Source organism: Ananas comosus, linkage group 12 (genome assembly GCF_001540865.1).
Source record: "Ananas comosus cultivar F153 linkage group 12, ASM154086v1, whole genome shotgun sequence".
NCBI lineage: Eukaryota > Viridiplantae > Streptophyta > Magnoliopsida > Poales > Bromeliaceae > Ananas > Ananas comosus.
Window position 1 is genome coordinate 2,379,984 of NC_033632.1, and position 69,164 is coordinate 2,449,147.

General features: G+C 34.3%; 10 protein-coding genes across 12 annotated transcripts in view; 5 read left to right on the forward strand and 5 right to left on the reverse strand.

The window, feature by feature from the left end:
* Window positions 8,919–13,124, forward strand: LOC109718479 (GDSL esterase/lipase At5g45910-like). The gene is made up of 5 exons (XM_020244737.1): window positions 8,919–9,248; window positions 10,095–10,310; window positions 10,723–10,871; window positions 11,012–11,285; window positions 12,740–13,124. The coding sequence occupies exons 1-5, from the start codon at window positions 9,014–9,016 to the stop codon at window positions 12,955–12,957; spliced, it is 1,092 nt and encodes a 363-aa protein (XP_020100326.1). The 5' UTR covers window positions 8,919–9,013; the 3' UTR covers window positions 12,958–13,124.
* On the reverse strand, window positions 13,458–17,619 carry LOC109718478 (probable beta-1,3-galactosyltransferase 13). The gene is made up of 7 exons (XM_020244736.1): window positions 17,028–17,619; window positions 16,044–16,196; window positions 15,869–15,951; window positions 15,615–15,714; window positions 15,384–15,497; window positions 14,487–14,629; window positions 13,458–13,970 (listed from the first exon to the last, which is right to left on the reverse strand). Exons 1-7 carry the CDS (start codon window positions 17,447–17,449, stop codon window positions 13,885–13,887), a joined length of 1,101 nt encoding a protein of 366 aa, XP_020100325.1. The 5' UTR covers window positions 17,450–17,619; the 3' UTR covers window positions 13,458–13,884.
* LOC109718457 (VQ motif-containing protein 1-like) lies at window positions 21,554–21,877 on the reverse strand. The gene has a single exon (XM_020244713.1). The coding sequence runs from the start codon at window positions 21,875–21,877 to the stop codon at window positions 21,554–21,556; it is 324 nt and encodes a 107-aa protein (XP_020100302.1).
* Window positions 27,766–29,916, forward strand: LOC109718738 (NAC domain-containing protein 76-like). Its single transcript, XM_020245129.1, has 3 exons — window positions 27,766–28,063; window positions 28,160–28,434; window positions 29,077–29,916. Exons 1-3 carry the CDS (start codon window positions 27,877–27,879, stop codon window positions 29,545–29,547), a joined length of 933 nt encoding a protein of 310 aa, XP_020100718.1. The 5' UTR covers window positions 27,766–27,876; the 3' UTR covers window positions 29,548–29,916.
* Window positions 30,608–34,477, reverse strand: LOC109718601 (membrane-associated progesterone-binding protein 4). Its single transcript, XM_020244908.1, has 8 exons — window positions 34,291–34,477; window positions 34,103–34,179; window positions 33,958–34,029; window positions 33,131–33,168; window positions 32,968–33,011; window positions 32,155–32,201; window positions 31,276–31,450; window positions 30,608–30,965 (listed from the first exon to the last, which is right to left on the reverse strand). Exons 1-8 carry the CDS (start codon window positions 34,465–34,467, stop codon window positions 30,798–30,800), a joined length of 798 nt encoding a protein of 265 aa, XP_020100497.1. The 5' UTR covers window positions 34,468–34,477; the 3' UTR covers window positions 30,608–30,797.
* Window positions 35,384–35,737, forward strand: LOC109718461 (non-specific lipid-transfer protein 3-like). The gene has a single exon (XM_020244718.1). It carries the CDS (start codon window positions 35,384–35,386, stop codon window positions 35,735–35,737), a length of 354 nt encoding a protein of 117 aa, XP_020100307.1.
* Window positions 37,774–43,724, forward strand: LOC109718597 (long chain acyl-CoA synthetase 4-like). The gene is made up of 19 exons (XM_020244900.1): window positions 37,774–37,990; window positions 38,241–38,304; window positions 38,403–38,492; window positions 38,704–38,760; window positions 38,921–38,969; window positions 39,161–39,237; window positions 39,364–39,403; window positions 39,496–39,590; window positions 39,687–39,854; window positions 39,950–40,060; window positions 40,163–40,250; window positions 40,629–40,695; window positions 40,951–41,026; window positions 41,146–41,263; window positions 41,515–41,760; window positions 42,215–42,354; window positions 42,667–42,849; window positions 42,942–43,061; window positions 43,499–43,724. Exons 1-19 carry the CDS (start codon window positions 37,854–37,856, stop codon window positions 43,532–43,534), a joined length of 1,962 nt encoding a protein of 653 aa, XP_020100489.1. The 5' UTR covers window positions 37,774–37,853; the 3' UTR covers window positions 43,535–43,724.
* On the reverse strand, window positions 44,172–48,952 carry LOC109718599 (spermine synthase). Of its 3 annotated transcripts, XM_020244904.1 has the most exons (12): window positions 48,761–48,952; window positions 47,740–47,957; window positions 47,566–47,610; window positions 47,202–47,278; window positions 46,994–47,116; window positions 46,731–46,835; window positions 46,584–46,656; window positions 46,316–46,387; window positions 46,035–46,230; window positions 45,049–45,178; window positions 44,803–44,877; window positions 44,172–44,560 (listed from the first exon to the last, which is right to left on the reverse strand). In XM_020244904.1, the coding sequence occupies exons 2-12, from the start codon at window positions 47,924–47,926 to the stop codon at window positions 44,486–44,488; spliced, it is 1,158 nt and encodes a 385-aa protein (XP_020100493.1). In that variant the 5' UTR covers window positions 47,927–47,957; window positions 48,761–48,952; the 3' UTR covers window positions 44,172–44,485. The 3 variants fall into 3 exon arrangements, with proteins under 3 accessions (XP_020100493.1, XP_020100495.1, XP_020100494.1); XM_020244906.1 differs by lacking the exon at window positions 48,761–48,952 and having other exon boundaries at window positions 47,780–47,913; XM_020244905.1 differs by lacking the exons at window positions 44,172–44,560; window positions 44,803–44,877; window positions 45,049–45,178 and adding an exon at window positions 45,355–45,891 and having other exon boundaries at window positions 46,010–46,230.
* LOC109718602 (subtilisin-like protease SBT2.6) lies at window positions 56,119–57,254 on the reverse strand. Its single transcript, XM_020244909.1, has 3 exons — window positions 57,104–57,254; window positions 56,827–56,974; window positions 56,119–56,529 (listed from the first exon to the last, which is right to left on the reverse strand). The coding sequence occupies exons 1-3, from the start codon at window positions 57,181–57,183 to the stop codon at window positions 56,467–56,469; spliced, it is 291 nt and encodes a 96-aa protein (XP_020100498.1). The 5' UTR covers window positions 57,184–57,254; the 3' UTR covers window positions 56,119–56,466.
* The window catches only part of LOC109718600 (probable WRKY transcription factor 41), a 2,795-nt gene continuing 1,820 nt past the window's right edge, over window positions 68,190–69,164 (forward strand). The window contains exon 1 of the mRNA XM_020244907.1: window positions 68,190–69,006. Coding sequence (XP_020100496.1) covers window positions 68,663–69,006 — 344 coding nt within the window. The 5' untranslated portion in view covers window positions 68,190–68,662. The remainder of the gene's footprint in view (window positions 69,007–69,164) is intronic.

Sequence of the window (69,164 nt, forward strand, 5' to 3'; positions counted from 1 at the left end):
AGAACATTAAAAAAAAATAAAGCAGCCCATTCAGTAGGCACTAAGAAGAGCGGCTACTTAACAGCAGATTCGATAGCAGTAGCAGCGGAGAAGATCCCAACAACGGCTATTTGAACACCGGTTACTGTACCAGCGGTTGCTGATTCAATTGATAACGTCACAGCTGATACGACAAGACCGGTTATTCACTTACCAACAACTGCGAATGCAGCTATTGAAATTGCCCTTCTTTCAGTAAACATCCAGTATTTCAGCCTATGTCGCTTCTTTTCTTAGCTTCCTCTGAGCGGATTTCGTGACCGATGGTAGATGAATCAAAAGAAGCTTTTGAGGATAAGATATGCACCGTTTATAATATAATGTATGATTTTTATAGTATTTTGTGATATGTTATATTATTTTCGTGTTATTTTCACGTAATATATTATATTAATCGTAATTTTGTATAAAAAATCATTCAATATGTGTTTTAACGATGCATATATTGCACTATTTACATAAATATTATACTATTGGAAGAGAATGTTGCACTATTTGAGACTATGTTACACTCTTAAAAGAATGTTGCACTCTTTCATTGTATTAATGATACTTTATTTTTTATTTTATTTTAATTAAATGAGAAGTCTCGTCTCTCGAGAAAGATACATGTAATTATGACTTAGCAATTGTCATTTTCAAGAAATTTAATACTTTAATTTTTAAAAAGAATGAGTGCAACATAACATCTAAATGGTGTAACATTATCTCATAATAGTGCAACATCTATACAAATGGTGTAAATTTTTGTACAAATAGTGTAAAATATTCACCGTTTATACATATAATGCATAATTTTTATAGTATATTTTAATATGTTATATTATTTTCGTATTATTTCCACGTAATATATTATATTATTCGTAATTTTGTATAAAAATCATACAATATGTGTATTAACGATGCATATATTGCACTATTTACATAAATATTGCACTATTTGGAAAAGAATGTTGCACTCTTTGAGACTATATTGCATTCTTTAAGAGGATGTTGCACCATTTCATTGTATTAATGATATTTTATTTTTTATTTTATCTTAATTAAATGAGAATTTTCGTCTCTCGAGAAATGTACATGTAATTATGATTTAACAGTTGTCATTTTCAAAAAATTTAACACTTTATTTAATATACAATAAATTTTAATTTTTAAAAAGAAAGAGTGCAACATAATATCTAAATGGTGCAACATTCTCTCATAATAATACAACATCTATACAAATGGTATAAATATTTGTACAAATAGTGCAAAATATTCACCGTTTATACATATAATACATGATTTTTATAATATATTGTAATATGTTATATTATTTGCGCGTAGTATACTATATTATTCGTAATTTAGTATAAAAAATTGTGCAACATTATATAAATTATGCAAACATTGCACTGTTTACACAAATATGACACTATTTGAAAGAAATATTGCACAATTTGGAACGATGTTGCACCATTTAAGGTGTATTCTATTCTTTTTTTTTTACTTTTATTATTTAAAGTTTTTTATTTGTATGTTAATGAAAATTTCATTTTTCAAAAAAAAGGTAACTGTAATAATGACTTGTCAGCTACATTTTTCAAGAAAATTAATGCATGTACTTCTTATGCATTTTGAAAGAGGAGTAGTTTGGTCATATTTTTGAAAAAGCAGACCGAATCTGCAAAAACGAAAAATGTGGCCCGGTTTTGCAAAAGCCCAAAACTAGTGGATTTTTTATGCAAATTGGCCTATTTTTTAATTTCTATTATTTAAGATAAAAATATAAGGTTTTATCTTCAGCACAAAGACATCAAAATATAATATCAGTAAATCAAATAAAATAATTTTTTTTATTCGAGAAGATTAAAATGAAAAATTCTTCTTTTTTTTTTTTTTCTTCTGTGGCTGCTGTGAGAGATTCAGAGTAAACATGTGATAACAAAGGGCGTCCGCTGATGACGTGGTGGACCGGAGTCCAGGCAATAATTTTGACAAGCACGTGGCATTGTCTACGATTGTCCGGAGTAGGGATGTAAATGTGCACCGAATATTCAAAATTTTATTCAAATCTGAATCCGAACGGAGTGAATTTATTTGATGTTAAACGATTTTAAATATGAATGTTAAAAATAAAAATTTGACTGATATGAATTTAATTATGGATTTTGACTGTATCCGATCCGAACCCAGATCCAATCCGAATACGAATTTATTTTATATTATATATAATATGAATATAATAATTTGATGCTATATTTAAATTTGTATTTCAAAAATTTAGACTTAATGTAATATATTTTAAAATATTAAAAAGAGAAATAATTGTTTCGGATTCGGGTTCGAGTTCGGGTTTTGAATTTTTTGTCGGGTTCGGATTTGAATATAAATTTTTAAAATCTATCAGGTTTATATTCAGATTTCGGGCTTGGAGTCAGTTCGGATTCGGATTTTTAAAAATTCGCTCTGGATCCGATACTTTGACATCCCTAGTCCGGAGAGGGACGGTACCCGGAGAGGAAGTTTACAGTATATAATATTTATACCACATCATTAATAATTAGTAAATAATTATATTTTTTTATTTGAAAATATAAAATAAAATATTTTTCTGTGATTAATAAATTAAAAAATTAATTTAATCAGTCGAAAATGCCACATCAGCAAAACAATCGGTGCATTGTGAACTCTTTTTGCCCGCGTGTGTAGGGGGTTGGTACGGCGTCACGTGGCCGCGCGTGTGCAGTGAAAAGCGGTTAATGAGTGAGGCGGTGAGTGGACGGCTGGATTTTCTCAGATTCAGACAGCGGCACGGTTCCCGAGGATGTGGGCCCCGGTCCCCCATCCTTTTTTTTTTTTTTGCCATTTAATTTTCGTTTGTCTTTTTGTGTGTGTGGTCGTTGCGTTGGCTACTTGTCTCCCTCAGGACGATGAAATTAATGCTAATAAAAAATATATATATGATTGCGCAGTTTAATATTTATATTTATAATAATAAAAGATTCTAAAATATTTAACTTTTTTTTTTCAGTTTAAATAGAAAATATTTTTCTATAATGCATCCTTCGGATATAATTAATTAATATAATAATTAGAACGGGACAACTTGTGTGATTAATAGTATAGTTGTTGTTAGCCAAATAAGATATGCTCTCCTATCCATAACATTGTCCGTTTAATTAATTATTTGTTTTTTTTTAGAGAAAAATAGTATGTTATTCATTTTATTTATTTTATTTAAAAATAAATCTAAATAAAAATATGAAGCAACTAAGATTTGAATTTGATACTTCGGATATCAACCACCAAGCTCTTTGCCACTTGCACTAGCTAGAGACGGTCAATCGTTTAAATTATTAATATATTAACAATCTCAGGAAAAAAAAGTTTACGGACATATTTCTTATATATGCTCGAAAAGCATATATATTGTGTACGTATAATTGTGTGCATTTTTTTTTTTTTAACATACAAAGTGATTTTATAGCTCACCAATGATAAAAAAATATATATCAAACTGATCGCGCGGATGCATATTCCTAACGATATTTGTTGGAACAGTTTTATTGTACCCTAAACACAAACAACATAACCCCCTAATACTTTTACTATTGTCTACTGTTCGATCTTAGCGTAAGTGGCAAAATGCTTAACAATTGATACGTATGGTCCCAAGTTCGAATTCGAGTTGGTTCACATATCCAACTGTTTAATATAAAAATATATAAACACCGTTACCTAACAGAAAAAAAGTTTAAACTTTTAGAGTATAACGGTTATTTCAAAGCACGGCTGATGCTATCAGAATCATCCTAACTTATCTTTTGGACTATATGGAGGCCCAGTTGGTGCGTAGCGTAGCCTTTAGTTGGGTCCAAGCACAAAATTTAGTGGGCTAAACCGAAGGACCAACATTAGGCCCACCCGACCCATTAATTTTACACTTCTAATACCATTTCCTTTTAACTGTTTTGAAGGAGAATGCAATTTAAATTTTGAAGGAGCAAAACATATCTATGGATACAATGCTGTAATATCTTTACTACAAGAAGCAGTAACCACGCATCTGACAAATGAAGCATTTCATAGTTTTTCGTTGCGACAAAAAGTTGAAATAGATTTATACATATCGAATGTACAAGTTGAAATGAAAACCTTTTGCTTGCTCCATACTGTTATAAGAGCGCAAATTTTGTTAACCTTTCTTCTTTCTAAGCCGGCGATTAAACTGATTAAGCAACTCTAATGAGAAAGTTTAAGACAAAAAACAAACAAAAAGACAAATTAATGTGACTAAATTAAATGAATCGATGAGAAAAGGACATGATAGTAAGGCAATAATTAGAGGACAAGGTTTTAATTAGTGATTAATAATTGATTGATTGAAAGGTATTTACAAGATTGAGACCTTCCTTTGCTACCCAACAAAAACACAACCAACTTGTTGGAACATAGCATATTAAGGTAGCTTCACAAGCTAAGCAATTGGTGGAATGGCCCCCAACAAACACTAATAAAAAAAGAAAAAAAAAGAAGAAGAAGAAAAGAGTGAAATGAATGGCTAGCTAGTTTCTCTACTATTCCAATATTACGACTCGGTCGGTTTTGCATATTTAATCACTTTAGTATCTGAATTTTTATAAATGTTGCACTTTATTCATCGGTCACTAAGGTGGAATATGCCTTTCATATTTATTTATCATTCAAGGAGAATTGTTGCTCGTGCAAGCACCCAAAAGTTTATACTTACATCCTACTGATTCAAGAGCTTAAACAATTGTTTTAGATCTTTAGTGCTAATAAAAAAATTTATAATAAATTCTAATATGAAGAAATTAAATGATTATATGGTAAGAAGTCTATATCGTTTGTATGATCAGATACTAACATGTAATATATTTGAAAGTTTAAAAACTAGATAGTATTTAATGCATATATATATATTAGGATTATATGGGGACCAACAAATAATAGGAGACATAATGTGATGTTCCAATGGGCAGTCCACAGAAGCTACTTGTTCCTGAAGCTGAGAATCAGTGTGTCTTAGACTTTCTTGCACTCAATTGCACAAGCAATTAATGAACTTAACACATATCATAGTGAGAGGTTATTGTCATATATACGCGTAAATAACCGAATCCGAAATCTGATATTTAGCTAGTCCAATATGAGCCTAAGATGCTGATAAGTTCGACTCTGGTGAAAAGCATAATAAATATAAATAAATTGGACAGTGCCTTCCCTTTTTTTCAAACTTTTTTACACGATTAATTACTACTCAAAAATTATGATTCAGTTTGTGAATTAAGTTTACAGATTGGATCGAGAACTTGTAGCCAAGTTTCTGAGCATTAATGAGTCGGGGCCTGAGTGGGAATAAGGTCAATTTTGCTTGACAAAGGCTTATGGAGATGTGCGATTTGAGTAGAATCGTTTGCAAAAGTCGCGATCAACATGGATAGCGTCTTCACTTGGTAACAACATGTCCCAGGTTCAAAATCCGGAGACGTGTTTGTGCCTGCGAAACTCTTCGCCCCCGTTTGGCTCGGGGTTAAGAAAAAGTAGCTATTCCAGGGATAGGATTAAGTTCAGGGTTAAAATGGTGTTAAAATTTTTTTGTGTTTGGTTGGAGGTTGGAGTTAGTCTAGGATAGTGAAAAAAAATGTTTGGTTGGAATAGGTGGGATAAAAAGATAATGATTGATAAAGAAGAAAAATGTGAGAGCTCGGGATGCGTGCGGGGTTAAAGTTGGGAGGGGAAGTGGGGTTAATGATTGATAAAGAAGAAAAAGGTAAGGGTTCGGGATGCGTGCGGGATTAAAGTTGGGAGGGGGAGTGGGGTTAGTAAACCCCACTAACCCGGTTTGGGGTGGGGTTTACTAACCCCACCCCAAAAGAATGGCGTTTGGGTATAAATTGGAGGTTAAGGAGTTATTCCACCCCTTAACCCCCAACCAAACGGTGGCTTCAAGAACAAAAAAGAAAAGAAGGAAAATTCTAAAGTTCTAGTTTTTTTTTTTTTTTTTTTTTAACCACGTCTAGTATTTAAAAGCTTGATGTGCCAATAATCTAACCAAAGCTACTTGGCACCTAATCAGTGCCTTAATTCGCATCGAGACCGTACGTCTTAGCTAGCTTACGATTACATTAAGAAAAGAAGCTGTTTAAAAAAAGCGTGATAAACTAATTAACTACGACCACAAAACAGAAATTAAACAAAGCAATATATAATAGAATAAAAACTTCTAGAGAGTATATGATTTTCTTGCTTTTGCTTTATGAAATGGTGCGTTTTCATTTGACCGGACTCTCACTGGAAAGTGCACGGGTTAGTTAGCAGCCCTAATAAGATGCTAAAGTTATTTTCACCATTCTAAAGTTTTAGTTCTAATTCTTTATTCCTTAAAAGCATTTATTATTACAAATAGATTTATGGTTAACATACATACATATACATACGTATATATACAGGGAGATGGAGAGAGTCCGTTACTATACTATTGATAGCTCCAAGTTTTTGATATTATCGAATTTTCTGTCATTAAATCTATCTTTTAATTAATTATTCTACTCGTTAAATTATATTATTCAATCAACCACCCACTCAACCTTAAAAAACTATTATCATCCTAACCGTACATTGTTTCATTCAACTGTCGAAAACTCGATAGTACTAAGTGTTTAGTACTATTGGTAGTATAGTAACTTAATTATATATATATAGATATAAAATTGAGATAGAATACTATTAATAATATTTGGACTTTTTTACTATCAAATTTTTAATCCAATAGATGAAAAATTATAAAGTTAGAATGATAACGATTTTTCTCGGATTGAATGGATGGTTGGTTGAATAGTATGATCTAAAGAATAAAATTAATTAAAATATAGATCTAACGGCTAAAATATTAATTAAAAAAAATCTAAATACTATTAATAATATTTCAGCTCAACTCTTTTTCTCTTTCTATATATATATATATATATATATATATATATATTTGCACGCCAAACGTTCCAATATTTTTAATGAAATCACTAATTTTACAGTAGTAATTAAATATTACAATTCAATGAAACATGAGTTGATATTGATTAGACGTGATAAATATGCAGTGCATATATATATTCGAACGCACCAGATGCGCCATGATATTCAAACTTTCTCAAATAATGGTTGAAACAATAAAAACTCAAAATACGTTCAAAACCCAAAGTATTACTCATCTAACTTAGAAATTTTTTTTTTTTTTGAGAGATAAATAGTACGCTACCTGCTTCGTTTATTTCATTTAGAAATAAATTTAGCTAGAAATATGAATCAATTAGGATTTGAATTTGAGTTTCGAGTATCAACCACCAAATTCTTTGCCACTTGCTTTAGGGATAGTCGGTAACTCAGAAAATTTTTAAATATGCAAATTAATGATTAGAAAATAAGGTGGCAATAAGCGCCTAGCGGGGTAATTTAGGCTTTGAAAATCGTGCAGTACTTTTCGTAACAGCTGTCTCACAACTGTTGGCCACATGTAGTAGAAAAGCCCGAGCTCATCCAAACAACGGTCCTCTCCAACAGCTTATATATATATCATTTTCATTGTGCACTACTTTTAAAGGTAAAACAATATTATTCCAGTAGATTTGTTGACCAATATTTTTGGAAACAAATTCTATATACGGTAAAAAAATAGAGTAAAATTTATTAGATTTAAAGTATACATAAGTGAGGTGTTTAATTAATTCTGTATAATAATACCTAAAAAGAGCTCTGTATTTGTTGCTGAGTACAACGTAAAATTTTAATATAGAATATTAAATTTTAAATTAGTATAATTAAATTTTTACTTTTTAATCATGCGCATATCTTCTCTCTCTATATATATATTTCAAAATCCCAATATATATAATTTAGCTCTTCTTTGATTTTTTTTTTCTTTTTCGTAAACTTTAAGTGAATTTTTTATGATGCTGTAACTAATGAACAATGATACATAAACACGAATTTCTCTCCCTGCGAAACTGGAAGTTCAACTGTTGAAGAAAACTATCTAAATTGATAATGAAGACAACAAATTAAATTGGTCAATTTTATTCACTTCATGCAACTCAATTTAAACTTTTAAAATACAAAATATTAAACTATTAATTTCTATCGGTTTATGTAAGCTTTTATAGACAAATCATTATTTCGCATAATATTAAAGTGATATAAAGTATAAAAGTTATTGTTTTCTGTGGACTTAAATATAATACTCAAAATCTAAGCCCCTGTTTTAGAAATAAGAATTTATATAGACCTTGGCTATGATATTTCTGAGTTGATGGATGATTTATTGGACTTCAAAGTTTCTAGCTTTTGTAGATATCACTTCTGTGATTAGGACGGTCAACAAGCCGAACATGAGCTAAGTCACGAACAACAAGTTAAATTATTAGTCCTAATATTAGATAAAAAGTTTAAGTGTATATCTGTATAGCTATATCGCTCGGTAAGGTTTCGAGCTGAAAGATTTAGCTGGTGTTTGGCTTATTTTTTTTATTTAAACGAGTGATGAATTCGACCTAATTTTGAGCCGATATTCTGATGTTGAGGGTATATTAATCTTATAGAATTCAAAAATTTGAGATTAAATTGGATTAAAATTTTAAGTTTTATAGCATATATCAGTGGCATGGTAGAAGGTTTAGAATGTGACATTAAGTTTAGCCAAAAAAAAAAAAAAACTCCATAAAAAAGCAACAAAGTGCACGAGATATATACTACTAAAAAGATGCGTACGTAACCTCACCCCACCACAATGGAGAACAAGTGATTCTTCTCATCACAAGGACTAGCCAACCTATTACTTCCCCTTTCTCTCTCTCTCTCTCTCTCTCTCTCTCTCTCTCTCTCTCTCTCTCTCTCTCTATATATATATATGTGTGTACTTCATTCTCTCCTTTTCATTCCATATGCTAGCTAGCTATACTTGTGCCCATCATCAACAATGAAGCTTCTTTTCCTTGGCCTATTATTCCTCCTCTCCTGCCTCTTCTCCCTTTGTTTCTCCCAATCCTACAATGCAATATTCAGCTTCGGCGACTCGATCTCCGACACCGGTAACCTCTGCGTCAACGGCAACCCGTCGTGGCTCACCACCGCGCAGCCGCCCTACGGCGAGACCTTCTTCAGCCGCCCCACCGGCCGCTGCTCCGACGGCCGCCTAGTCGTCGACTTCCTTGGTACCATTATTTACCTAGAGAAATGATATGCTTACAAACAAATTTTACAACGCTTTACAAACTAGCATATATGCACGACAGTATATTTAATTGATAATTTTATAATTGAAATTTATTATTAATTAAGTTGTATAGTTTGTAAAATATTATTTCATCTTTCTAATTAATGCCTTAAAATCGTAAACATTCAGTAAATGTTTTTTTTCCTAATAATAATTTGATCCACTAGCTGTAAAAGCTTGTATTTGAGTATATATATAGTCATGAGACCCACCACCTTATTTTCGGCTTCAAGTTGAAAGGCAAAAATAAAACATAAAAATGTAGGACCCTTTTCCAACTTTGGCTCACTCGTACTAATTCAAATTAAAATTCAAAAATAATTAAATAGATTTTCTTTCTTTTTTTTAAGTGTAATCTGATCAAAATTCATATCAGGAGAATTCGACTTACTTTTTACTTAGCTGTAGAAAAAAACAAACATTTCAACCAAAAATATATTTTGTATGGGGAGTTTTGTTGGTTATGCCAAATCAAATAAACTGTTGTTATATTATAATATCTTGGCTTTTACTTAAATAGAAACAATTTTTCGAGTCAAATCATAATAAAAAAAATTTTGTATGTATTATATACCAAACTAAAGAGTCAACGGGTCAAATTACAAAAGGAAAAAAAAAAAACAAAAGTTAGTCAATAAATTTTTAGGATTGATTTTAAGATCTAACTTGCTAGGAATTTACATATAAATAGTTTCACATCAGATAACTTCCTAGCATAACAAATCACTTCTCGATTCAAATTTTTTTATTTTTCAACAAAATCTCTGATAAGATACAATTGCAGCGGAGGCATTCGGGTTGCCGCTGCTGCCGCCGTCGAAGGCGAGCGGGAAGGATTTCCGGCAGGGGGCGAACATGGCGATCATCGGCGCGACGACGCTCGACGCCTCCTTCTTCCAGTCGATCGGGCTCGGCGACAAGATCTGGAACTCTGGCTCGTTGGATCAGGAGGTCCAGTGGTTCCAGCAGCTCTTATCTTCCATCTGCACCTCCTCCCAGGGTACGCACTTAGAAAGAAAAACTCAATTCGTCGTCACATGTCATTTTTATTTCTGTTCGAAAATTATAATTTTTTTCTTTAGAATTTAAAATATATTTTTTATTTATTGCATTAAAATATATCTAACGAATATTAGATAAAGGTGTGTACATGTCCGAGAAATTAATTTTTATTTTTTATTTGTATAGGATGAGTGCAAAATAATCAACTTGACTAGGTGGTCCACACACTTGACGTGGTGGACTTGGTCAAGTAATGATTTATTCCTTCCCCTGCCTAAGAAAAGAACACATATTTTATAAGAAATTAATCTGAATTTTATAGGGGTTAATTAGGATCGCCTTCTTAATTAATTATTTATTTATATATATGTAATTTTAATCCGGAATTTGAATATGTAATTAATATGTAGATTGCAAGGACTATTTGGGAAAATCGCTGTTCGTGGTGGGGGAATTTGGCGGGAACGACTACAACGCGCCGTTGTTCAACGGTCGGAGCCCCGACGCCGTCTCCGCCTATGTCCCCACCGTCGTCGACTCCATCTCCAACGCTGTCGAGGTGCGTATTTACAAATCACAATTATTTTTACTGAAGTATACAGAAAAGATAAAGATCAAGCTAGCGTCTAAAACCGAATTTTCAAAATACTCTACTTAAATAGCATTTCTGCTAAAACTCTAAGCGTGGCATGTCTATAGAAATTGATCGGGCTCGGGGCGGTGGACGTGGTGGTGCCGGGGATTCTACCGATAGGGTGCTTCCCCATATACCTAACTTTGTTCCAGAGTTCGAGCCAGGGCGATTACGATCAAAACGGGTGTTTGAAGAAGTTCAATGATCTCTCCTCGAACCACAACTCGGCGCTCAAACAAGCACTTTCAAAGCTCCAAAGCAAATACTCCTCTACCAGGATCATGTACGCCGATTTCTACAGCCAATATATTCATATGCTACAATCCCCTCAAAGTTACGGTACGTACGTACACGTATTTATTCCGTACATTTCTTTTTTCTCTTTGCGACATATGTATCCATCTAGTATGTTTGTTTGGATGATATATATATATATAGTACTATACTCAAAAGTAGAAATTCTTGTCTATATCCTTATCATAAGTTACTTTTCTTCTTGATACATATGTGTTACTTAAATTTGAGGCGGCTTTGTGGCTCTCCTATCTTATTTTAGGAATTATTTCACGAATGTCCTTTATTCGACTAGTGACTTGTAATAACGATCGAAAGGGTTAATATTGTAGCAAGCCTCGCGAAATAATGACACAGTAAATTATATATTTCTTGCTACGATAAGTCGACCATCGTACGTAACAATTAATAGTGGATTGTAGTAGTGCAATTTAATGCTTATATATGTACCAAGTGGAGCACATAATGGATATAGGGGACCATATATAATCTCTCCAGGTAGTGTAAATAGGTATTTTTAGTATGTTCAAAATGAAAGAAAGTGGAGGATGCAACTCATAAAGGCCAAATGACAAAACCCTCTTCTTATTGGTTGACAATTGGTATGTGATCATGAATGCTTTGAACACCTAACTTTGTGATAATATAACTTATTGATCTCTGTGGATTAGGATGATAGATTGTCAATGGATTTTGTTGAGCACATATAATTGTTTGTTGTCTTAGTCATGCAGACTATTAAGAACTTTGGAGAAAAGTGCAGCTTTGACAATGAAATGTACCAAGAACACTCTTGACCCCTATCCATTATTGAGTTAGTTAGGGTGACAATTTGTTCAATAGTTCGACGTGACGTTACTATGTTCCACAAATCGAAAACCTTATCTCTACCATGCACGTCATCATCGACTTAATGCAAACTCTATTGCTAAACAATTTTCTATCAGATTGATCTTTTCGGTAACTAAATCAGCACGTAACTAATTCTTAGCATCTAAATCCATTAATTTGAGTCGCAGGTGTGTCCAATGTAAAATCCTGATCTCTCCTACTGGAAAACTTGTTAGGTGAAATGGACATCCACTAAATTGTGGACAGCTGTAGGGAGAAGTCTCATTGTGCTATCCACCTGTATATTGTTTTTTGATTTTTCTCATAGAAAAGTTGCTACAACCACTAGGGAGAAAACCTGGGGCCATTTTAGCTGATTGGTTTCTTAATTGTAAAACACAAATCAACATCTTCTTTTAGGTGAAGTGGAAATGAGAGTTGACTTTGTGTATCTTCTTTCTTTTGATATAACCGTCGCCAGTATGTTATTTGAGTAAAGCTGTTCGAGTAAATGCTATCGATTAGCTTTTGAAATGTACTTGCTCTTTTAGATTCCTGTTGTAGCTAACAAAGCAGTAGTAAGGTGGAGCTACTGCTTTTCAACCAGTTTGTTTGCCCAGAACTAAATAAGCTTATTCCAAATTGACAAACTTTTTGAATCACTGCAGGATTTTCCAACCCGATGAAAGTTTGCTGCGGCGCGAGCGGGCAGGGCTCGTACAACTACAACAACAATGCCAGATGCGGGATGCAGGGCTCCAGCGCCTGCGCCGACCCGTCCTCGTACTTGAGCTGGGACGGCATTCACATGACGGAGGCTGCCCACCGCGCGGTCACCAACGGGTGGCTGCGAGGTCCCTACTGCAATCCGGCCATTCTGCGGTAGGGCAAGGACACTGGACTATGTTACATGCATGTAATTGATCGATAATTGAAATGAAGAATAAGAGGATCGCAAGTGTAGAATAAATCATCTGATCATGTAAACCACTATATGTTTGACATATTTGTATCCTCAAAAGGGTAATTTCGAGTTGACTCTTCAAGATACTACTGAACTAATTAACTAACCATTATTTAAAACACATGCAACAGAAGCAAAAAGAGGGGAAGAGAATCAGAGATTGCTTATTTAACTTCCTTTCAAACTGGAGCTACACATATCCGATATAGTGACTAATAATTCAAGAGAAAATTACCAAAGTATGTCGAAAACTTTATGAAATAAATGAAATCAATTACTGCTAAATGCTCAATGCCATATTCCTTCGGTCTGATTTGAGCCATTCATTAGAAAGGCACCTTGCCTTTTTCGGTTCCAATACCAAATCACCTATCCATGTACAAGTATAACAAATAAATAAATAAATAATCAAATTATTAATGTAAAGTTTCATCATAAAACCAAAGCTCTTATTCAAAATTCTAAGCTGCTTCTCACAAATTTTCTAAACCAATGTTTCTGGTTGCAGGAACTTCAAACTGAGAAAAAAATTAATAATCTAATTACATTCTTTCTTTGTTTTCAGTTTCCTAAGGGGGGCAAAAAGAAAAAAATTGAATCTCATTCATGTAGTTCCATAATATACAAAGAATGATCACCACGTACAAATAAAACAGTAAATAAATACCCTGCAAACATGCTATACTGAACTAATAAATGTGACCCACCTTTAGCAGTCCTGGAGAGCTGGTTAAAAGTAACATTCTTCATGAGATCTACGCACGCAAAAGTGCTTTGAAGAAGTGCTTATAAAAAGTTGAGATCAATCCACGATTTCCAATAGGAGAGTCAATTTATAAGCGGCGGTTTTCATCCATCAGCCGCTGAAGTTGAACGGCCAGAGCAAATTTCCCTTTGGTGGAGCTGTAACATCTTTACCTCAGGATGGCACAGCCCTAAATCAGAGATTTAATACAAGTGAGGAAAATATAGAACAATGCCAAGTAACTCATAAGGAGAAATAAATTTTATGCGCTGTTGTTTATATACTGGGATTTCTAAAACTCAACTCTAGGATGTCTTGAAATCTAAATTAAAACTGCACGATGCGATCAATACCACCAACCAGTTAGTATAGAAATTCATAACCTTTGGAAACTGATTACTAGGCATTAACTAGTTGCAAAATCAACAGTGGTTAAAAAAAAAAAAAAAACTCTCCATCTGTTGCATGAGAAAAAGGTTATAAAAAATCTGAGTTTTCAGATGTAGACCTTTTAAGTGTTGTGAAACATTTAAAGGTTTATAATATACATTCTATGGCTGCTATGTTCAGTTTATGGAGACACTGGTGTATAGATTTGCTGTATGCTGTAATTTCTGCCACCTGAGGGGCCAAAATATGTGCCTTTGGAGGAATATTTTCATACTGATTTATAAAAGAAAAATAAGGATGACCCTGGTAGTCAAACCTGAACATTTTGGAATATCCCAGACAGCAATTGATGATTGAGTGCAGTCAGGCTCGCAAAGGGCATGAAGGTTCTCATGATTGACGTTCATCGCAAGCATCCAAGCCCCTATTGTAACATCCTCGTTGCTGAACATGCGGAAACTGCAAGATACATGTGCACATAAATCAATCAACACTTTTCGTCGCTGTGTCATTCTACCAAAACATCTGCACTAGCTTTTCTGGTTGTACGCCGAAAGAAAATCAACTGCCCCACTTCAACCAACAGTTTCTAGGCTATTTAAGCATTTCGCAGTGCTAGTTGAAATTGAAATATCCCTCTGTCGTACAGATTATTTCAGATTAATGTCACATGTTTCAAACTGGAAAGTTAATCGCTTTGAAGCTTCTGCCTAACTTCTAGCAAAATATTGTTAACCAAATGACAATCATTTGTCGCACGATTGATTTCATTGGCATTTCATGGTAAGTCCTCCTGCTGCTATCAGAAAGTAAGATATTATACGGTGATAAAAGTGTTAAGAGTTCAACCACTGTACTGTAAAAAAAAAAAAACCCAACATAAACAACCTATTACACATTATGCAAGGACATTATGCCGTTATTGTTTTTTGTAATGAATGAGAATAACATAATTCTGTTGCATTATTTGCAATTACCTGAATATGCTGTTTTATGGATTTTAAAGATGCTCGCACGTGCATGTTATAAAACAATAAAGACGAGAAAATGTGCACAAGTCTTTTACTTCTTGCAACCACCTCTATCTTAGAACAGAAAGTGATCGGCACAAGATGTTCTATTTTTATCGGATAATTTTATGCATCATAAGCTTACACATGCCAGATAACACATTAGACCACATTTTGATAAGAGACAACATTGTGTAACTTGCCTGTTGTTTCTTAGTGCAACCAAGCTTGCAACAACATCGGCTGACAATGCATATATAGGGCCGTATGCATGAAGGAAATACTCATTCCCAAGTAAATATGATAAAGGCTCATACCTGTACAAGTCAGAAGAAATCACAATCTAAATTTGCTAATTAGAATATCTGTAGCAAAAGATATGGCATAACTAATATGGAAATTCATTAATATAAAACTACAATATCTCTACTAACCATTTCAATTTTGGGTCAGTGAAAACAGGGCCCTTCTTCATGCATCCTATATAAGTTTGCGTGTGTGACCTCTCTTTAGCCAAAAGCAGTGAAAGCCGATCTGCAGACAAATAAATTTGTGAACTCCTTGCCGAAATATCTAAAACTTGTACAAGGACAAGATCTCACACCACCGAAGTCACATTAGCCAGTCTCCCAAATAAGCAAATATCCTAGAAGAAGGACAAGATCCTAAGAACCTAAATTCACATTACCTGGTCTCAAATAAATGTCATCGTCAGCTTTTACATAGAACTCAGAATCGAACAATGCATATGCCGCTTTGAAGAAAGCTAACCTACAACACCAGATCAGATCAGGATCCAAAACAAAATATTAACCCTAAGTGAAACAACATCTGCATAGAAATTAGTATGAGCTTTTCCTTACGTTTTATATGGCAGTTTGCTGTACTCTTCTTCGATATCTAAAAGCATGAAATCGTCGTATTCTTCAACCTCTCTTCTAAGAGCTGCCATCTTCGATTTGTCATTGGTCTTTCCAATCACAAATCTAAAAGCCAAACCTGTCGCCTCTTCTAATCTGTAAGGCAACGAGATCAATAATTAGCAACCTCAATATCAGTTTGATCAAAGATTTTCAAGCCTAAATGTAAAATATTTTCAATGCATACTATAAGAAGATCTCCCTTCTCCAGAATTTAGCAGAATAAAATCTAAGACAATGGCATTAAAGAAACATTAGGTATGTGATATCTGAAAGCAATAAATCATCATATCCTTCTAGTTTCCCTTCTAGTTCTAAAAGCATCAAAATTGATATGCCATTGGCCTTTCCAATAAAAAACCAGAAATTCAAACATATCTGCCCTTCTAATCTGCAATGTGATAAGATCATATTAAGTAATAAATTTTGAAGGGTTTTGTAACATTAACAAGCTCTAATTTGTAATTGATCATTAATTTATTGCCTAAATCTGAAGTTTTTTCTTTTTGGAGTGGGGTAAGACCTTCAAGTTATAGAAATTAACAGAACTAGATCTTAGATATTGCATTGAAGAGACATAAGCAATGTGATCTCCACTAACTGAAGAAGATACGTTTAAGTAGAATTCTTACGAATATGAGTCTGCTCAACCCTACAAAATTAATCATACATTTCAACCCAAATATGAACTTCCAGATCTAAGACGATAGAACTAAAGAGACAATAGACATGTTATCTCCACTAACTGAAGATGATAAAATAGCTACAATTCTCACAAATTTTGGAGGCTAATCTATAATTAGCAAACCCTAAAACGAAATTCATCGCAAATTTCAACCCAAAATCCAAACATTGCCTCAAGTAGGATTAGATCTCAGACAATAGCATCAAAGGGGGGGAAAAAACAGTGATTCGATCTCCACTAACCGAAGAAGACCTTGTCGATCGGAAGGAAACCACGTCTTCCGAAGCGCCCTCCGCCGCCCCGCCGATGCGAACCCGGTCTGGATCCCGACGAACGCCATCGCCTTGTGCCGCCCCCTCGAACCGCCGCCGAGCGAGTCGGGGTGCTCCGCCGCGGCGATATCCCCGCCTCCGCCGCCGCCGCCGCGATCCCACGCAACGGAGACGGAGAGGGGCTGGAACTCGGGGCCTCGTCGGGAGTAGGAAGAAGAAGAAGAAGAAGAAGAAGAAGAAGACGCTAGCGATTGCCTCGAGAGGGCGACGAAGCCGAAGATGAACCCGGCGAGGCCAAAGAGGAAGCAGGCGAGGGCGAGGGCGGAGGAGTGGAAGAAGAAGCAGCGGAAGGGGGTGGTGCGGGTGTGGAAGACCTTGGGAGAAGAGGGCATGGCGCTCCCCCTGCTATACGGCGAGCGGAAACCCTAGAAGGACACGCTACTCGCTAGGGTTTCGGGGGGAAATGGGGTTCGGCGGAGGCGACGATGGAGGAGGAGGAAGAAGAAGAGGACGTGGGGGTGGTTGTTTTGTTTCTGCTTGTGGCCTTTTCGCAGTGCCACGGTTGAGCAACCACTAAAGGCTCTATACTTAATAATAAATTATTTTTTAAAAAAATAAAAAAAATTTTAATACAATACTATTATTGACTTATTGTTCATAAACAATTTAGGAAAAACTTCAAAAACCCCCCTCGTGGTCTCAATTTTTTTCACTTTAGTACCATGTGGTTTAAAATGTATCAAGTTAGTATATTGTGGTTTCTCACTTTATCACTTTAGTACCCTGTGGTTTAAAGTGTATCAAGTTAGTACCCTGTGGTTTTGCATTTTATCACTTTAGTACCATGTGGTTTTGATTTTGTATCAAATTAGTACCCTGTGGTTTTTTAAACTATAGGGTACTAAAGTGATAAATGTGAAACCACAGGGTACTAAAGTGATAAAGTGCAAAACCACAGGGTACTAACTTGATACACTTTAAACCACAGGGTACTAAAGTGATAAAGTGAGAAACCACAGGGTACTAACTCGATACACTTTAAACCACAGGGTACTAAAATGAAAAAGTGTGGAACCACAGAGGGGGTTTTTGAAGTTTTCCCAACAATTTACATTTTTTCAAAGCATAATTTATGCTATCTCATCAGATATTGAAAATTTGTTATACTTTTGCTTAAGAAAGAGTGCGCCTTAGTTCGCACTATCATTTTAAGATTTCTAGTAATTCAATAAAAATGAAAAAATATGGCGGTACTTGACTAAACGTAGTAAATAATTTAATTGATAATGTTGGATTTACTGGAGGATGAAATTCATTCCAAAATACAAATCTCATTCTTTTGAAAAATAGTGAGTATTTTCATATTAATAGATTAGGATAATTATAATATTTTTAATTTTTTTCTTTCTTTCCGCTCGCCGGTTAGTTAATATTTTTTTTTTTACACTCTAATATCATATCTCTTTCTAAATTTATCTTTCTCTTTCTAAACTTCAACTTTTTTTTCTCTCTCTCCCCTTCTTTTTCTAAAATCTCAACTCTCTTATTCTTTCTAACCTAGGCTTTATTTATCTTTCTATTTCTTTAATTATGCTTTCTTTCTCTAACCTATCTTCTCTCTCCTCTTCTTAAAATAATGTAGACATTTTTTATAACATTATCTAAAACTAATTAACGAAATAATAAATTAATTGTATATTTTTCATAATTTTAAATAATATGACTAAATATTATGACCGGCTAACTATGGTCTCTTTGAGCCTCAATTTTGGGCTGCGATCTGTCGGAGATGACTTTTCTTAATAACATCCTCATTCCACATCGGATCAAAGCAGTGGTGGCTAAAAACACTATTTTTATATTTTGAGGGAGCTAAAAAAATTTAGATAGAAGTGCTTCTAATATTTCTTCGTGCAAAACTGTACAGTTGTGATGGAAACTGTTACTAGAGAGGTACCTTGTTACATCCGAAATACCTTCAAATTTGAAACTTTTTGTGGAGTGTACTAAGATGAGTTTTTTTTTTTTGAGGAAAAGGTAGCATGCTACCCACTTCATTCATTGAAGAGATATATTAGGTGAAACAAACTAAGGCAACGAGGGCCTCGACAAAGGCGAAAAAAAAAAACAAAAATAAAAACAAAAACAAAAACAAAACAACTAGAGGTTACAGGGATGGCGATAGGTAGGAAGGATATGATCCCACAAGTTCGTCCAACGATTAATCCTGTGGACCACAAACATAGGATCAGACCGGGTTTTCCTAAAGATTATATCGTTTCGGACCATCCAGGTGGTCCACCAACAAGCTGCAAGTCTGGCTAACCTAAGACCGGGAGAACGAACTCCTTTCCGCTCCATCCACCTACCCCATACCAACTGGACATCGTCCGCCAAATCCGCAGGATGGATATCGTTAAGCGTCGTCACAATAAAAAATCTAATAAAAACACAACTAGAGAGCAGATAATCCACCGTTTCCTCCTCGACCCCACATAGAACGCAGGCGGTGTTTCCAGTCCATCCTCTCTTAAGCAGATTATCGGCGGTAAGATGTCTTTTCCTAAGTACGAGCCAACAAAAAACTTTGACTTTGAGGGGTATACGAAGTTGCCAAATCTTGTCCGCTTTGTCATCCCTTAAGCCCCCATCGCTCAACATCATATAGGTCGACTTTACTGTGAATATCCCGTCCTGGCTCCATCGCCACAAAACAACGTCCGGTCTCTCATCAGGTCGGAAGGTGGAAATTCTCTCTACTAGGTCCGGAAAACCAAGGCATAGGCCTAACCCGGACATTTTGAAGTCCCCAAGTATCTTCCTCCAATCCCAGCCATTATTTCCCAAACATTGCGAGATTTTTAAGTTTTTACGATTAGACAAGGCGTACACTTGGGGAAAGGCCTTCTACAAATTAAGTTGAATCCCCGCACCACCGATGTGACCAAAAGTCAACGGTACTCCCATTCCCCACCTTAAAAGATAAATCCCAGGTGAATATCTCGTTCTGGCATAACACGCCTTTCCACCACGAGGAAAAGGGTTTAAAGGATTTGCCCTCTCTCAATGGGTGTCTTCTACGATAATACAACGCTTGGATAAGTTTGTTCCATAAGAGCTGAGGACAGCGCATGAAATTTCTACCACCATTTGGTTAGAAGAACGCGGTTTATTAAGGATATGTCTAAAATGCCAAGTCCTCCTTCTTTCTTACTCCTACAAATCTTTTTCCACTCTACCAGGCATCCTTTACTTGGGTGGTTACTTCCTTCATTCCAGAAAAAGTCTCTACGTAGCATCTCAATACATGTGAACACCCATTTTGGAGCCTTGAACAAGGACAAGAAGTAGAGGGGTAGATTGGTAAGCACCGCATTCGTCGGGATCAGTCTACCCCCTCTAAAGAGGGGTTTCGCTTGCCATCCATCGATTTTTCTCTGATTCTTAGGATGACTTCCTTCTGGTCCTCCTTAGAAGGGGGTCTAATACAAAGAGGCAGTCCTAGGTATTTGGTAGGTAGAGTATCTACCCGGCAATCAAGAATATTTGTAAGTCTAGCTACTTTCCCTTCCACCCTTCCCGTATAAAAGAGATCCGATTTATGCCTGACTAAGATGGGTTTTAATGTCGAAATACATCGCTAAATGAAGCAACTTTTGTAACTAAGAGGTTTTTTTTTTTAATTACATAGTTATTCAACAAAATTGTTATCAAATTTCATTAGAAGAGACCGTGTAGCTAACACAAAATCTAATAAAAAAAAACTTATAAACAATGCTAGGTATTTATACTTAATCGCTAATATATTTTGAAATTAATACAACTAGATGCATAATTGAGAAATACCCCATCTAACATTTTCGTATTTTCCTTTTATTTAAATACCATACATTTAAGCATAACTGGCTTTCTCTTTCTATTTTTGGATCTTTTACAAAGCCATGCAAGACCCTCAAACATCAAACCAATAATCTCTCAATTTAACCGACCGTCCCTAGAGCAAGTGGCAAAGGGTTTGGTGGTTAGTATCCGAGACCCAAGTTCGAATCCTAGTTGATTCACATTTCTAGCTAAGTTTATTTCTAAATGAAATATATGAAGCGGGTAGCGTGCTACCTATCTCTCAATTTATTCGTTTAATGCCTTAGCATTTATTTGTTATTTTGTTGAGTTATATATGCCATGTCATTTTATGCAAGAATTTAATAGATCTAGCTGCTACCAGTGAAAGAATAACTTTTTTCCAAAATGCAAAAGATAAAATGCTATAATAACTGAAAATATATAAGATGTAAGTAAAGAGTGCACTAATAACAATACAAATTTTAACAATACAAATTTTATCCTTCGATATTTCAGAAAGAAAGTCCTCTTCTATTAGCATCCTATATGAATGAATGAATTTGATTCAATGTATGCTTAGCTACTTAAAATTTAATCAACTCACAGGCCCAGAAAAAAAAAAAAAAAAGGAAAAAAAGAAACAAAAATTAAACTTAATCACACCACCATTGTCTCAACTCTTCTATGGATGGCAACTCCCCCATCAATGCATCCTCAAACTCTTCCTTCCTCTTTTCGCCTTCTTCGCCGACAAATGTCGATCCGGCCTTCGACCCGGTCGCCTTCTCCGACGGCGTCTCCCCCACGACCGAATCCTTCCCGGTCAGCCTCTGCACGACCGACTTGAAGTGCGCCTCGTCGGTGCACACCGTCTGCGTCACGATGTGCTTCACCTTCATCGGTTTCGCTTTCCGCTCATTCGTCGCCGGCGACGGTTTCGACGAACCGCCGCCGCCTTTATTCTCCTTTTGCTCCATATGTATGTATATATGTATATTTTTTTTCTTTTGTGTTTGTGTTATCTATATAATGATCATCTCTTCACCTATGAAGTACTATATATATATATATATATATATATATATATAATGTATTATTGTGGAGAGAAGAGTCAATGCATCCAAGCTTAAGTATAAGGTGGAATGAGGACCTTTGAACTGTACTATTAGAAAAGTAGCATGCACACTATGGGATTTTTCTTTTTTTATTTTTTGTAGTTTGAATTTTATCAGCCATGTATATGTCAACCAATCACTATATAAGCATATATATAGGACTTTTACCAAATAAATGAATGAACACATGTGGGGTCGTGGGTGTAACAAAAATAACACATGAATATTAATTAATTATTATTAAACATTAGGTAAAAATATATATATGGAAACCCCTCGAGTATACATACTAGCTATCTACCTAATTAACCGTTCCCATTAAATCTCAATTCAAATAGCCATTACTGTAGCTATTTATCTAGTTCGTTTACTTTTATAAATTAACTCAGCTAGAAATGTGAAAAATAACTATGCTTTAAACTAAGCTAAATATGGTCAGTGTTTGAATTAAAATATATATATATATATATATATACATATAAAGGAGATTAGGGTGGTCATAAGTACTATCTAATAATTCACAAATTAGATCCAATTGTGTCCTAAAGTGTGAAAAAGTCCACTCACGTGGGATCGTTATCGAATGTAGCGGGTCCATTGTAAGTTGGACTCTCCAACAACCACTTTGGTATATGTGAGTTTAATCTACCCCTTATACTCTGCAGTTACCCTGGGAGTGTTTCCTACGATATTATTGATAACACGACTACAATATTATTGATAACACGACGATATCACTATTACATCGTAAATATTAATTACTAAATTCCGAATATCATTATTAAATTCTAAACACCGTCATTATATTCTGAATCCTAACCCATCCAAATGTGTATATCGATGGGGTGCCCAAAAGATGAGGATCAAAGCATTTTCTCATCTAAATTTGGAAATCCAAAGGCTAGCTAACTAATTAATCTGTTTGATCTCGCTTCTACTTGTGCGCGCGACCAAAAAAGAGAAAATTGAATTTGCTAGCTGTAGTGAGCGAAAATGAGATTTTGATTCTCCTGTGGAGAATAATTCACTTAATAGTGCTACTTAATTAACGGTATTTTATTAAATAACACCAGAGCTAGGCTCTTATGCTTTCGAAAATACGGACGCCTCCGTGCTTGTAAGTTGTTTTTGATGATGGAGCATCCGATTCGGCGATCGGCTCCGTTAAACATGATTTATGCTATTGGAACATTTAGAAACCAAATTTTATTATTTTTTGACTTCATTTGTCTAGTGAACGAATAGGCTCAAAATGAACGACTGAAAATAAAAAATCTCAAAAAAAATAATGATAAAAGACTCAAATTTGAAATCGAAAGTATTGTTCTTACTCTTGATGTTAAGTAAATTTTTTTAAAAATGTTTCATATAATTTGAATTCTTCTACACCGTCGAACTTTCAAACGTGCCACATCGGCCGTTAAAATAGTCATTTTTGAGACTTTTTGATTATTTGGTAAATATGTCGAAGAATTATGAAATCTAGTTTCTAAATAATTCTAATAGTATAGATCATGCCTAACAAAGCCGATCGCCGGATTGGACACCCCATCATCCAAAACAACTTACAAGTACGGAGGTTTCCGTACTTTCGAAAGTATAGGAGACGTACTCAATAACACCATATCTTATATATTATGAGAAAGCACATAAAGCGCGCAAATAAAGAAAAATTGGAGTATGTATATTGGATTCTAGAAGCTGAAGCTGCAGGTCTTAGTAGCTGTCAAATGTTTGATAATGCGAAGGAAAAAAAAAGAAGATAATTAATTAGACGTGGGAATTTGTCGTCGATTTTTGTTAATCATTAATTAATTTCAAGAAGAAATGTCAATCTTGGACTTGCTTTGGTTTCTACTTAACCGAGCCCAAATCCGCCAACTAATTAAGAATAAAGTCCCGAAGCCAAATGAATTCGATTAAGTTGTTGGCGAACTCGTACTCAAATCTGCGAATCAAACAAAAACCAAATGGGGTTTGAAATCGACAACCAAGAGCTAAATCCATCAGAAAAATCGAAAGAAGCGGACGAGCTTAGTACTGATTCTGATTCTATGTTAACAGAAGACTAAAAAGTGCACGATATCCACAAGAAGTATAAAAGTTGGATAGTGAAAACAATAATATTATTATGAAAAAACTTCAAAAATCTCCCATGTGGTTTCGTAGTTTCTCACTTTGCTTCCCTGTGGTTTAAAATGTATCAATTTGTCCCCATGTGGTTTCTTTTTTCTCTTTGATTTTCTTATCAATTTCATTATTTTTTTTTCTTAAATCAGTGATAAAATTAAAATTAAAGGGTACTAAAATAAATATTTGATAAATCTAAATGGGTATCTGAAGTTTTTTTGTATATAATTTAATGAAATATTAACGAAAAAGTTACCGAAAAGATAAAAACGAAACCACAGGGGGGTAATTTGATACATTTTAAACCATAGGGGGGCAAAGTGAGAAACTACGAAACCACAGGGAGGGTTTTTGAAGTTTTTCCTATTATTATTGACAGTGGGTCAGATTTTGGTAGGAATCCGCCCCAAATGGGGTAGGAATGGGGGATAGTTTTACCCCTGCTGAGGCCGAGGTGGGCAGAGATTGGGCCGGATTTTACACTGACGGGCTGATCCGAAGTCAAAAAATGGGCCGAATGAATTCATTTAGTTGGCTGGGCTAGGGCAGCAAAAAATTGGATCATTTCCATTGGGTGGTCGAGAAGGCTAAACTTTAAATATTATTTTTGTGGTTTCGCATTTTCTCGTTATGGCATCATGTAGTTTAGCTTTTTCTCTTCTCGTCAGGGCTTTCGTTAACTTTTCGTTAAATCATATACAAAAAACTTCATATAACCCGCCTATGGTTTATCGAATATTCACTTTAGTACTTCATAGTTTACAGAATTTACTTTAGTACTCTTTAGTTTTAACTTTGTCATTAATTTAGCAAGAAAATTAACGAAGAGGATAACAGAAAGAGAAAAATGAAATCACATGCATGATACGAAAGTGATATATTTTAAACCACATGTTACTAAAGTGAGAAAGCACGAAATCACGTGATGGTATTTGAAGCTTTCTCTTATTATTATTAAGGCTATTTCTGAATTATTTTCTAGCAAATTGACGTTTTATATAATGCAGTAATAGAGTTATTTCAAGAACTCTTTAGATTCTAATTTGTGGTCGATGCTGAACTCAATTCTCACATTCCCTCACATTCCCCACATCGAGAGGTATGTGACATCTCAATAGTCCCACATCGGATAATATGGAAGAACCTGCTGGATTTATAAGTAGCGGACACACTAAATATAATAACTGGACTTAAGCATTTTGGGCCGGTGGTTTCGGCCAAACGAGTTATTATTGCTAGGAGTCGGGTCGTTACAGTTGGTATCAGAGCCTGATAACCAACCGGAAGTGTGAGATAGATCTCACATCGCCTGGTGAATCTGGGACTATATATATAATTAGGTCGGGCTGACGAGGACGTCAGGACCTAAACGATGGGAGTACCGAGTATGTGACATTCCAATTTTGGGCCGATAGTTTGGGCTCAACGAGTTATTATAACTAGTGGGTCGGGTCATTACAAAGTAAGGTACCAATAAGTTATTATAACTAGTGAGTCGGGTCGCTAGAATTTGATCCGTAACCTCTCTCGTCCAAAGATAAGGACAAAGGATTGGTCAAAAGCTAAATATCTTTTCAAAAGCTTAATTAATAAACGTGAGATAAGTAATAATTTCGGGGGCGTACTGTATGTGAGAAATGAATGAAGTGCTCGAAACGGTGATATAAATATAAATAACTTATATTTCAAAAACACGAAAGTACTTAATTAAAATATTGGCCTCTTTCTCCCAAATTAATTATTTTTTAATTAATTAATTAATTAACTCTCACGTGCATGTTTGTGGTCGCATGGTACATGCATGCAGAAATTACGTGTGGACGTGCGTGGTAGCTTTTGTATGACAAGGACATAACCAAAGAAAAAAGAAAAAGAAAAAATAAAGAGAGAGAGAGATTTTTTTTTTTTTTTTTATTCGGAGATAATACGTTATTAGTATCAAGAGAGCTATCTTAATAGTAAATAATCATATTTATTATGGTAAAATTCAGTCAACATATCATTATCAATATTATAAAGCAATACTAGTATTAAGAGAGTTTTCTTAACCTTAAATAATCATATATATATATATATATATTATAGTAAAATTCAATTAAAATATAACTATTAATATTATAAAACAACACTAGTATTTGCTCTGTTAATATTACCATCTTTCTATTTTGAAATTAATGATGACAAAATCTTTGGTACCTTTTTCTTGATCGCTATAAACTCATCAATCGATCCACCAAAGTTTGACCAGAAACTGTTTATTGAAAAGAAAGAGGGGCGCAGAGATTGATAACGTAAGGAACCCTTCAGCAAGAAATAAATAAAATCAAGCATTAAAATATAAAAATAATTAACAAATAAATATGTAGAATCCCATGATCGAGGCGCGTCATGGAATTGATTAAGCGAGGATTTGTCAAGGAGGGGATCTCATTCGCACGTGCGCGGCACCGTCAGTCCCGCGAACTTTTGGGGCCTCTGCCTTTTCACAATTTCACTACTCTCTCTCTCGGAGAGATGGAAGTCTATTATATAGCAGATACATCATATTATTTTTATCCAATCAAATCATATAATATTAAAAAAAATATATAATAAAAATATTTTTTAATTATTATGACGGAATGAGTAAATTTTAGAAGAGTAATTTGATTGACCGAAGATACCATATTATTTATATGACTGTTATATTTTAGATTTTTTTCTCTCTTAGGCTTCGGTTCACATGCACTACTATTGAATCAAAAGTTCTCCTATCCGAAAGCTGGAAATGCACTTCCATATGTTTATAATTAAGAAGTAAAGTTCAAATTTGAAATTTTTGCTTCTGATCATTTATGCAGCTTTATATAATTAGCAGAGAGAGAGAGAGAGAGAGAGAGAGAGAGAGAGAGAGAGAGAGAGAGAGAGAGTTGAAGGTCAAACACCTGTCCTCAAATAATGGGCAATTATATTCAAGTGAGCATAAGTGAGATTTTCTATATAGGTCCTTATTATATATAAAAAGAAAACTAAAGTAAGAAAAAATGGCGATGCCTAATGAGAGGAGTATATAATTTAAAAAAAAAATCAAAAGAGAATACTTATTAAAAAATAACTAAAAAAGGGAACATATAGAAGGGGAATAGGGATCATAAGATGTGGGAATAAGGAATGAGATCTTAGGATTAATAGTTCCCTCAATATTCCCCCCTCTTAATTACTTTGTCACATGAATTAATACATTGAAAAGGCCACTTTTTGCATGACATGTTTCACTCTTTCTCAGGAGATTTCCTGGTGGGTTCCCTATTCAAAGGACAACCCCCCATTCTTACTAACTACAGCATTGGACTTTTGCAAACTAGTCCAAAACCAATGCACTCTCACTGTCACCTACATGCATAGCTTATTTACAGCTAATTAACTAGTTGAACCCCTCCCCTCTCATAATATTTTATTCCATTTTTGGGCTTTTGTCTTAGCCTAGCTCACCTTTTTAAACCCATGCATCTTCTTGTTCATAAAGCCAAAAGCTCTTCCTTTGGCTTTTTAGACCAAGCAGTGTCTTTCTTTTAGTTAATTGCAAGGTTTGAGTTCCTTCTCTTTGAGTTGCATGTAGAAGCAGCCAAAAGTGCTTCTGCATGCATGTCTGAAATTTGTCAGTACAGCAGCTTAATTGCTTGTTACAGAATGTAGCTTGGCGCTTCTCTTTTAAGTTTTACTATATTTGCTGCTACTCAGATATAATCTTGATGAAACAAAGAGAGCATATGAACACCACTGACGCGCCGTTGACGGTGCCTCCAGGCTTTCGCTTCCACCCTACAGATGAAGAGCTCCTCTACTACTACCTGCGAAAGAAGGTTGCTTACGAACCGATCGATCTCAACGTCATAAGAGACGTCGATCTCAATAAACTCGAGCCATGGGATCTCGAAGGTGACTTTCGATCGAAGTAAACGAGAAATTGTTAAGAGAGTTACTCTATGACTATCTATGATCTTTGATACATATAATAATTTGTATACAATGCAGATAAGTGTAGAATAGGGTCAGGGCCTCAAGATGAGTGGTATTGTTTTAGCCACAAGGATAAAAAGTACCCGACGGGGACGCGAACTAACCGTGCGACCGCTGCCGGATTCTGGAAGGCCACGGGGAGGGACAAGGCTATACACCTCGGCGACTCGAGGAGGATCGGCATGCGGAAAACCCTAGTTTTCTACACTGGGAGAGCCCCTCATGGCAAAAAGAGCGAATGGATCATGCACGAGTATCGGTTGGATGATGAGAGCTTACATGAGGTTCAGGTAAAGTTTAAGCCCTTTAAATCATGAACTTACATATCTTGTTTGCTCAGCACGACCACTACAAAAAAATATAGTATTTAAGGACACTTTTTTCAGTAATTAATGATGCTTAAAAGCGTCCACTATTAGTTTACTGGCACGTGAGAAAGCGTGGCATGTGTTTCCCGACACTTGTGTCATGCGTCGGTGAAATATGTTCGGATGCTTTAAAGCGTCGAAAAATAAAAAAAATATAGAGAGTAAATTTTGACGTTCATATGACGATGCTTATTTGAAGCGTCGGTGGCATTTGTTATATAGTGGAAATGATTGAGGACACATTTTCTAATTAAGCATCGTCCAAAAAGCATCTTTAAAATGAAAATTTCTTATAATACCAGTTTTAGTGCAAATTTTTGCGCATGAATATGCTTCAATTTTCTTGTAAATTAATGAGCATGTTTTGTTATAAAGAATTTTTCTCGTGTTTTAGTAGCTCTACTATTATGTTTCTTTTTTTTGTTTCTAGTAGCTTCAATCTTTTTTTCAATTTCACTACACTCGACCTTTTGTTTTATTCATAGACTAATAATAAAAAAGTGCTTCATTGAGTGTCAACTTGTTATAAACTTATAATCATTTTTCGCAAATTTTGCATTACAGGAAGATGGATGGGTTGTATGCAGGGTTTTCAAGAAGAAGAACCTGCAGCAGAGGTTCATCAACCCCTCAGAAGCACTTCTCGACGACGAGGACGAACTCGACCGCCCGCCAAAACCTGCGTCAGCGCCAGCACTGGATCAGCAGAAGCAGATCTTCCAGATGCCACCCGACCTCTCCTTCGACGCGTCGATGCACTTACCTCAGCTGCTCAGCGCCAAATCCTGCAGCATTGCCCCTCTAATCCCTCATGTGTCCATGAACAATAATACACTTAATCACATCCATTGCTCTCAGCATGGAAGGTTTAGTAATGGAGATTGGTCTATACTGGACAAGTTACTTGCTTCTCAGCAGAGCTTGCTGATCAACCAACAAGCTCATGATCAGCTTGTGGATTTGGGCTCTTCAGTGCGGAGGTTTCCATTGCAGTATCTTGGGTGTGAAGTTGATCTCCTGAAATTTTCTGAGTAATTAGGAAGGGCTGTTACTAAGTTGAATTCTCTTGTTTGAGTAGGTTTTTTAATTTTGTCCAGGGGTTTTAAGAATTTGAAGATGTATGTATATAAGTGCATTGTGTTGGGACTCATTTTCATTTTTCAGTAATTTGAACCAGACTTTTTTTTTTTTTTTGGTTACTTTCATACAGATCCATGCAAATATAGTGAATTGCAAATATATTTCTACAAAGTTCAACTTGTATATATTGTTCCTCTAAAAGTTTTGGTATTTTCAAATATGTCTGATCCGTTAAAAAAAATTAGTTAAACATAAGTAAAATACTTAACCCTAGTTTGTTAATGAGGTTTACCCCTCTTCAATTAACTGTTGAAATTTTTGAAAGGACATATTTGTGATGGCAAAAAAATTATTTCACTTATAAAATAAACGGTACTTTAACATAACAAACCAGAGGGACATATTTGAAAATGTTAAAACTTTTGTAGTAACAACATATAAAAGTTGAATTTTGTATAGATATATTTGCAATTCATTTTGGATTTACTTATCTTTGGTGGATTGGTGGTATTAACTGCTCTTAGATGTTGGCTTCATAAAGAAAATGGTTGAATCAATCATTTCTTTCAGAAGCTAACCTTAATCATTTTTTTAAAAAAAATTCTTTCCAACATTTACTAGTTTAAGATTTTTGGAGAAATATAAGAGAAAGCAAAAGTACAGATAATGCAAATTTTGTCTTAGTATTATATGCAGTTCTTCATGATGATTTTTGGCATATTATTTTCCTCTTTTTTGACCAAGACAAATCATCACCAGAGAGTCAAATCATCACCAAGATAAATCATTACCAGAGGTTACTCATCATAAAATATTATTCCCCCCCTTCTTTTTTTAAGGATAAGAGGAAAATCTTGGATCTAGAGAAGAGGAGCCCAAAATGCTCAATAATTAGCCTTCTAAATCAAGCATCAATGACTTAAAAAAAAGAAAAAAAGAAAAAAGATTAGCCCTTTTATCTGTAGCTTACATAGGTTTCATAATTATAGATATTGGTGTTATAATCGACGTATCAGAAGATTAAATGAGTTCTTCATTCATTCATTGAATGATAAATGACTACAAGCGAAGGAGATACACGATTTAAATAATGAAAAATCTATGGATAATAAGTCAGTACAGCTAACACATAATGACTACCGAGTATAAAGATTCAACAGTGTATATACAAGTAAACACTGGCAAAACATGGAAAATATGGATGATTATACTTTGCATGATGTGGAGAGATAATCACATTCCTTGTATACCTCCAAGCCCGGCCTGCCGAGCTCCTCTTCCTTGAAGCACGCGCACCGTTGGCTGATTTTCCCAGTTAAGGCTATATCAGCAGGCCGCTTCACTAACCTCGGATAACCCGCATCACACCATACCTGATAAAAGGTAGTATTCATATTTTAGATAATCCATCTCCAAAGAATTGCAACCATTTTTGTGTAATTTCTGTGGTCCAGATGAAGCAGGAAAAGGTGATAGGAAATCAAGAAAGAAAACTAAGACTGAGCTTCTGCAAATGTGCTATTTTAAGTACAACTGTTAGAAGAGGCCCTGAAACAGTATAATTAAAGAATTAAGGACTCAATAGTAAGCGCATCTATAGCAGAGGCACAGTGATACATTGCTACAACATCGCCTGAGAAATTTAGAACAGGGATAAATCACAATAGGATTAGGGTATATTACCTTTCCTCCCTCCTGCTGACTCCATCTTGAGTTGCAGCTTGGAATTCTGGCTTCTTCGATTTTCTGCTTCTCGAGAAGCTGAGCTCCTCGTTTAGCTTTTGCTTCGACACCCTTCAAATATTTAGTCGGGTTCCCTTGGCTGTCATAGTATCGACCAACTAGCTTACCGACAAATCTGCAGAATAAATGGGAAAAGGAATTGTAAATTCTTTAAAAAAAACTTCTCGAAAACATGGTTTGTTAAGTTGCCCATTTATCAGTTTTCTTATTTGCTTGACTACTATGTTGATATTTTGCCAACTAACTCTGTCAATCAATAAGAATCATTCTTAAGCTGAAAAAAGATAAAAGAATGAAAAAAGATAAATACTTTCACCTTTCCACCTTGCAATTTAAAGCGCTGAAGAATGATAATAAATAATGCGGGAATGGTTTCATTAAATGTTGTCTATTAACTTAACAGACTCCTCATAAGTGTTTCCTCATCAAACATAAAAGAATTATTAATTTAAGGGCCCCTTTGGTTCACGGTTTGTAATATTCTAATAATTCTCCAATAGAAGATATTCAAATCATCTTATTCAACTCAAATTAGGTAGTCGCAAAAGGTGTTAGTGAAGTAGTGGAATCATTGAAGATTTCCGGCTTGTAGGAAATACTAGATTATCATGGGTTAGGAGTTATTCTCATTCCCATACTTGATGGGAACCCTTAGTAGTCAATCAATAAGAATATACTAGTTATCAACCACTCCCCAACCCAAGTGGCTCGATAAATTAGCAACAAATATAAAATATACTATATTACCGGAATATTACAAATCTTGAACCAAACGAAAATAGAGGTTCTGAAACTATATTTCTGACTAGGAAACCTTACATGTATCTTTCATTATAGAACTTCCTCCAGTCAACAACACTATTTACCTGAAAAAGCAAAATGGAGAAGAACATGTAATTATATCCTGAAAAGGTCAGTGAAATGCTAGTAAAATATTGCATAATGATTTTGTTATGAGAAGATTAGTTATTCCTATAAAGTAACAGGAGTGCTGGAACTAAATACAACAAATTGCTAAACCCAAAAATAGAAATAGCGACCAGGATTATCTTCTTATGCAACTAGTGGAATACACATACATCCAACTTAGTCAAACAAAATTCTGATTCTGGATGTTTAATGTATGCGCTTATTTAGTAGTCATGTACTTCAGACAATCTTTTGTTCTGAAGGTAGATCAGCTATCTTAATAAATATAAATGCTAAAAACAAAAGGAAAACCTTTACTTCATACTGAGAACACCTCCAATACTTGTATATTGCACAGTTGTACTCCCATGGATTACTTTAAAGTTTAAATCTAACTTTCTCTACCAGTTAAATACTTCAAAAGAATCACTTTCTAATTCCACGCCTTACACTTCGAACCATAGGAAGAAATATTCTAGCTTAAGGCTGCATCTTAATATGACTAGCTAATTTCAAATTACATTTTTTATCACCAGGATCAAACTTATCAACAAATAGTAATTAAAGGGATGTCATTCCTCCACGTTGCTATACATCACATTAGGCATAAGCTAGAGTCTGTACCTTGCTTATAAATTATATATCAAACAAGGAAGTCAAGAATTCAAAACCGAATTTTGTGCAACAAACTATGAAGGAATTAAAAGCTCAAAACTACACTACCTCTGAACTAGATAGACCGTGCAAGGAATCAGTTAATCCATCACCTTGCAGGGGAAAAAACAAATTAATAAATATCAAAGTACTGTAATACGAAATATGCAACTAGTTACGGAAAATGTACAACATAGCACGTTAGTAAACATAAATTCCTATAAAAGATTACCTGAAAAATTTCCCGAAACAAATGCTCGTGATGCATCTCTGTTACCCATTTAACAATTGTAAAATTAGTATCGAGTACAGAGTACGAGGTGAATAGGAAAAATAAAATACTCTCAAACCAAGATGGAAACCAAAGTTAGAGCTTAAAGTCATTATCAGTCATCAATAGCATAAAATGAAAATTTTAACACCATGAAAGATCAAAGTTTGTACTTAGAGAGAGAGAGAGAGAGAGAGAGAGACGAGAGAGAGAGAGAGAGAGATGATATTATTCAATTATAAAGTTCTATTCTCAAGAACTTCCAAGTATTAAATGGTGTGCTATCCTGCATAAAATTCAGCTGTTACTGGAACTAAAGTTACAAGTTCAAAATCCAACTGAACAACAATCATAAGTCAAAAAATAACTATGAAGCAATATAACCTTCCGAAATTTACAATTTGTATAAAAAAAAAAAATCCAAAGCTAAAAGAGAATCATGAAACACCCCTAGGATGTGAAGCTTATAAATCAGGTCAATATTGTGCTTCATATCAAGATACAGATTCAATTCACTCGATAAGGAATAGCTGAAAACTAAACAGTTTCTCACTAAAGAGGCAATAAAAAGAAAAAAAAAAAAAAAAGAAGAGAAAACAGGCCAATTGTTTTCAGGAAGCAAATCGATTGAGCGTATAGTTCCTAAAAGTTGAACCTTTAACATGGGTTACTTGATTAATCCTTTCTAGATCACAAAAATACGCTTTTACCGATCTAAATCATGAAATTACCAATCAAAAAGCTAAAAATTTTGAAAAATTCGAGTAAAAAAGGTGAAAAAAACCTACCTTCCAGCAAAGTGATGATACCCTCCTCCCGGACCATAATGTGATCTCCCTTTCGTGACATCAAACACTGAGCTGTAAAATCGATAATTAGTATCAAATGATTCAAATCAAATAGACGCTAAATTAAAATTAGGAATTAGATTACCCCAGAATCCCTAAAAGAATCGGTAACCCCTCTTCCGTCCCATTATACAAAGCCAACTCTTCAACACTCCAAAGCCTCTGATAACAGCATCAAAATAAGCATTATAAAGGAAAAAAAAAAACCAAAAAAAACAAAAAGCGTAAAAAAAGTGAATTGAGATCGTAAATCGTGAGTGGTGTAGTACAAACCGGTCGGAGAGGCTTCTTCAGGGAGAAGGCGACGAGGAGCCCTAACCCCAGAATGAGGAGCGGAGGCGAAGGACCGCGACGCGGGGGCGATCCCGTTTCTAGGGTTTCTCTCCTCGTCGTCTTCGTCGCTCTCTCCTCGGCTTCTCCCTCTCGAAGCTCACTCGGAACGGGCTCCATTTTTTTTTTTTCTTTTTAATCCTTTTTCGCAATTCCTCCTTAGTTAAGAAGTTAATCCGAACCGGCCCACCCGGTTCAAACGAACCGGTGATCAACAATGTGCGCTTTTTTTTTTTTTTTTTTTTTTTTTTTTTTTTTTTTAGACTCGGAGCGCATCAACAAAATAAATTTAAAAAATCAAACTCAGTATTATCAATTCTTAAATAAAAAAAAACTTATTGATGATATAGATTAAAAAAATATTTTTTAAAATTAAACATAAATAAAGTGGATGACCAGTAGATTTTTAATTTGTACATTCTAATTTAAACGTTAGAATTTTTTTAATTCTTAAAAAATAACACTCTCAAAATAACCTGAAAATTTCCTAATTTCTCAATGAGCTTTGGTATTAATATAGGTTTTTTTTAGAAAAAAACAATATACTAAAATTTAATTAGTTTCCATAATAAATTTGGTAAAATTAATAATCTCAGTAATACCAAAGAATTTCCAAAATTTCTAAATATATATAGCAATATTTTCTTTTTCCTAGGAACACATGCATAAAAAAGATGCTATAATTAAATTGCAGTATAAGTATATTAATTAATTGAACTTGATCACTGTTAATTAATATCTCAGGCTTTACCAAATTTAATGTACCCGGAATAAGGAAAAAAAAAAAAACTACTGTTTAATAATTTAGCAAATACATCAACTCAGAATATATATGTATATATACACTTACCTTTCCAAATATATTACTATTTACCCCTAATTTTTCTCTACCAAATATTATTGCATAACACTAATTATATACCATATTAGGTTCTACTGCAACCTATATATAGTTGCTCATCACCCACCAATTTTTCTCACAGTAATTTAATTAATAATTTTGTCCTTTCAGCTTCTTTTGTAACAAAATCGAGCAATGTCTCGCCTCATGCAAATTGCAGCAATCCTCGCGACAGTGGTATTTACGACCGTGTATGCGGGCACGCACACGGACTGCGGCATTACGCAGACCTCGTTCAGCGACTGCGTCGCGTACATCGTCGACCTCGAGTCGAGCATCGACCCGCGGTGCTGCACCGGGCTGCGCGACATCGTCAGCAGCCTCCCCCCGACCGCCGACGCGCGCCGCTCGACCTGCACCTGCCTCCAGCAGATGATTGTCACCGTCGGGAAGCCGATCGACGCCGGGAGGGCGGCCGGCCTCGGCGGAAGCTGCGGGGTCAACACTGACATTGTCCCCACCAGCTTAAACTTCGACTGCTCCAAGTAAGAAGAGAAAAAATAAATTTCTTTTCATTAATGATAGTTTTTGGTCATATGATTTTTATTGCTGTTTACATATATTCTTGTTCCTTTTTAAAAAAATTATGTAGTTATTTAATTATTTTTTTTTTTTTTTTGGTTTGATTATTTGCAGGATCGCATGAGTATTGCAATGGAAGCAAAACAGATCTAGAGGCAGCGAAGCATCAAGCAATTTAGAGTTTAGGAATTATTAGGCAATAGAGTTTAGGAATTATTAGTCTCCAATAAATTTTGATTTTAGTATTCAAAGTCCAAATTTTAGTTTTGAATTTTATATTTTCTTGTCGAAATAGCAGTGTTTTTTTTTTTGGTTAAAATAGGAGTGTGTTTTTTTTTCTCTCTAATACTGATGCTTGTCATTAATTATTTTTGAATAAATAATTGATTATTATTTAACTCTATTCTCCACTGGATTCACAATATATGTGGATTTAGAAAAAGATCATACTGATATATCTTTAGCAGTTTTTTGTTTTCTACAAAAAAAAAAAAAAGATGTACTAAAATAAAGCTTTTATTTTAATCTTACAGTTAATTTTTGTTACGGCAGAAGTTTAAATGATCTATTATTGTTTGTTACTTGAGGATCTTATTCTACATATTTAAAGCTGATCTTATAAAGATTACTTGAGAACATTATCCTTTTGACTTGAATAAATAAACAAACATACCAACCTCAATCAATTTGCGACAAAGGATTGCGTCCAACCGTCCTAATCTCCCCCACCCCATTAAAGATTTTCTACATTGGTTGGAATTATTGTTCTTAATGATGGTTCATTTTCTCTTTCTTTTATTTATTTAAAAGCTATTTATTTATTTTTACTAATCACGTAACCAAATCGGCACATAATTATAGATTTGGGTTCGATATGAGCTCAGCTTTATCGCTATGACGTAAATTCAGAGAAGTTAAGGGGTCTAGTACTACCTTTTGGACTTGTTGGGAGCCGGCATCCATCAACAACTAAAGTTACCGTTCGTTCCCAGAGTAAGTGGTAAAGAATTTTATGGTTGGTATGTAAGATCCCAAGTTCGAATCCTAATTGATTCATATTTTCAGCTAAATTTATTTCTAAATGAAATAAACGAAACGGGTAACGTGCTATCTATCTCTCTCTAAAAAAACAACTAAAGTTGATCACATTTCAATTTTTTTTTTAAAAAAAGAAGATACTAAAGGTGTAAAACTTAACAAAATATTTGATGTTCTATTACAGTCAGGAACAAGACTCATGAACCTGAATCGCCACCCTAAATTAATTTTTCATAATTAGAAAACAAAAAATTATAATTAAAGTGTTTCACTTTACTATTTTGTGGTTTTACTTTTATTTCGTATTTAAAATCTATCATTAATTAAGTTAGCTTATATTTTATATAAGGATAACTGTCTACATATTTCTCAAAACTTCATAAATATTTAATTTACTCATATTTTTTTTTATTTTCAATATATCTCCCGTATGTTTTTTCCTTATTCAAAAATATCCTCACAATTACCATCCCAAGTTAAATATCTATTAGTTAAAAAATCAAAACATTTTTTTTGCCCCTAATTTAGGAATAAATAAAAAAAAGATTTATGATGATTGAAGAATATATTTGAAATGGTAAAATAGTAACTTTACAAAAATAACGACTAAGAATTTAACTCAAAAATTATATTTGAAATGAGCGTAAAAAAAAATATTTTAATGTTACCCTTATGAGCAGAATATAAATTAGAAAGTTGGAAATTTACGTGGATTCGTAAATCGTTCCAAAATCTGACCGTGATCACCTGGCCAATCGAATCGCACCAGGTCAGCATTTGCTGACGTCAGATTCCCCCAAAATTTGAAAAGCCGTTTACTGGTGGGCTACTCCAACTCCACACTCTCTGTTTTTCTCTCTCTCCACATTTCTCCATCCTCTGCATCTACCAACAAACCACACACTCTGTTTCTCAACAACCACTCTCTAAACCTGAATAATATATAAAAACACACACACACACACACATATACATATATATACACACACACATATCTCCTGTTAATATTCTTGTGGAAATTGGGTTTCATAGAGGCTTTTGAGAGATGAAGCACTTGGTGGAGGTGGAGAAGGCGAAGGTCGGCGGCGGGCGCACCGCCGGCCCCGCCTACCGCAGCGTCTTCGCCAAGGACGGGTTCCCGCCGCCGATACCGGGGTTGGACAGTTGCTGGGACATTTTCCGGTACCCTTACGATTATCCTGATATTGCGACTTGGTTACTGTACTTTTTTATTTAAAATACTCACTTTAATATCTCCTATATAATGTGAATTAAAAGGTGATAAATCTATTTCAAAATGGCTTCTATATGATTTTACTATTTTTTCTAAAAAAAAAAAATTAGAAAGTTCATGGATAGAAGAAACTGATTTAAATAATAAAAGACTAAAGAAGGATCATTCTTTTGGCATTTTTTGCGATTCGTGATGCAGCATCTCTGTGGAGAGGAATCCGAAGAATCGGATGCTCGGTCGCCGTCGGGTTGTTGATGGAAAGGTTAGTCCTAATTGATATTTATCATGAGAGAACAGTTTATTTGAATATTTGATCAAATAGTTCATTTTTTTTTAAAAAAATTTAATTTTTTTGTGTAGCCTTGTGAATATGAGTGGTTGAGTTATAAACAAGTATATGACATTGTGATGAGAGTGGGGGCTTCTATTAGGAGCTGTGGAGTTGAGCAGGTAAAACTACTGCTTCGTATTTAAGCTCTCTCTCTCTTTTTCTTTTTTTTTCTTTTTTTTTTGTAACTTGTTAACTTATGTGATAATATTAGTTTTTAGATTCTTATTTTATAATTATTTGATGAATCTCCTTTTCTTTTTTCCTTTTTTTTGGGTGCGAAACTCAGCATTAATTCAGCAATAATTTACCTTTTCATTCAAACAATCGCAGGGCGGACGTTGCGGTATATACGGCGCGAATTGTCCCGAATGGATCATCAGTATGGAGGTACTCTGCTTTAATTCCCGTGCTGATTAAAAGTATAATGTAACTTAATTTTGCGGTATATACTGATTCGGAGAAATGTAAATTTTTTTTTTTTTTTAAGTGTTACTGTTATTGAGTTTTTCTTATTTTTACTGTGAAATTTCGTATGATCTCTCTGCAGGCCTGTAATGCTCATGGAATTTACTGTGTTCCCCTGTATGATACACTTGGTATGTAATTTGTATTTATCATCGAGCTAATATGCGAAAAACCCTCTACAACTACTCGCGTTTTTCGTATTACAGTGATGTTATTAAAGTTTTTGTTTTCGTCTTACGATTTATTTCATCGTGTTCATTATATTTATACCATGCTCCGCGAATTATCCAATTCTTTTTAACATTTCTTTGACTTGAATCAGGTGCGGGTGCGGTAGAATTTATCATCTGCCATGCAGAGATTCAGATTGCTTTTGTCGAAGAGAAAAAGATTGTAGAGGTAAAGTATAATTTTTCATGTATTAAAACTAGTTTATTACAAATTTTACGTAAACTCGTAAACAAAAAGAACTTGATCTTCACATTTTTTTTTACTTGTGTTTTTTTTTGTTTTTGTTTCTACCAGGTGTTGAAAACCTTTCCCACCACCACAAAACTTCTAAAGAGTAAGCTAAATATGTTTTGTGATCTTAGGTGTTTTTATGTACTCGATTCTCGCGTATTCATTTTATTAACATCAGTTCCCTTCGATTTACAGCAATTGTCAGTTTTGGAAAAATCACACTCCAACAGAAGGAAGAGGTTGAGAAGCACGGTTTGTCGATATATTCCTGGGACGAATTTTTGCTCTTGGTAATTAAGTTTGCTTAAACTTACGTAGATCGGAAATGCAAAACAAGTAAACATGCATCGATATCTTAAATATTTTAACATCGCATTTCGCTTCAGGGCGAAAACCTGCAATTCTATCTGCCAAAAACCAAGAAAACCGACATTTGTACTATAATGTACACAAGCGGAACAACCGGAGATCCAAAGGGCGTATTAATATCAAATGAGAGTATAATCACTCTCATTGCCGGAGTTGATCGCAACCTGCATTGTGTCAATGAACAAGTATGTTGATATCAGTTTCCTAATTGTCACAGAATCATGTATTGATTGTGTATTATTGCCCATTAATATTGATTATCACACGCTTTCTAATGCAGACGGGGGATGATGATGTTTACTTGTCATATCTCCCTCTAGCACATATCTTCGATCGCGTGATGGAGGAGTTGTTCATTTTCAATGGGGCCTCAATCGGATTTTGGCGCGGGGTGAGCTATTCAAAGAGAACATATCCTTTTCAATTTAAAATGTTAAATGCAGTTTAGCATAGTCTTTTTCGTAAGTATTAATTATATAAAGTATGTCAATAGGATGTCAAGCTATTATTTGAAGATATTGCGGCGCTAAAACCAACTGTCTTATCTGCGGTTCCTCGTGTCCTGGATCGCATTTATTCAGGTAAAATCAAAACTTTGACACTTCTATAGAATGTAGATTCTTAAATTCGCGATATTTTGCACAAGTTTGGATACATAAACAGCAGCTTAATCGAATTTTAGATTTAACTCTTTTCTTACTGTTTTTGTACTCCACATACCATTTATATGAGGCACTAAGAAAGATTTCTAGTCAAATTATGTATGTTTTCATTGTTCCTTCTACAATAATTACAAAGCCAAAGATTCTAGGTTGCGACAGATATTCGACAGAGTTTCTTTTCTTACTAAATGGAGTTATAATTGTCTATGTGTACTCATTAACTAGCGAAATACAATTTTAATCGTGAATAACACTTCCTAACCAGAGTCTTTGTGCACATCATTTTCTTATTTTCAGGTATGCAAAGCAAAATTTCGACCGGCGGTTTCCTGAAGAAAACCTTGTTCAATCTAGCTTACAAATAGTAAGTTCATGTACAATCTCTGATACCCAGAACAGATCTTCTCTTTTTCTTGGCCAATTTCCTGATGCCAATAATGTTTAATCGTTACGTAAATTCCAAGTTACAGCGTTGTCTCATGTGTTTTATTTTGTTCCGTAAACCTACTGTTCTGCTTCATTATTCATGCATTTGGATGATCAAAATTTGATGAAGGGCTAAGATTGACGAAAAACGACTTCTACAATTTGTTAGTTGCCCTCAATTTGAATTTTGCAGCAAACTTCATAACATGAGGAAGGGAAGTAAACAAGACGAGGCAGCGCCGCTCATTGACAAACTAATCTTCAATAAGGTGGCTTAATATCCATTTCAAATTCTTCTGAGCAATTGTTTAGTTCAAAATTCGAATAGGAGATGAATTCAATATGCCTTCATTTGCTTGAAAATTTTAGAACATTTTTGTGAATTCAGATTAAACAAGGACTAGGCGGGAATCTCCGGCTTATCTTATCAGGAGCAGCTCCTTTAGCTGCCAATGTTGAAACCTATCTTAGGGTGGTGACATGTGCCCATGTTGTGCAAGGCTATGGTATGCAACTATATATGCTAGCTCAGATGAATTTTTCGTAAATTCCATTTATGTGCTTCCTAAATTTCAATGTCAGAGGAAAACATACTCTGATTTTGGTATTGCAGTTAGTTTACATACAATTGTGTTCTTCTTTCCATTGATTATAAAGTTTGATTGGCATTAATATTTGACGCATGATTCGCATTATTTCTGCAGTTAAAAAGCCTGAGACTTTTTAACTTGTGATGATTAATTACGATTTGCTTTAGGTCTGACGGAAACTTGCGCGGGAACATTTGTCTCGCTACCAAACGATCTCTCGATGATCGGAACTGTGGGTCCTCCGGTACCAAACGTTGACGTGCGACTCGAGTCGGTTCCTGAGATGGAGTACGACGCCCTCGCGGCCGTCCCTCGTGGCGAAATCTGCGTCAGGGGAAAGACATTGTTCTCAGGATACCACAAAAGAGAAGATCTCACTAATGAAGTCATGATTGATGGGTGGTTCCACACAGGTTTCATTCTTAACAACTGCTACAATCAGGGACTAGATTAACATTTGCTGATCAATTTTAAACTGTCAGGTTCAGTTTCGTCAGATTGAGATTTTGCAAAAGTGTAATTTTTTTTATTTTATAGCTTCCGTAGCGCGAGCTTAACCTCCAAACATTTCTATTTGTTAAACGCCTATCTGCTGCTTTTCAGAGTATGATAAGTTTTTACTGAATCAAGACCAAAATCTACTTTATATATAAGTGATTAAAAAGAACACGCGAATAGTTTTTTTAAAATGTCGCCAAAAGTTGATTTAGAAACTAGCAATTTGATGCCATTTTTGTGATTAATCTTGTTAAAAACTGATTTACCATTACATCTGATTAGTTTTGGACATTTTCTTTGGAATATTTTTTGGGCATTTGGCCCTGATAGAGTTAGCAATAATGGTATATAATATATATATATGTGCAGGGGATATTGGAGAGTGGCAACCAGATGGATGCTTAAAAATTATTGATAGGAAGAAGAATATCTTCAAACTTTCTCAAGGAGAGTATGTTGCTGTAGAGAACCTGGAGAACATTTATGGTCTTCTTCCTGAGATAGACATGGTATGATTTTAGTGGTGTTTTGTTTTTTATTGATAGCATGTTTTATGAATATGTTAGTACTTATATACAATGCCTACAAATTGGAATGATTAAATTGAAACATGATAAATTTTCTCTACATGGTGTGAAATGATTCACATAAACTTTAAGATCATTTAGAGGTGATACTGGTGTGTTTACAATTTTAGCAAACCTTAAATTTGTGATACTGGTGTGTTTTTGTTTTTCTGTATAGCTTATATGACCTCCCTAAGTATTGTAGTTTAATGAAACTCTAAAGCGACCAACAAATGTTTCTGATACCTTTTTCAGATATGGATTTACGGGAATAGTTTCGAATCGTTCCTCGTCGCCGTCGTAAATCCAAACCAACAAGCTCTCGAGCACTGGGCAGAACAAAATGGTGTCAGCGGAGATTTCAGTACCCTCTGCGAAAATCCTAAAGCTAAGGAGTACATTCTCGGGGAACTTACGAAGACCGCGAAGGCAAATAAGGTACTCATAATATCTTTCTTTTCTTTTCTTTTTTTCCAAATTTTGAACTTTATACTGAAACTACATGTGGTAACACTACATTATGTTTACAGTTGAAAGGTTTCGAGTTCGTAAAAGCTGTTCATCTTGATCCGGTGCCTTTCGACATGGAGCGCGATCTTCTCACCCCGACGTATAAGAAGAAACGGCCACAATTGCTCAAGTACTATCAGGTTAGCCGCCCTTTCTATTTTGTAGTTTAATCCTCGGCAAAATTTTACGTCGACAAGATCAGAAAACGAAGCGAGCGAAAACGACAAAAAGAATGATTTGACAAGATTTTAGATAAATCTAGGTAGAGGATTGTTGTAACATTTACATACCAGAGAGTTTTATAGCACATAGAAGTCCGAGAATGCGGAAATGAATTCACATTGATGTTTTGAAAATGTAGTAGTCATACTGAGTTTTCATGAAAATGCTTCTTTGAAATTTGAGTTGGATTCATGGTTTGCACCAATTTTTCAAGGTTTTTGGTTTTCACCAAAAATTCAAGTGAAAAAGGAAAGTACTGTGACTCTTTATCACCCACCATCTGTGGTTAAGAAAACCTGCTTGAACTGTGTTATGCAAAATTGACTAGTTATATATTTGTGGTTATTATTTCCAGGGTGCTATAAATGGACTATACAAAGCGACAAAGTGACCAAGTACACTTTGAGCAAAGAGGTTTCCAGTGTCATTTTGCAGTATACTTTTATGTGATTATAAGGTCTCTCCTGCTTATCGTTATGATCTTTATGTGGTGTATATTTTCCTTGGCTTTTCCAATGACATTTTTACTCTGGTTTATATGGAATGCAAAAGGTTTCAGTTTCCTCTACAGATTTAGAACACAACAGAGAACATGGATGAACTTCCCTTATCTAATGTACTTGTAGCTTCTGAAGCAAAAATTATTCCTGCATACGAAAAATATGTTACTCAAAACCAACTATTTATGAGCATAAGTTCATTTTTTATTTATTTAATGAAATGTAATATCATATGTAATAATCCAATTAACACACTAGTAACTGATAACACAGTAGTACTATCAATTTGTGCGGCCTTTAACAAAGTGAAATGGTGTGACTCAAAGTCACCAATATTAACATGCTACTTACTTGTATATGCAAGCATTGTACCTGTTTCACTAGATTGAAGGATTTGTTGGAGTGTAACATCCAAGTTTCCGAGACTATAAATCATAGCAACTATCATCTTAGCACTACTATCATAACTTCGAAACCATAACGCATTTCCAAAATGAAGAATAATAAAGTTAACTAGTGAGAGTTGAATTGCGTGTAATTATATTTGGTATTAAATACGAAGGTTTCTTTTTCAGATGATAAGTGACAAATAAGCTTTCGGTGCACATTAATATACAAGAATAATCAATCCCAGATCTTGTTAAAGATGAACACTAGTAAAGTCTCAATGGCCTTAAAAAGAGTTCTTTAGCTTATTCTAGTTAATAATTGGACATATTAGAAGCATCTCCACAAAGATGTAGAAAAATATATTTCCGAACTTCTACCACTCCATTGCTAGTATACTGCTGGTCGACTACGAAGTGCACCCGATGGCATGCCCTAGTTATTTCACCTCAACTTTAGGAAGCAGTGACAAGCTCATTTTTAGCCACTAAATTCATCTTCAGAGTATCCTCGCCTTGTTCTGATTGACTCTGCGACAATGTGCATAAAGAGCCAAGTCAGATCTAAAGTCCTCTTAATACTGGCAATTCCACATAGGATTGGTAGCAAGACAATCATCTTGTACAGGGTAATCTAGTAATTTAAAATTTAAAACAAAGAACAGACATTGTTAATAAGTTTGTGTGGCAGGTGGGAGTGGTTGACTGCTTGTTAATGGGGAAGATTTTCTCGTTTCGGGGACAGAAATATGAAGACAAAAAACATTTCTTACCAATCTTGAGGAAGCATAAACAGTGGAAAGCTCTCTCTTTGCAAATGAAGGCAAGGCAAATGCAGCCTTATGAATCTGTTAACAGCAAAATAACTCGTTTAGACATTAAAATTTGAAGGCATTTGAAAAATGCACACACAATGCACACACAACATGAACAACCTCATGAAGAATGATGGTGGGGACACTGATGCATAACATAGGATTATAGAGTGACCTGAGACTACAGATAATTTTAGGTTATACCTCAGAATTATAGAATTTGATTTCTCTTCCAGCATTATCTGCACCCTCCTGCTGCTCAATAGGGTTTATAGGATCCATGAAGTTTACGGGCTCACCATCCTTTGAGCACAACAAAAATCCAATAACACCACTGCAATTTTATATAAATGAATATCCTTCAGAGAAAAGCCATAAATAATGTAAAAGCGTATGAAATTACTGTCATTTGAATAATAATATGACTAAAATACAAAATCCCATGCCCAAGCAACATGGACCACGAAATACAAAGTACAAACGCGAAAAAATGGCAAAGGAGCTAAGAAATTAAGCTATGTCGCACAAACAACTTGCATTAGCACAAACAAGGTTATAGACAAGCAATAAACATACAGGAACCACATAAGAATAACATCTCAGTCAATTTAACACATAACAAGACATGACATCTACATAAAAATTATTTAGTTTTAAAAGGACTTTTTGGTAGGTACTTTAAAGCTATGAATATTAAGAAATAAGAACAATAACTCCGTTGTACAGAATGCATATCATGTAGAAGAATAAACTGAACAAAACAACTTGAATAAGAAGTGCCATGCAACTACTTGATCCATGTGGGAGAAGCAAGACTAACCAGCTATGGTCACACTAGGCTACCTGTGTTCCTTAGTGAACGACTTTTTATCTTGCAATGGTGAGATAAAAAACCTCCTGCTATAATATTGCTTTAAAATGATTATTTGTGGCTCACACTTCCAAACCATCAAAGAAATAGAAACTTCTTTCCAAAGTTAAGTCTACCTACTCCCAGTGTGAAGTAGACTTCCCTGTTGTCAAAAGCTTCAAGGCATACTTGGCACTCTATGCATTAGCGAAGAGAAAGTAAAACATACTTGCAATCATCCTTCAACCAGACAGTAACTTTAAAGAAACGACTAGAAAGCAAATTGAAGCAATTCATGAGTAAAGTAAAACCTACTATTAAAAGAAAACAAAGTAAGAACCTAGGATACGTAGGAACACTCGTCCAGGCATAATGAACAGAACCCTTGAATGTCTCACGGCATATGGCAAGCATGTCCTGAATAAGATGTGTGTGAAGCCACAAGCTCTCGGCTTGATTACATAGAACACCACCAGGTCTTAATGCCCTTGCAATCATCTCAAAAAAGGGCTTTTCTACAAGTTCCTGGGCCGGACCTGTAATAAATAGTACCAAAGAGGTCAATATACAGCCTTTTTAAACATTAAAAGAGCAAAATCAGTAAAAGATTAATGAGATTACCTATTGGATCAGATGAGTCAACAATAATGGCATCATACATTCCCTCTGCAGCATTTCGTAAGAACTCAACAGCTGAAGAACAAAAGAGGATTCATTAAAAACGTATGAAATGTGCATACTTTGTTAAGAAATTATTGATTACGAAAATAGGTTCAAACACAACTTTTCAGATTCCATAGTACAGACTGATATGAGCAACTAAAGAAATTGAAATATTTACGGAGTGATAAAATCGCACATATTTGGGAAAAAACAGTTCTTAACATACCATCGCCAACATGAAGTTGAACACGTGGATCTCCAAACCCCACATATAACTCTGGGAAGTATTCTTCACAAACCTACATAACAACTCAATTAATTTAACCAACAAAGTAATAAGTCTGCATTTGTCAATAGAGAAATCGCGACATACATCTATGACCAGTTTATCAATTTCACAAATATGTATAGTTTCCACTGAACGGTGTCGAGAAATTTCACGAAGAACGCCCCCGTCACCACCTCCTATAACCAAAACCTGCATTTCAAGAGTTAACTATTTATACGATGGAAGTGAAAAAAAAGGAATAAAAAAACAATCATGAAAACATTGACCAACTACTTTTAGCAAAATTACAAGATTATTGGCTACCAAATATATTACGAGGCATACAAAATCTGAGAGCAGTAATATACAGTATTGGGAGATGGAATCGAGCACAGAGGAAGGTGAGCAATCATCTCCTGATAAGCACATTCATCTTTGTCAGTCAGCTGGACAATACCATCAAGCACAAGCACCTTACCGTAAGTTGAAGACTGCAAAAATAAGCAACCAAGTTAGGTCATTCAATAGCTAAGGAACTTACAACTGTGGGTAATTAAATGGGCAAACAATGAGAACCTCAAAAACTAAAACTTCCTGGTACTTTGACTTTCCCCGATACAAAATCTTCTCGACTTTTAAAGAATGAGCCTCTCCTGTACAAACAAAAAAAAAAACAATTTTTACACTTAAGAAGTGAACCATTCATAAGTTACAAACAGGTTCAATAGTTTGTCATACGTGGTATGCAACAGGGTCTTTATGATGAATTCACCAGAAAAGTAAACAAAAAGTATATATAATGTCTACCAAAAAGACATAAAATAGTTTAAAAAGTGTCTTAAATGTGGCTCTATTGAGTGGACAGAACCCTAGCAAAATGGTAGGAGTGCTTAAGTACTTATAAATGAAAGTTTGCTAATTAATTGAAGAAGATAAGTACCAGGCCACATAGGATTATTGTAATAAAGGACCTTTCCTGTTTTATCTGCAGCAACCAGAAAAAGCAGATTAAGGAAATCAGAACCCAAAAAGATCATGAACACCAAAGAGGATGCTAATCAATTTTTTGGTAAAAAATAGTGAAAAAATTCTGATAGGATATACTGATAATAACCAGTTATTGACTGAGATTCCGTGAACCACCCCGATACTACCGTGTCATGACACTTTGCCTCTGACTCCGGGACAGAAGCCCTGGCCTTGATGCAGCATGGAGGAAGTGACTTCGAAGAAATGTTGCTCCCACTTCCCTTCATCTCCATAGTCTTCCCCAAACCATTTCCTGCGCCACTTCCCTCCATGGATTCTATTCCTCCTTGAGGTTTCCAGCCTCTAACAATTCAAATAGGTATGTTGGCAAACAACACTAGTAGTAAACATGCAGAATACATTAGGAATAAAAGAAACTATTCTAAGACACAATAACCCACCAAAGTTTTACAGCTAACCAATATATTATCCCCATTTGTTAGTTAGATCCATTTACAGCGCCATCTTACATGTCTCTATCAAATTGGGAAGCTAAAAGGTAACAAGATTGCAAAGTAAATGACAATAAACATCAGCATGATTTAAGCTTAGAGGACAAAAAAAATAAACTAATACATACATACATCATGTGGCTGTAAGGGACTTATTTGTTAAGTTGTTAATAAACTGGTAGCCCCACAGAAGGAACAAACTAATTATTAAACAATATTAATAAACCAAACTAGCTTATAGCCAAATGAACAAGATAAACACAAAAGACATCCTTTTGCCTTATAATTTCACACGTCTATAGTATTGAAAAGCCCCATCAGGATATTACAGATTTGTACTTTTCTCCAGTCGACAACCCAAACCCCCACATCGGAGCGGAGAAGAAGCGATATCAACAGGAGGGTTTCGCCGCACCGACTAGGGTTTCGCCGCACCGGAGCGCTCCACCGGAAAAGAAGCGACACCAACAGGTGGGGGCGGGGAAAGAAGGTTTGATGAACCAAACAACGAAGCAAACAACCACCCAAACCCCTTTCCGACGCCTACAAATCAAAGGGTCGGGAATCGACCCAGGGTTCCACCAAACCCCCACATCCAGGGCTCTTTAGAGAGAGAGAAAGAGAGGGAGAGAGATGGAGCGGGTCCGAGCTCACCTGCGCACTAATGGCGGACACGAGAGGAGGGAGAAGAGGCGATGCGTTATTTGGAGAGTACTCTCTCGTCCCCTTTTTTGCTTGCTTTTGATGATTCCCTAATAATGGCGTCTCTCTGTCTCTCTCCTTTCTCTCTCTTGCGTTTTCGAGAAGGTTTGGAAATGCGTGGAGGGAGAAAGAGAGAGAGAGAGAACGAGGTATGAGTGAGAATTTATAGGGGCGGTGGGTCCCAGAAACATTTACTTAAAATTACGGAGATGTCCCCCAAATGGCCAAATCCACTTTATATTATACATAGCTAATTATATTAACATTTCATACTCTACGGTTTATATTAAATTATCAAAATTAATATTTTAATGTTAAAATTTAGTTAAACACGTCTGATTTAGAAATTCTAATAATTTAAATTATATTTAATGAATAGATTTTAAAATCTCTATTAAAAATTGTTTAGTATATAGTGTATGTACACAAATATATTTGGTGTATTCTGCGCTCATAATTATAAAAAAAAGAAAAAAAATGTTTGTTTGCACTTCTAATACCGTATATATCGTACGGTTTATATATTAGATGATTGATAAAATATCTGATAATTAGTACTATAAAATATAATATAATATAACATATGTAATATAAAATATTAAAATAATTTATTGTATTGTAAAAAATTTATTTTTGATATATATTTTTAAATCAATTTATAATGAAATGGGCACGTCTAAAATTTTCACTGGATCTATACGTACGTGCAAGCTTTCATTGATTCATATCTTAATCAGCGACGTTGCGAATTTATTTTTTTGATATTACCCAACCGTAGATTTATTTATTGTGTATAGAAAGATGATATATTTTTAGAGTGTTTTTATAAATTAATCAGAATTTTCGTGCCCGATGCATAACTTATGCCTATCTGGGAAATATTAAACAAATATAATTTGAATTAAAATGTTTGTGTTAGATTCTGCAATTTTGTTTAAATTATTATGAACTTTCCAATTATATGTATATTATCTATTACTCTATATGAATTTTAATAATTTTGCCATGTGGTAAGTTTTTCTCCACCCTCACTAATCTTTTTTCTGAATAGATTTTTACTCTTGGCTTTTCCACTCCCCTCCTCTCTATTCAATGATATGTAATCAATGTGCTTTTTAATTTATACGTTCCCTCTTCTAAATTATTTTTCTTGAATTGATTTTTATTATTGGCTTTTCTCCTTTCCTCCTCTTTATTCAATGACATGTAATCAATATGCTTTTTAATTTATACGTTTCCTCTTCAAAATTAGTCATTTCTTCTCCCACAAACAATTCCTTACATGCAAAATTAAAAAATGAGAAGATGAATAATTACTACTTTTAGATTTAGAGATTGGGAAAGAGTAAGAGAGTCTTCCAAGTCTTAATCCGTGCCAATCCGACTCGACCCGAACCCCCCCTCCGAATCAAAAGAGTGTTTATAGGATTTCTATCAATGTCGATCTCTTCGGATTTATGGAAAAAGAATGTAATCAAACGATTTTTTCAATAGAGGAAGCTAATTGGAGAGCAATAATGGACGGTTCGAGGCGTAGGTTTGGAAAACGAAAATCCTAAACCTAATTTTTTTCTTTTATTTATTTTAATCTCGAATTCTTACTACGTATTCATTTAGAATTTAATTTATTTGCATTATTTTTGTATGGTGATTGTATCAATCAAGGATTTGATTTATATGCATTATTTTGATTAATTTAGAGGTTATTTTTTATTTCATAATTGATGTGGCAGTTTTGGCCCGCAACTTTTGATCATTCCATGCCCAAGAGGGTGCAAATCTTGCAAATTTTTATCAGATTTTCATCGCCATCGTCGTCGTCATCGTAACATTATTATCTCCATCTTCATACGACTTTTGTAGGGTTTTTTTTTTTTTGAATGTTGATTCTAGGCAGTTATCGATTTTCAATGACCATGTTGATTAGTTCAATTCATACGTTTCCCTATCCAAAAAATAAAACACACTTGAATTTTTATTTTCCAAATTTCTTTCTTCTTACTCTTCAATATTTTTTAATTTTTCTGCTATTATTTATCCGCGGTATCGCGCGGCTTACTACACTAGTTATTATTATATAGGAAATGTACACGTACTCTCACTTCGTTGGTCGCACATTTCATATGTGGACTCAATGAGGCCCCCCATAAAAAGTGGTGAATAAAATTAAATGAGTATTTGAAATTCCAAATTGAAAACATAAATATTTGAACTTTATAATTAAATTTATTTTTTAAAAAAATAAACAAAATAGATAGGTACTAGTATAACTATCAAATAGTAAATTCCTGAGAACTACTTGTCCAAAATATTAGTTATCCTACCTTCGTGTGAATTTTTTTTTTTTTCTTATGTTACGCCTTTTTCTCGAGACCCTGAGTGCCTCACCTCTGTAGCCTAATTCATACTATCAATGAATGAAGCAGATTATGTGCTACATTTTCTCAAAAAAAAAGTAAATTCTAAACATCTAAAGACTAAAAAGCAATCTATAGGATATATAGTAGCTCGGTTTTACAGATAATATTATTTTTATTTATATTGTCGATATAGGGGTTTTTTTGCAAATAGCCTCCTGAGCAATTTTTATTTTAAAAATAGTTCTATCAAAATTAAAATTGCAAAAATGATCCTGTCTCTGCCACGCAGGCGCCACGGCAGCGCCACGCGGGCAGGACTGGGGCCAGGATATTAAGTTGAACACGGTGAATTATTCACCGTATCTAAACACGGTGAATGGTTCACCGTGTTTATTACGTATTTTTTGTATATTGAAAAGTGGAATAAGGAATAGAGATGTCAATAGATATGGATATTCGAAATATTATCCGAATCCAAACCCGAATAAATTATATATATATACGTAATTTATTTTTGTTTATTTATACAANTATATATATATATATAAAATTTATTCGGGTTTGAATTCGGATAATATTTCTGATATCCATATCTATTGACATCCCTACTCTTTATTCAAAATACGTACTAAACACGGTGAACCATTCACCGTGTTTGAACACGGTGAATGGTTCACCGTATTCAACTTAACACACGGGCCCAGCCATGCCCGCGTGGCGCTGACGTGGCGCCTGCGTGGCAGGCTCAGGGCCATTTTTGCAAATTAAATTTTGACAGGGCTATTTTTAAAATAAAAATTTGTTAGGGGTCTATATGCAAAAAAAGCCCTCGATATATTAATTCTTAATTATATTGTGTAAATAATATCATATTATGCTTATTACAATAAGCCTGTTTAAAATATAATTTCTATAGTCGATCTAAAAAACTAGTTTTGGCCTTTAATACCAAACATATCTTTAATTGATTACTAATTAGCATCATGACGATTAACGAACAACAATATTCTTAAAATTTCAAGCGATGAATCGCATTTAATCAGGGAAGTGTAGATGATGTTGGAATAATGTTTGGACACCTATATAGTTTGATATATGGTTCGACAGAATTACGTAGAATTTAGAGATTAAACTGTTAAATTGGCGAAGGATCAAAATTTGTCAAAAGTTCACAAAATGCACAATTTTTTTTTAGTGCGTCTGGTATGCTTCTGAAAGCACGGAGCGCTCCGTGCTTCCAAATTGTTTTCGATGTTCGGACTTTCGAATCGACGATCGGCTCCGTTAGACTTGATCTGGAGTATTTGAAGTATCCAGAAAATAAATTTTGCGATTTTTCGATATCATTTGCCTAGTGATCGAAGTGGCTCAAAATCAACGGTAGAAAATAAAAATCTTACAAAATATGATGATATGACATTAAAATTTTAGATCACAGTTATTGATCTTGTTTTATATGGTATAAAGAATTTTCTATCAAAATTTCATATGATTTGAATATTTTTACATCGTTAAATTTGCAAATGGCTCACCACGGCCATTAAAATTATTGATTTTGAGACCCTTCGATCACTAGGCAAATGATATCGAAAAATCACAAAATTTATTTTCTAGGTACTTCAAATACTCTAGATCAACTCTAACGGAGCCGATCATCGATTCGAAGTCCGAACATCGAAAATAACTTAAAAGCACGAAGGGTTTCGTACTTCCAAAAGCATACCAGCCCACTCTAATTTTTTTATACCCTTTTCTTTTTATAAATTATTGCGAGTCATATTTTCGAGGACATGGTATTTGATTTCTTAAACTTTAGTTCGATTAAAAAAACTTAACACATAATATAAGATCTAATTACATGAAAAGTGTCCTATCACTATTTAGGATATTTACTAGATATTTCCCTTTTTTCGAGTGATGTGAAATTTGATTTTTGCACGGAACTGATCAGCTAGCCATGTACGTATGCACGTATGACTTACAGACATCTTCAAAAATATAATTATAAAAATAAATTTTTGAGAAAAAAACTAGACTAGGAAGTGAGAGCGACAAAAGTTATAGATTTTATTACTAGCTACTATATTATTAATAGCACCAAGTCGTTGGTATTATTAGATTTTCGATCGTTAAATTAATGAATGTGCAGTTATGATGATAGTGATCATCTAGAATTGAGTTGGTGGTTCGTTGAATAGTAAAATGTAACAGACAAAAATAATAAAAAAAGCTAGATAGATGTAACAGTAGAAAACTCGATAGTATCAAATGCTCGGTGTCATCGATTATAGCCACTTGTGACTCGTTCCAATCACAGTACTAATGGTTGTTTGCAGCAATTAATTAGTTTTATTAAAACAAAAATGGAAAAGAAAAAAAAAAAAGAGTGCCTTTAGTGCAAAGGTAATGCCATGTGGTTATCAGATTTTGACAATGGACCACAAAAAAAAGATGCCAACACACTGCATTGCAAATGTCTAAGTCAAAAAATAAATAAATTGGAAAGCTACAAAGATTAGAAGTTGTAGAAATTAATACTGGGAAGGAGCTTAATTTGTGTATGATTAACTTTATCTGCCTATGAATATAATATTTGGTCCCTACGGTTCATTAATTAATTTCTATATTAGTGTTTATCTTTAGGTGGCAAAGAAAAGCAATTAACTAAGTTTGCGTTAGCTAAGTTCTTAGCTTTATCATGTTTGATTCGTTTCCTATGTTGTTACGCGTGTTCTTGGTGAGGAAGAATCTATTAAAGCTAGAGATTTATTAGAAAATTTAGGTGATCATGAAAAATAATAATAATAATAATAATTGGGACGAATTGAACTGAAATACTTTTAAAAGCATTTACTATTTATTTGCTACAAACTTTATCACCTTTGGATGTACAGGATGCAGCCATGGTAAGTAACATAGTAGTTGATCCAAGATTAAAATTATGTAAATAAAAATACTTTATTTTATAAGGATTCTAGCTTAATTCTAATTTTTTCAGTTGAAAAGTTTAATAGATGCATGTGATATAAATATTAGAAAGATCGGTTAAAATGGGCCTAGTTTTTACTTTTCATAGCTCAAAAGCCTCTCTTTTTTTAAAAAAAAATATTTTACCATTAGAGTCCATTAAATTCGAACTCAAATATACGACCCATCCAAAATCCTTAAACCGTGTATATATATATATATATATATATAGTATATTATAATGGCTTGGTTGTCGTATGCGTCGAAATGATTTAGTGTTAAACATAAAGTTTCTTCAATATAAGCTCGATTTTAGACTATTTAATATATTGTAATGTATGTGTAAAAATGCAAAAACTCTAAATTAAAGCTTTTGTTTTTAGAGTAGTCTAGAAACTCTTTCAAGTTTCTGCCACACTGGAAGTGCTTTTTTTTTGTTTTTGTTTTTTTTTTTTGGCAATTGCTTTTCTAAATCACAGCACTAATGTTCTATGCAGCAATTAATTAGTTTTACTAAAAAAGAAAAATGGAAAAATTTGCTTGCTTGTAGTGCAAAGGTTGTGCCATGTGGTTACGAGACTACGACACTTGACCAAATAAAAAGATGGCCACACATCGCATTGCAGAGGCCAAGTCAAAAATAAATTGGAAACCCACATAAAGATTAGAGGTTGTAGAAATTGGCCTAGTGTTCATATATGGCTCAAATTCTTTTGTTTTTTCTTTTTTTGTTAAATATTTTTTTATCATTAAAACTCCTTAAATTCGAACACGAACACATGACCTCTCTGAAACCCTTAATTAAACGAATTTGAACAGTTTAGTCTCGGCTGTTGGTGTATGTCGGGACGATTTAGTCTTGAACTTGAATTTTCTTTTCTTTTTTTTTCAACGTAAGCTCGATTTTAGGCCGTTTTAGTCATATTGTAGTGTATTCTATAGCAAACATTAAAGCTCTAAACTTGAAGCGACTACTTTACGGTCGAAAACTCTTTCCAGTTTTTGCTACACCAAAGGTGCTAATTTTTTTTGGGTTTTGCCAAACGCTCTTCTATAGATGGCTGCAGCTGAAAGCAGAAATACGACCACTTGATTTCGTGCCATTTAGCTTGTAGATTTATCTAGGCTAGCTAAGAGATGTCCTAACCATGTAATAATCAACCATTGTGGCTCGAGTTCGAAGCGAAAGCGAACCAACCCAAAATGTAGAAGTGGCCATGACTTAGGCCCACAATGCATGATTGGACTCGAAACCGCGCCTCGCGGTTGAGCTACATGTATACATTGGGCCAAATTTTGACCAAATGTGGCTCGGCCCAGTGACCATAATTATTTCGCAATAAAGAAAATTACATTTTTAGTAGATTTTAGGTATCCATTTACGCGGCGTAAACTAGATCACAAACTAGTGGACATTATATATACACAGGTTAGAATTCTAATTTAATAGATAAATTCAGAATGAAAAGGTAAAGCTAGTTCTAATACAATGCTAAAGGACGCGAAACACACTGAAAAAATTTAGCTAATAAATAGAGAAGCTCTTTTTCACATCATATACGATTTAGAATCCAAATTTTCATTCAATAGGAAGTTAATATTCTTAAAACTTAGTTCCTGTTGGCTTTGGGCTTTTCCTTATCTCACCAAATCCGAATCAAATCATGTATAGTGTAACTCTTCTTCACTTGATTTGTTGTGCATCACAAATTAATTGCCATGGCAACCAAGAGATGGTTCCATGGTAAGCTTGGTCAAATATTGAGGCTACAAATAATGATTGATCCCTGTATACATGGATGTGAATTAATCATTGTAACATTATCTTCTTGATTTTTTTTTAAAAAAAATTAATATTTATTTTGATAAGTATGATCTACAACAACATCGTAAGTTCTGAAAACATCGTCTATCTTTGATAGGGTTTCGATCATGTTAGTTATATGAGAGCAAAATATTATCAAATGAAATGAGCCAGTTACATAAGAAGCCAACAAAGTTAAAGAACTAATCTTTCTTCCTATTGTCAAAAGATTAATTCAGTTTAATTATGAGACAAATTAAACCAAATACAAATTAAGAAACATTTCACTTAATTATCACAAGTGGCATTAAGAGGTCAATGAAGCCCTTTAATTACCAACTCATTTCAATTAGTCTAATTAATAATTAGTATTCCACTAACAAACCATATAAAAGCTGACTTTATCACCTGCCAACTTGAAGGACTAGCTAGTAAACATACATCACAGTGTACATTTACTTACCTAATTATTTATTTAATTTTCTAGTCCTTCTCACCTCCTATTGACTAAGATACTTCTCATGGAATCAAGCAAGCTCTTGGTTCTTTTCTACCACCCTCACTTCCTCGGCTGATTTCAATATCTCTGCCTGCAAGAAAGCATTCAATAAAAGCACAAATGAGAATGTGTAACCGCAAATTTGTTCAGTTTTGTCGGAGCTTCTGTAGAGTATTGTTTTTGTGAAGCTTTTCAAACGAGGCGCGAGTGCACAACTTTTTATTGACATTTCTTACTAATAGTTTTCCATTATAGGTATAAGTAAAAGTTTTAGATTTAAAACTTCTACATTTCATACTGAGAAACTCAGGATCCAAGAACGTTTTATTTACCAAGCACCTAACTTCTACTTTGTGAAGCAAACATGCTTTAAGAGTAGTATATATACCTGGTATTGTGTCATTTCAGCAGCGAAACCATCGACGATCGCCAAAGAAAACCTCTTCTTGTAGGTGTTTGGTTGGAGGAGCCTCGCAAGGAGGTGGTCATGCTTGTTGCTCAAATATTCATGAAGAGCGTCTTCGCCTTTTGACGATCTATCAATAAAGAACAAGATAGCCCAGTTTGAGTATAAGTATAATAACTAGAACTAAAAGCCAAATTAATGCCATTAAGCCGAAAGAAACGTAATTAATGCGGAGTTTAGGGTTTTATCGGTCGCAAACCGATCGGCTCGAAGGCGCTCGAACTCGGAATCGAAATTCATGAAAACAAAGTATACTTCCATTTGTGGTTTATTTGCCATTGCAACCCTAAAGCCTCCTTCTTGTTCCAATGATTGGCAAATAGCTCAGGACTTGTGCTTGGCTTTTGATCATAGTGTGGTGCCTATTTATAATACTAGTAGGATAGAGTTATTGTGTTAGTACCACCTATAAATGTAGATTTCTATTGTAATGTGACTACAACCATGACCATTGACCAAACACCATCCCTTCATTGTTCAAATCGTAAAAAATCTCTTAAATACCCACTTCTTAGTTTTTAAATGTTGGTAACTTTTATTGTTGTTGAAAGTTGGTGTTGTCTAAACCCTTATATAATAATAAGTGGCTTAATTATATGTTTTCATTATTTTAATTATACCACTTTGACCTACTTAATTTTTGTGTTTGAGAGTAATAAAATAAAAAGAGTACTGTATATACATATTTTAACAAAACAATAATAATAATAATAATAATAATAATAATAATAATAATAATCCTATGCTTATATATATATATATATAAAAATATTCCAATTCATGATGAAGGTGATATAATTCAAAAGTAGAATGGTAATTATGATAAGCAACAAAGAACTATTAGAAATCTATTATATTATCACAAGTAAAATGTTGTTGGAGTTCATTTTGCGCAAGCAAAATATTTTTATCAAAAAAATATTACACAATTAGGTTACCATCGAAAAATATGATTTGCAATAGCTGATCTCGACAAGCTAGCTAAAGCTTCCAGAAAACAATTTTATGTAATTCCTTGAATTATATTTTGTTTCTCTGAATGGTTACATGCATAATTAGCTTAGTAAAATTAAGTTGGAAAGAGTCAAAATTTTCAACTAATATGAGTGGGGAAAAATCCAAATTACAGTGACCTCAAAGGTTGGCGGGTGGGGGGGCCGGACTAGATCTCCGTGGTTACGGGTATGATTTGGGGCCCACTTAGGGTTCAGATGGTCACATGCATGTTAGGCACCAATCAAAATGATAAATTATTGTCCGCACCCGGCGCATTTTTGCACCATGAATTATGCCACATGCACTGACTCAAGAGGTAACAAAAGTGACAGAGCACGGAATAATTAATATTTGCTACAACATGCATAGTGGCTCTGATGCCGTATTACGTACCTACAGGTTCAAAATCAAAATCTTATATATTACATATATATGCTTTGCCACATTTAAAAGGTCTGTACGTATATTCAAAACCATTAATATTTTAGAGTTTATAAACTCGTGTTACTTTCCCCTACCTTTGATTTTAGCACCATTTGATGCCCAGATAATAATAATAATAGGTTATGGAAACTTAGGTTCTAATTTAAGATTTAAGATACTAAATAAATAATAATGAGTGTGGTGCGCGAGGTCGAGGGATGCACTGGGTGTAGGCAATAATTTCTGGAGGAGGGGAGAGTGGGGGACTGGTTAATTTCCTCTGTGGGCTTCGATTGCTTCACGTGCCTTTGGAATGGGTCGGGTGTTCGAGAGAGGACCACATGCAACTACAAATTCTAGTACAATTTTTCCCTGGACCGGGTCTAACACATCATCGCAGACCGTATATTATTTGGAATGTCGGAGATCTATATATAAATTGGATTTGAGGTCGCTAGCTATTAGAACAGTTGGTTAATACCTTGCTGATATCTGGATTCAATAGATCGTGAGCTCAGTGCCGAATCAATATAATACGTATTTTAATTCAGAATTTAGAGAGTTACATTCCGGCCTAATATTATGCAAAATAACAAAAAATATAAAATGCATACTTTGGGGTGAGGAGTGTAGTGTACAAGGTAAATAGTGAGTAAATATTTAAATGCGACTATTTGGGACTCAAGTGAAAGGCGCACTAGATAATTTACTATTTATACTATTATTAGAAAAAAATTTTATTGAAAAAATGCTAAACGACTGAGGTTGAGCCTTGGCTTTTACTTTCTATGCGCCTCACCTTAGCTTCACTGAATTAAATTGGAATATGTGAATTCCTTTTTTTTAGTTTTGGGCAAGATCTTTTGTCGGTTAGGGCTTGTTTGGTCTTTTGAAGAATGTAGTACTATGCAAAGCTTCTAGGAAAAATGTTATGTTAATTTATTTAGACAAATTCTATTAGAGTATTAAATTGAAGTTCCTTCTTTTGGGACTTAAGAATCTCACTTAAACTTCAACCCACTACAGTAAAATAAAAAATAAAATAAAAAAAAAAAAATTCTACTTGTCGAATACTTTACTAGAAATAACTATAGATAAAAGCAGAACAGAAACTGCGCCAAAAATGAACATAATAGCTTGGGTTTGGCGATATTTGTTACCAAGTAAGAATGCAAGCTGGAACCACCAAATTTTGCCCTCTTCTTGGGTCCCATACATACCAAACGTGGGTCATGTGGTTTGCGAGATCATGAGACGGATCGAGCTCCCTTCCTTTTCGCAATTCAACCACCTCGAATACTAGTCTTTGTGTATCGGTGAAAAACAGTTTTACCGTAAACTAATGATTGTTCCATGTCTCTTCGATCTGTTATTTAATTATTGTGTCTAAATGAAGCAGAACTAATTGAAAATACTTTTAAAGTCTCTGGTGAGAGCTGAGAGCCTGGGTCGTCAAACGACACATTTAGACACACCCTATGCTTTCCTAACCCCATTTGATTTTCACCAATCTTATGTATCTATCATACTATCTTTGCAAGATGTGCATAATGCATGTGGATTTGAGAAAAAGCTAGCATTGGGTATATTACTGTAAAAGCTTCACTCAATTAAGCTTGTAAACGCAATTAGCGAATCAAAAAGCATGAACTACTTAATATTCTTTTTCTTCCCCCCTTTCTTTCTTATGTTTCATATCAAATTAGGGTTTTACTGCTGTTTTTTTGTCATAACAACATGCCATGTAATTTACTTTGAAGTTCAAAAACATCTGTTGAAAAGTCAATAGATGACACATGTGCATGGATACAGTCAACAAGTCAACAAAGTCAAGCTATGGGTGGGGGGATCCAATGAATCTTTGGACCAAATCAAGTTCGGGAGCACATGGGTGAAACAGGAGAGGAGAATCCAACCTCTACCTAAACAATCCAATCATATCTGAGATGTGCAGTGGAATTAGAAACACTGTTGGAACTACAAGTTCTTTTTACATGAAGGGAAATGTATGAGTTCCCCCAGAATGCTACATTTACGGTTGTTGATATTCTGACTCTCTATACTGTAATATATATCATATATTAGAAACTTACGTGTAAAAAAATCACACATGAAATAAACATATAGAAGAAGATATAGATTTTGAGATTCCGTATATAACATGTCATCTGTTAGGAACTTACATATAACTGATTTAATTTGGTGGGTTTTATGAGCAAGAGCGGCTTTGCAAAGAAAATCGTGAAAATACAATGCATCGAGAATAAAGAGACACATGATTTTGGTGCAATTGGGGCAACTTCAGAAGAGCAACTCTAGCATTTCTACATTTATCTCCACTTATTTATCGCTGTAAAACCGTGTTATTAAAGCTAGCTATCTCACCTCGTTACACCATTACAATTATTAGACAAGTACTAACATCGTTTTCATTAGAATCCGGTCAATAGCTTCTTGGATTTGGTCACGATTTGGTGTTGCTTTCGAAACCGAACTGTGAATTGTGAACACCCCTACCAAATAATGCCTCATTTGGAAACTTTGGTTAGATTTTGTGGGTTAAAAATACTTTGGGTTGGTTGCGTTTAGGGTTTCAATTGCGGCCCTCAGAAAGGCCCAAAAAGTTGAGCCTTTTCATAGTTTTTTATCCATGCAAACAGGGCCGATCCGAGAGGTGGTCTTCTAGATAGCAGTGGCACTACATTATTATGTCTCAAGCCAATCAAATTTCTTCTTTGGAGAGAAAAGTATTATAATTTTTCTTTTTTACTAAAAACTATGATCGGATGGGTGAACCCTAGAGGCAAATTTGATTGGTTGAGGATATAGGTGATATAACGTCCCTACCACATTTTAAAATTTTTTTCAAATCGGCGGGAGCGGAGCGGCTCCTCACCTCCGGTCCTGTCTCTTTGGTTGCTCGGAGGAGAGTGAGTTGATTTTTATTCTATTTTTTGTCCCCACTTACCCCTTCATTCGGGGCCGGTCCGGACGGAAGCGAATTTTTTACAGATGAACAGAATAGATTAAAGGAAGAAAAGAATCGCTCATCTCTCTCTCTATCAGCGTATCAGAATTGATTAATTTTTCTTTTTTCTTAACCCCCGCTTGTCGTCCCACTCAGGACAGATCGCTACCAGAACTCCACCGAATCCATTTGCATCGCTAATTTAAGTCATTAATTGGTTGCTTGGCTCTACAAGTAGACCATGAGGCCAGTTATTTCTTGGACCATGTCTACCATATCAGTTGTGAACCGTCCAAATTGGTAAAGTTTGAATGAACTTGCAAGGAATGTGCAATCCACAGTTGACGTGGTGGACCACGTTCAGAGTCTCTCCTTCACTCACTGTTTCGCAAATTATATGTAGATTTGGAACACCCATTCTCCTCGTATTGCTTTAACCTAAATCTATTTGGTGGGTTGAATCAATCTCCATAGACCAAAGTCCATGTGAGACAAATAAGTTGGGTTTTAAATCTTGGGGCTTGTTTGGCTCTCAATTATAGTTTGAATAAACCGCTCTCAAAAATCACAAGAAACTTTTCAGTAAATTAACAAAAAGCTTTCCTCTGCAGCACAGCAGAAGCAAAAGTAGAAGCTCCAATTGTAGTACTTTTCACACATTTGCAGTCGAAAAACTCGTTTAATTACCTCCTATTCTACTAAAAATGCTAATTCTTTTATTTGGTTAGATACAAACTGTATCTTTTCAACATAATTTTTTTTGTAAATTAGACTAAACAGATACTTAGTACTGCAACAACAATGGAAACTGATTCCTTAAGTCTCCATAGCGCGCTTAAGTCAAAATTTGACTGAAAAATAGTTGATTTTGGAATTCTCTATTTTTAAAACAAAAAAAATTCAAGCAAAAAGGGAGAGAACAAATTATATAATTGTTAGCTTATGGCTGTAGTCAACAATCATGCCTAACAACAAATACGAACCAACATGTTTATTATTTACCCTCTATGTTCTTTACATTTTACTCTTTTCTTTTATTTTGTTTATTCTTTTTGGAATTTTGCAGCAAACACCAAACATGGGCCACCAAATTAAAGAACCTTTGAACCGGTCCAAAGAGTGTACTATTATAGATTCCCTGTTGTATATATGTATAGCTACCTCCCAATGTTGAATTCAACTTTATTAATTCTAGAGGTTCTTCCATTTATTTTATCCATGCTTTTGCCCAAGATTAGGACCTCTACATCCCTCTCCATCATTGACACTTTGAAACTGGGAAAACAAATTAAATTAATATTGTCGATCTCTAGAAGATCAACTAAGAAAGTGACTTACATAGGAGAGGAGTATGAAACTCATTGCTTTTGAAAGTAACAACTTATTTGTAGAGTAGGGTGGCGTTGGTTTTACTGCTCCTTTTGGTTCGGACAAATATTTTTGCTTCTTCTTTTTCGCTCTTTTTTTTTCTAATCCCTTTCTTCTTCGTTTTGTCTTTCTGAGGCCCTAGCTGTTTCATCCTATGTAGCTAAGTTTATTTACGTACCTAATGAATAAAGCAGGTACCGTGCTACCTTTCTCTCTCAAAAAAAAAAAAAAAAAAACAACTTATGTGTTGAAATTTTGGGACTATATATCCTTTATGTTGCAAATTAAAGGCCCCACCAAGATGGATGAATAAAAGTAAATAATTCATGCATTAATCTTTTACCATTGGGGAGTAACTTGAGTAAGGCTGATGTGAAGCAGCTTTTTGCCTCTAAAAGTTTAAACTATTAGTTAGAACATAGTGTTTTCAATTTTGTATGCTAATTTTTTTTTGTATATTTGGTCGCGAGATATTCTGAGAAGTCTAAAAGCGATCACGGCTATTTTTGAGGTTTGGAAATTATATACGTAGTGGTCTTTAATATGCTTGAAATAATTTGGCGTGTCACATAACATATTTTTTGAGTTTTTACAAAATAAACATTTTTTTATCAGTAGAATTAACCAAACTATTTCTGATTTTATTTTTTTAAAAAAAATCCTTTTTGAATGCTAAGCACTTCATCCTTGTCTACTTATATATGCTTCGTAATGGATACCTCAAAATGTATTGTAAGTGCAGTTGATGTAATTCAGCAATTTAGAGTCAACATCAAATAACATATTTCCAATTTGATTTCTCAACTGTTGTTATACTAGACTCCTTTATACTTATAAATTTTCAGCTGTAAAATGAAGAGATATGCGGTTAAAATGATAGTGGTCCCCAATTAGGATGATGGTGGTTCCTTAAGGTTGAGTAGGTGGTTGGTTGAATAATATAATTTAACGGATGAAAATGATCGAGGGGTAAATGTAACAGGCGAAAATTTATCAGTACAGAAGGGTTTATACTCATAAGAGTATAATAATGAGGCTCATATAAATAGAGAGAGAGAGAGAGAGTAGGGCTACTGTGCTATTAGGAGCACAATAGCTCTTGTGCTCCTAACTTCCTAATCATCCATCAATTTTGATAGATGGTTAGGATGAGAGAGAGAAGAGAAATTGGAAAGAAATTTAAAAAGGAGAGAAATTGAGATGCCCAATTTCTTCTTAATTTCTTTTCTCTCTCACCTCCTAATCATCCATCAAAATTGATGGATAGTTAGGAAGTTAGAAGCACAAGGGTTATTGTACTCTTAATAGCACAGTAATCTTACTATAGAGAGAGAGAGAGAGAGAGTTGAGCTAGAATACTATCGATAGCAAACGGGATCTGTTGCCATCCATTTATTTTCGATGATAGAGACTCCAAATCGACGATCGGTACCGTTGAACATGATCTATACCACTTGAAGTGTTTAGAAATCAAATTTTAAATCTTTTCTACATTATTTGCCTAATGATCAAAGGGTTTCAAAATTTGTAATTTTAATGGTCGATATGAGGCGTTTTATCGTTTAATGGTGTAAAGATATCCAAATCAATTAAATTTTTGTTAGAAAATTTTTTAAACTATTTAAAACAAGATCTATACTCTTGATCTTGATTACAAAACTTCTATCATCATTTTTTAAAGAATATTTATTTTCAGCTGTTCATTTTTGTGTCCACTCGAATTGAATAAGAGACAATATCGAAAATGTATGAAATTTGATTTCTAAATACTTCAAGTGTATAGATCATGTTCAACGTGCCGATCGTCGATTTGGAGGCTCCATCATCGAAAATAAATGGTGGCAATGAACCGTTTGCTATCGACAATATTCTAGCTAACTATATAATATATTATATATATATAATATATATATAATATATATATCTATATTTATATATATAATTATATATAATGTATATATATATATATTTTTGAGAAGTTTCTTTCTTTTCTATTTTTCTTTTTGAATGGAATACTTTAAAATTGTTCTATTGCCAAATGACCCAATTATATAACTATGGTATAGTATAGAAAGGATAGAAAGAATCTATAAGATATTAACATGGCAATGACTACCGCGTGGACGCTGTACAAACACGTACTTGGTTACTTTTTCTTTTTCCATTTTGATATTTAACTGTAAGGGCACTTATTTTGATTTAGCTTATCGATTATTGATTAAGATCAAATAATATTAAACAAGTTGACCACTAATAAAAACTAATATATAACTAACTAGGAGAATTTCATTTTCCATTAATTTATAATCACTATGCTTTGTTTTTTTGTGGATTATAATATATAACTAACTAGGAGAATTTCATTTTCAACCTTAATTTTTAAATACTTTTTTGTTTGAATGCCGTAATTAATAATATGATAATGCGAGAATTGAGTATCATATAAGATATCGTGAGTTCACTTAGTTGTCAATTTATAAGGACTTCAAATTTTGATTTAATGCAGTTTTTTTATTTTATTTTTTTAATAGCTTTTTTCTTTATATATATAGATTCACAAGTTTTTCAGTGTGTGCATTTGTGCCCATGTGTTTTTTTTCTCTGAGAAACTTTTATGAGTGCAATATACCGTACAAAGGAAAAAAAATAAATAATAGCTAAAATTAATGTAAGAATCTTCATATGTATCTTGTTAGACAATAGACCACAGTCCTTACTCGTTAGCTCTTTCGGAGTCAATGGTCAAACATATATTTTGACCGGACCGAGCGACCAAGTTGCTCAATTTTTCTATTCCGATAAGCAGTAATCAATCAATCTACTAACAATATATTTAAAAAATTTGCTCGTTGCTATATATCACATGAAATATCTTTTGTGCCTAAAAAAAAAAATACAAAATTTATTTTGAAATTTCTAATCTTGCAATAGCGCGAGGTTAATTGTAGGGTTTTAATTCCAAAATGCTTTACTCAAATAACAACTTGGAAGCGCCAAGCGGAGTAAAGTTAACATCAAAGTGTAGCACCCGAGGTCCCTAGCGCAAGCAGTAAAAAACTTGGTGATGGACATTCGAGGTCCCAAATTCGAATCCTATTTGATTCATATTTATAGTTAAGTTTATTTCTAAATGAAATAAATAAAACGGGTAGCGTGCTATCTATCTCTAAAAAAATAAACATCTAATTGCAGCGAAAAATATTGCTAATGTGATTAACTCAGAAGTCATTTAACTTCTCAAATAAGTTAACTATTGATCAATTAATACTGCGAGTATATCTCCTAGTGCAAGGGGTAAAGACTTAATAGTTGATACTTAATCAAGTTTGAATCATAATTGCTTTATATTTTCAGCTAAATTTATTTCTAAGCAAAATGAACAAAGCGATAGCATATTATTGTTCTCTCTCTCTAAAAAAGGAAAAAACACTCTAATTAAATATAATTTATGCTTGTAATGGACGTAAGTATTAGCTCATTCTACACGAAAGTATGGGAAAGTTTTATTTGAGGATGCAAGCTTTTCAAATACGATATATTTGCGTCTAAGTCTCTCAAAATTTGTCAAATAACTTTTAAGGACTTGACCATCAAGCACACATGGTGCCTTTTACTAGATAGAAGCTTCGTAGCTTTGGTGATTAATGTATCTATTAGCGAAAAGTTCGCAAAGACGTGGTTGACTTATTAATTTCAAAGTACGTTTATTTTACAATCTTCCTACTAATTTATAAGTTTATTAGAAGCTTAAGATAAACCAAAAAAAATTGATGTTTTTAATTTTATATATATATTCAGCAATCTCTCTCATATATGCTTGGGCTTGAGACATTTTGATGAACCCAAGATCTCAAACTTAAAATTTTCTATTTTGGTGCTGTATTAAAAAATGTAAAATAATCATTATTTTCAAAAGTTTAAGCCAGCAAAAATAATGTTTTTAATATTTTATTTCCAATAGGATTCAATTCTTATTCTAAACACTTGATATATACGACACAGATGGAGAGTAGAGCAATTATTGTATTACATTTTGGTCAAAATAAAATTGAGTTTACTCCTTGTTTGGACTTCTAGAATCTTATAAAATCTAACTCTTAATTAATTGTGACATATTACCAGTAGGATCTTAAAAAACTTACAAATATATAAATTCATTAAAATAATTATATCCCCATATATATAATAAATACGTGAGGATGATACCATTCTCCCTGTACTGGTACATTATTATTTGACAAGTACAGTGAGAAGGATTTTAATTAGTTGCATCTCACTTCTACTTTTGTGTAGTGTATTTTTCTAGGCAAAAAAAAAAAAAAAGAGAGAGAGAGAAATGCTAATTATTACATACGGAACCGAATAAATGAACCAAAAAATATTATTGGTGACGTACCTATAAGCATGAAAAATTTTTTTTTTTGGCTGAAAAAGAGTTTTTGGAACATTTGGTTTCACGTAAAAGTATCTTTTTAATAAAATATAGTTTTGCATAATTTAGAGAGAGTATTTATTTTTGACCAAAAAAATAAAATCATCTTTCTCTCAGTACATTCTCGAAAGATAAATCTAATAAAAAATTATTTTTCTTAAGAGCTAGCTAGTTAATAATTTTATCTGAACTTAAATATTACAGTCGATTTCGATGTCACGTATATGTTTCATTCATATATACTACTTTTTACATAAATACGACTACATAATATTTGATTCATATACTTCCCTCCATTATAATTTAAAAAATAAAAAATTATAAAAAAAGCTTAATATCTTTTTAATTAAAAACAGTTAGAAAATTAATTTTTCCACACTTTTCGATCGGGAAAAAGAAAACATGTCCCTAATAAAGCGTCAGCATGGGACCCAACACTTACGTCATTCACTCTCACTTTTTTCTTTTTCTTTTTTTTCTTTTCTTTTTCTTCTGCTTTTTTTTTTTTTTTTTTTTTTTTCTTTTTTTTTTTTTTTTTTTTTTTTTTTTTTTTTTTTCCTTTCATGTTCCAACGCGGAAGTAGGCTAGAAAATTCCTGGTCGCCTCCCCTTTCTCTGACCTCTATTTTACACCCATATTTCCCCTATTTCTTATTCACAGATTATTGCGTGCACCGTGAGTGCGTATATGTTCTATACACCAACCGCTCTAATTCAACAAATATGATCTATACCGTCTAAAATCAACTACAAAAACTATATAGTTTCGTACAACACATTTAATAAGTTATCTTATGTGTGATCTTTAAACCAATATCTGCTATTGTAAAGATAAATCTGAAAGAAAATATTAGAAATGGGAGATCGAACTTACGACCTTAAGAAATACGCCGAGTGCGCGAAATAATTTCGCCTTTAGAAACTAGAAGAGTGGAAACGGTCAACACTCCCTTCTCCATCTCTCTCGTTGACCCGATTCTCTCCTTATGACCAACGACCGGTCTATAGCTCACAAATTAAGGAACAGTTCTTAAAAAAAAAAAAAAAAAAAAAATTTGNCCCCCCCTTCCCAACGGTTTAAAACCTCCTCTCCTCAGCTTATTAAAAACACCCCAACTTCCTCTGATCTCATCAAATTTGTAGAAGAAACAAAAACAGAGGAGTTAGAAGAAGAAGAAGAAGAAGACGGCGACTGCGGCAACGGCGCGGCGTAGGAACTTAGCCGAAATTTGCTGGGTTTTCTAGTTAGAAAGAGGAGAAAAAGATAAGATTTTGCTGTAAAAAGGAAGGATTTTGGAGCTCGAGTGATGGTGGAATCACACGCGAATGGGGGTTGTTTATTGATGTTATGTGCCCACTTCCAAATTTAGCTCCTTTTTTCGATTTTCCTCATCCCCATTAGCATTAGCATTAGCGTTCTCTTCCTCTTCCTTATATCTAATCCCCCCCCACCCCCTGTTTCCATTATATCTCCCCTGTTTCTGTTCCTCTCCAATATATATAGAGAGAGAGAGAGAGTTTTGTGGCTTCTCCATTTTCCTTTCTCTCCTGTGGCTGCGATTAAACCAAACCATGAAGAACGAATCGGTCTGCGACGTGAAAACGCTCCTGAATGTGCTGTCGCAAGGCGAGGAGCAGACGCTGCGGCTCGAGGCCTGCGTCGGCGATCCCGACTCCGCCGAGATGTGCAGACACCTCGCCCGGCAGACCCACTCCCTGTTCCAGCAGGCTGCCGCAATGGCCAGGCTCATCGCCGACTCCCGGCAGCAGCCCAGCAGCAACAACAACAACAACAATACGAACACGGCTGCTGTGGCATCGGACTCGCCGCCGCGATCGGGCAGCGGGAGCCCGACCAGCGAGAGCTCCGAGCGCGCGTCTAAGGAGCAGGAGCGCCGCGAGATGTCGAAGAAGAGGTGCTTCTTCTTCTCCTTCTTCTCTACTCTATTCAATATATATGCGCGAATGTATAGAATCATTTTGACTCTGCTTCTATTTTTGACGGCACCTTAAAAAGTAGAAGATTCTGATTGATTTTATTACAGCATACTATATTTTTACTAAAAGCAGCGGC

What these genes read in the sequence shown, in the direction of transcription:
- LOC109718738 (XM_020245129.1), top strand. Translation starts at nt 27,877, where the DNA reads ATGAAACAAAGAGAGCATATGAACACCACTGACGCGCCGTTGACGGTG. An exon ending in CGAGCCATGGGATCTCGAAG is followed by an intron (nt 28,064 to 28,159) that starts GTGACTTTCGAT and finishes TATACAATGCAG; the next exon opens with ATAAGTGTAGAATAGGGTCA. An exon ending in AGAGCTTACATGAGGTTCAG is followed by an intron (nt 28,435 to 29,076) that starts GTAAAGTTTAAG and finishes TTTGCATTACAG; the next exon opens with GAAGATGGATGGGTTGTATG.
- LOC109718599 (XM_020244904.1), bottom strand. Translation starts at nt 47,926, where the DNA reads ATGGAGGGAAGTGGCGCAGGAAATGGTTTGGGGAAGACTATGGAGATG. An exon ending in TGACTCATCTGATCCAATAG is followed by an intron (nt 46,231 to 46,315) that starts GTAATCTCATTA and finishes TATTTATTACAG; the next exon opens with GTCCGGCCCAGGAACTTGTA. An exon ending in TCAAATTCTATAATTCTGAG is followed by an intron (nt 44,878 to 45,048) that starts GTATAACCTAAA and finishes TGCTGTTAACAG; the next exon opens with ATTCATAAGGCTGCATTTGC.
- LOC109718457 (XM_020244713.1), bottom strand. Translation starts at nt 21,877, where the DNA reads ATGGAGCAAAAGGAGAATAAAGGCGGCGGCGGTTCGTCGAAACCGTCG.
- LOC109718597 (XM_020244900.1), top strand. Translation starts at nt 37,854, where the DNA reads ATGAAGCACTTGGTGGAGGTGGAGAAGGCGAAGGTCGGCGGCGGGCGC. An exon ending in AAGAGAAAAAGATTGTAGAG is followed by an intron (nt 39,238 to 39,363) that starts GTAAAGTATAAT and finishes TGTTTCTACCAG; the next exon opens with GTGTTGAAAACCTTTCCCAC. An exon ending in TGCATTGTGTCAATGAACAA is followed by an intron (nt 39,855 to 39,949) that starts GTATGTTGATAT and finishes TTTCTAATGCAG; the next exon opens with ACGGGGGATGATGATGTTTA.
- LOC109718461 (XM_020244718.1), top strand. Translation starts at nt 35,384, where the DNA reads ATGTCTCGCCTCATGCAAATTGCAGCAATCCTCGCGACAGTGGTATTT.
- LOC109718601 (XM_020244908.1), bottom strand. Translation starts at nt 34,467, where the DNA reads ATGGAGCCCGTTCCGAGTGAGCTTCGAGAGGGAGAAGCCGAGGAGAGA. An exon ending in ACGGTCTATCTAGTTCAGAG is followed by an intron (nt 32,202 to 32,967) that starts GTAGTGTAGTTT and finishes TTGCTTTTTCAG; the next exon opens with GTAAATAGTGTTGTTGACTG. An exon ending in GTCAGCAGGAGGGAGGAAAG is followed by an intron (nt 30,966 to 31,275) that starts GTAATATACCCT and finishes ACCTTTTATCAG; the next exon opens with GTATGGTGTGATGCGGGTTA.
- LOC109718479 (XM_020244737.1), top strand. Translation starts at nt 9,014, where the DNA reads ATGAAGCTTCTTTTCCTTGGCCTATTATTCCTCCTCTCCTGCCTCTTC. An exon ending in CCTAGTCGTCGACTTCCTTG is followed by an intron (nt 9,249 to 10,094) that starts GTACCATTATTT and finishes ATACAATTGCAG; the next exon opens with CGGAGGCATTCGGGTTGCCG. An exon ending in CATCTGCACCTCCTCCCAGG is followed by an intron (nt 10,311 to 10,722) that starts GTACGCACTTAG and finishes ATTAATATGTAG; the next exon opens with ATTGCAAGGACTATTTGGGA.
- LOC109718478 (XM_020244736.1), bottom strand. Translation starts at nt 17,449, where the DNA reads ATGCCCTCTTCTCCCAAGGTCTTCCACACCCGCACCACCCCCTTCCGC. An exon ending in TGACATTTATTTGAGACCAG is followed by an intron (nt 15,715 to 15,868) that starts GTAATGTGAATT and finishes ATTTGTCTGCAG; the next exon opens with ATCGGCTTTCACTGCTTTTG. An exon ending in GTTGCACTAAGAAACAACAG is followed by an intron (nt 14,630 to 15,383) that starts GCAAGTTACACA and finishes TGTATCTTGCAG; the next exon opens with TTTCCGCATGTTCAGCAACG.
- LOC109718602 (XM_020244909.1), bottom strand. Translation starts at nt 57,183, where the DNA reads ATGGCAAATAAACCACAAATGGAAGTATACTTTGTTTTCATGAATTTC. An exon ending in GAGCGCCTTCGAGCCGATCG is followed by an intron (nt 56,975 to 57,103) that starts GTTTGCGACCGA and finishes CTTTATTGATAG; the next exon opens with ATCGTCAAAAGGCGAAGACG. An exon ending in CTGAAATGACACAATACCAG is followed by an intron (nt 56,530 to 56,826) that starts GTATATATACTA and finishes GCTTTCTTGCAG; the next exon opens with GCAGAGATATTGAAATCAGC.